Source organism: Oncorhynchus mykiss, chromosome 9 (assembly GCF_013265735.2).
Source record: "Oncorhynchus mykiss isolate Arlee chromosome 9, USDA_OmykA_1.1, whole genome shotgun sequence".
NCBI classification, from domain to species: Eukaryota; Metazoa; Chordata; class Actinopteri; order Salmoniformes; family Salmonidae; genus Oncorhynchus; species Oncorhynchus mykiss.
This window is the reverse complement of record NC_048573.1, coordinates 15926095-15998183: the sequence shown is the minus strand read 5'-3', so window position 1 is coordinate 15998183 and position 72089 is coordinate 15926095. Positions and strand designations below refer to the sequence as shown.

The following is a 72089-nucleotide window of genomic DNA, read 5'->3' as shown; positions in this document are numbered from 1 at the left end:
CAGAGGAGTTCACAGAGATCAGTCAGAAACTGGAGCTGGAGCAGGGCCTCAGACAGCACGCAGAAGTCTTCGCCCACCAGGTAAGCAACGCTGCGTGTGTTTGTGTGCATGTGCATGCGTTCGTAGGTGTGTACATACAGTATGTGTGTGTTTATGTTTCTGAAAGTGTGTGTGCTGCTCAAAGTAGAGGAGAGCTTGACTGCGTCACGACATGTCTTTGTGAGAGGTATTGACAAGTTGTAAGCACTGAGCTGTCTGTCCAAACAACTAGCACACAGCTCATACTCCACAAGACTTCTTCACAGTCCCCAAGTCCAGAACACAGGCTAGGGGACGCATAGTACTATATAGAGCCATGACTACATGGAACACTCTTCCACATCAAGTAACTCGGTCAAGCAGTCAAATCGAGAAAAAAAACCCCAGATACAACTACACCTTAAAGAACAACGCGGACTGTGAAGAGACGCACACGTACTCTACACACAGGTACATTGTAATATTGTTGTATGATGGTATAATACATGTTGTATTGTATGCAGATATGTAGTGGCGTAATAATGTTACATTTTGTACATTTTGTGTGTGTAATGTAGGTGCCTTAATGTGTTTGGACCCCAGGAAGAGTAGCTGCTGCCTTGGTAACAGCTAATGGGGACCCCTAATAAATACAATACACAATTTCTAGGTGGCAGGGAAGGGTATTCACCCCTCTCTCTAGGTCTTAACACAAGGAGACAAGGAGCAGCAGTGGCTTCGACCAGGGCCCTGGGGCAGTTCTAGTGAATGGAGGAGTAATGGACAGGAGGGGGAGGTGGTACTTCTTCACTTCCTCATTCAGACAGGGGCCATATTGTGGGACAGGAGAGGGTTGGGGAGAGAGGGGATCCCCATTCATTCTGCATTCATACCAAGAGGACAAATCGGGCAGTGAAATACAAAGAGGTGTGAGAAGGGAGGGATGGGCTTGCTGATGATCACTTTGTAAAGGAGAAATGCACACACTCAAACACAGCTCCCTTTTTCCCAACTGGTCATGTTGTAACAAAGGTGGCGGTAGAAAATTAGCGTCTCAGAGGACAACAAAAGTAGCCTCCCCTCTCAGAGCCCCCTCTGCTTCATAATTAGCACCCATCACGGCGGCAGTTTGAGAATGAGGACTATAGCTTTAAACACATCCCTGTCTCTAGCTTGACACTTTACATTGAATACGGTCAATTGTCGCCTTTGTGCGCACTGTTCGCTATTTACCAGATGGGCACATAATGGGACGCCTCGCATGGGTCCTTACCTGTGAAAAGGACCCCTACTGTTCTGACACAACCACACAACTCAGACTCCTTTACACTCAATGCTCTGCAAAGGCTCCTCTGTTTGATGCTGGTCCTGTGTGTGTGTGTACGTGTTGTGTGGACACCAGCAGCCCTTGGCTTGTCAAACATTAGCGTTTCCTAATTGATGCCCTAGCTGTGTGAAAATGTGCTATGGGGACTTTAGAGTGCTTACACCAGGGTAATTTGGACCAAATGTAATGATGTGTAGCCTAACACACAGATGGCTGCTTTCACTACACCCTCGCTGTGTTTGAACTTATGGAAGCCAGAAGTGAAAGTGACTCACTGACTTTTCAATTCCTAAACTCTCTTCCTGACTGTGACCCTTTTGTTAAAGCTAGTTTCACGATATATGTGACCATTCCCAGCTATATATTACAGGTTTATAGAGATTCTCATGCATGAGCCTCCACACATTCAATGCATTTACGATAGTCACTGAAGTTATCAAATAGGTTTGCTCCATTATCACCAATGGATGAATAGCTTTTTTTAAGGGGAGCTTACTATAACAATATCAATTATAAACCAGTTGGTTTGAGCCTTGAATACTGATTGGCTAAAATGGTGGTATATCAGACCGTATACCATGGGTATGAAAAACCATTTACTTTTACTCTTCTAATTATGATGTTCTGATATTATTGATTGATTGAGTGGTCGATGGATTGATTTATTAATTTATGGATTGATTGATTGACTGACTGGCAGGTGTTGGTGAAGCAGAAGCAAACCCAGAGACAGAGCATGGTGCTGCAGCAGAGTTCAGAGACAAGTATGCAGCTCCAACAGGCTCTGGAACAGGTGGCCCACATCAACAGTACCTTACAGGACATACAGCTCTACTACCGAAACCAGGTAGGGAGGGGGAGGTGTGTGTTTGTGAGCAACAGAGCGAGAGAGAGTGAGTAAGAGAATCGTCGTCGCTCCCTAATAGACGGGTTAGTTGACAACGTTCTGAAAACAATGAGCGTGCGCATCTATGGGGCACAAGTCAGTGTGTTGTGATTCTGGGCGGTCAAATAGTTAGCAACAATGATAAGAAGCTGCCGTGTGGGGAATCGTCTCAGCTCGTTGTATCTTGTTATTGATACAATTTTGTTTGGACTTTGTCACGTCTATGCTAATATGACTAGAATTCGCTAGCTAGCTAACCAATAACTGTAACAATGTATTTGAGACAAGTGCTCATCATGCCAATGTATTTATGTTTTCAATAAATATTTGTAGAGAGAATATACACCGACGGTATAAAACATTAAGAACACCTTCCTAATTTTTAGTTACATTGAGTTTGCCCTCAGAACAGCCTCAATTCGTCAGGGCATGGACTCAACAAGTCATCAAAAGCATTTCATAGGGATGCTGGCCCATGTTGACTCTAATGCTTCCCACGGTTGTGTCAAGTTGGGTGGATGTCCTTTGGGTGGTGGACCATTCTTGATACACACTGGAAACTGTTGAGTGTGAGAAACCCAGCAGTGTTGCAGTTCTTGATACAAACTGGTGCGCCTCGTACCTACTACCATACCCCATTCAAAAGGCACTTCAATCTTTTGTCTTGCCCACCTGAATGGCCCACATCCACAATCCATGTCTGAAGGCTTAAAAATCCTTTAAACAGTCTTCTCCCCTGATTGACGTGGATTTAACAAGTGACATCAATAAGGGATCATAGCTTTCACCTGGTCAGTCTTTGTCATGGAAAGAGCAGGTGTTCTTAATGTTTTGTACACTCAGCTAACCCCACTTGGTTTGCTCCACGGCTACGCATAGTCTAATTTTGAGCGTATATTATGTCTCTCCTGTCTATATCTATCCATATCTGTGTATATGACGATCACAGGTGAAGCAGACCCAGTGTGCTCTGGAGGAGAGCAGTGTTCTGTCTGAGCTGCAGATTGTCAGAGGCCAGCTGGAGAGCAGTGAGAAGGAGAGGAGGACCATGGAGACCCATCTAAGGGAGGCGCAGATCACTGCCGCCCACCTACAGGGAGAAGGTAGCTACCACGTCTGTGAGTAAATGGCTGCGTTTACACAGACAGCCCAATTCTGATCTGATTGGTCAAAAGACCAATTGGTGGAGGAATTCAGAGAATTGGACTGCCTGTGTAAACTCAGCCTTACATATATATTTTGTGCTAAAATCTTAAGTCTATATAACACGTGATCATAGTACCCTGATGTAAAATCAGTATAAATCAATTACTATTTCATTGTTTTTCTTTGCCCCATTTTCACTCTTCAAACAAATGCTGTTTTTAAAATAATAAAATATGACACACTGTTGTGGTTGGTGGTACTTTGTCTTCCTTTTAGTGAAACATCTCCAGGATAGGCTGAAAGACCAGGTTTCCAAAGCTGACCAACCAGTGGAGGACAACTCAACCACTGCTCCTCCTCCCCCTCCTCCTCCCCCTCCTCCTCCCCCTCCCCTGCCCCCAACTCCCTCCAGCACTGTTGTTGAGTAGGTTCTATACTATATTGTTCTCTCTTCAAATAGAAATACATGACTACATAATCACTATTAGCAGGTAGCGGTATCCATAATCACTATATTAGCAGGTAGCGGTATCCATAATCACTATATTAGCAGGTAGCGGTATCCATAATCACTATATTAGCAGGTAGCGGTATCCATAATCACTATATTAGCAGGTAGCGGTATCCATAATCACTATATTAGCAGGTAGCGGTATCCATAATCACTATATTAGCAGGTAGCGGTATCCATAATCACTATATTAGCAGGTAACGGTATCCATAATCACTATATTAGCAGGTAACGGTATCCATAATCACTATATTAGCAGTTAGAGATAGAGGTATCCTATTCCAAACAATTTAAACTTATTGCCAACTTTACATTGAAAATGTGAGCTTTTTGACCTTTGTTAAATAAAAGTGATGGTGGTACCCAGAGGTAAGGCAGCATTTGGTAAATGTTAGTGAAAACTCCTTCTGTTCTACTTCCTGTTCTTCCGGTCTAGTCAACTTGTCATCCTGCGCAACAAGAGGAAGGAGTCCGTCAACAACACTGATAAGAATAGTGAGTGTTCTTACCTTGGTATGAATACACATGACTTACTGATTTATTGAACCTTTATTTATCCAGGGAATCCCAATCGAGACATGGGTCTTTATGTCCAATGCTGCCGTGTCACTTCAATCAACAATCCAGCTTAAACAGATTCAATTAGTCCACTTGTCTCCTCTCTCCACCAGAGCCAGATCCTTCTGTGGACATGAAGACCCGAGCGGTGGATGAGATGATGGAGAGGATAAAGAAAGGCATCGTCCTGAGACCCACCCTGAGACCACAGGTAAGGCGAGCTGGTGCATGTATCAATTGATTAATCAATCAGTCAGTAATGCTATCTATCTACTTGTTAGAGACAATTACAGTGGTCCAACATCTGACTGCTTCTCTCCTATCTCAGCCTGGATCAGAAGATGACAGTGCCTGGAGGGTGAGAATTTTCATGCCTTTCCTATTATAATAGTGTTATAAAGATTATTTATTTAGTATTAAAATGCTAATCCTGTATTCATTTATCAAATCACAGGACCATAGGAGTGAGAAGAGAAAGTCAGCCGTGCTGGATCTAAAAGGAATGCTGGTAAGATGGGATCAATACGAAATGTCTAAAATGACGCATTTTCTGTTTTACTAGTGAGTCTATAGGTCGATGAGATTAATATTGTACTATGGAGGCTTTGAGAAGTCAAACCCTGCTTGGTTTACTGTACTTTCTATTATTTTCATTGACATGATTGGTTTACCCTCCTCACCTATCCTGATTGGTTGACCTATCCTATCCCAGGACACCATGAAACGCCCAGGCCACAGGAGGGCGGGGTCACGGAAGAGGATAAGCCGAAACGTAGGGGAGGCGGAGCTACATCTGGTGCTACTGAGGAGGAGGCGGGCCATGGGGGATGGACAGGACACCCCCGGACCCTCCCCAACCCCCTCCCCAGCCCCTCCCACCACCAAAATCCAAGGTGCAGCATCTCCATCCTTTGTATTGGGGAATAGGGAATAGTCAGTCAGTTTCTTTTTCAAAGTTTTGCAGGGGTCCTCTCTGGTTGTTTTGCTCACTTGGACTAAATTGATGGTATTACATTGAAAGATGGTCTGGTCTTCCAAGAAGAGGAAGATTGAAAGAGATAACAAACGAGGGGCCAGGAGGACACATCATTAACCCACATAGTGATATCTTTCACTTACCTACAGTAATATTTTAGCATACTTTTAATGTACCATATGTCGTGCCCCTCAGGTCCCCAGCCGGGTGGCCCAGCAGAAGGTGCCCTTCTCTGCGCAGGAGAGCGTGGCAGCACCCCTGTGCTCAGGAGGCTCCAGCAGAACAGAGAGAAGAGGAACTCTCGTATCAGATCATCAGAACTGATCATCTGCCAGGAGGAGATCTGAGCCTTGGGGAAAGGGATGATTAGTGTTAGGATACTGTTCCACAGCGTTTTCCAAACCTCCCCTGGAGTACCCCCAGCCAGTCAACTGATTTGATGTATTCCAAGCAAAGCTGACGTAAATGTCATCTTACCTTTAATCAACAAACCCCTCATTAGTTAAATCAGCTGGCTAGCTTTGGAATACATCAAATGTGTGGACTAGCTAGGGGTACTGAAGGAGAGGTTTTGGGAACACTGTTGTAACACAATCATATTGATGCACTGTATATTTTAATATATAGATTTATATGGTTAGTGCTGAGCAATTAGTGCTTTTTGAGGTCAGTTCGGTTTCTAAAAAAAAGAATCACATCTTCAATTTGGGTTTAGCATTAAAATATGTTTACAATAAATTTGTTATGTTGGTTGAATATTGTAACAAAACAGAATAAATCAAATGATGGTAGTGATGTCTCATTACTATCACTTATACGGCTCTAATCTCATTTATTCACATTACTTTACTTTAAATTAAAAATGTGTTATGTTTGTTACATACTCGTTTTCAGTATGCTTGGCTTTGCTTTTATGGGTTCAAAGAATCCAAGGATTAACACAGTGGACTACATACAGAGTGTACAAAACATTAGGAATACCTTCCAATAATGGGGTTACAGTTCAAGATTAACATTTGGCATTGCTTCTGACTCATTCCAATTAATTTTGTAGCCTGACAAACGAGAATATGATGCAATACAATTAAATCATTTTTTTCTCCTCCATGGACAACCCTAATTTCTGGAACTGTTCTAATCACTGTCACAAGAGGCTCTAAAACTATGGCAACTAGGCGAGGGGAAAGCGAGCAGCCCTGCCTTGTGCCTAGAGAAAGACTAAAAAAGGAGACATAATTCCATTCATAAGTACTGTTGCTTCAGGATTGGAATAAAGAACCCCTATTCACGTCCAAAAGCACATTTTCATAGGCGAGAGTGGGCTTTTCTCTTAAGAACCCTATCAAATGCCTTCTCAGAATCTAAGGAGACCGCAGCGGTAGGAACCATATTTGAGCGGTTTAACCACATGAAGTTTTAGAGCCTCATATTAGTAGTTGAGGTCCTGTTCTTAATAAATCCTGCTTGGACACTATGATATTAGGAAGTGTTCTCTCTAAGCGTATCTCAAGGGTCTTGAATCTTACAATCCACATTGAGGCTGTTAGCTCAGGTTCCCAGGCTCTGTCGTCTCTCTGTTATGCTACAGTCTAGATCCTCTACCTGGCTATCTGGTCGTTTACGTAATTCTATACCAGACAAAAGTATCCATATCTATGGGACTCGCTGAACAGGAGGATGTATATAAGTCTTCATAAAAATGTTGAAACACACATCTTTGGATGATGTCACCATCAAATCAAAGTTTATTTGTCGCGTGCGCCGAATACAACAGGTGTAAACCTTACAGTGAAACGCTTACTTACAGGCTCTAACCAATGGTGCCAAAAAAAAGGTGTGTGTGTGTGTGTAGGTAAGTAAAGAAATAAAACAACAGTAGAAAGACATTTGAAAAAAGAGTAGCAAGGCCATATACAGACACCTGTTAGTCAGGCTTATTGAGGTAGTATGTACATATAGGTATTGTTAAAGGGACTGTGCATATATGATGAACAGAGAGTAGCAGAAGCGTAAAAAGAGGGGTTGGCGGGTGGTGGGCACAATGCAGATAGCCCGGTCAGCCAATGTGTGGGAGCACTGGTTGGTCGGGCCAATTTAGGTAGTATGTACATGAATGTATAGTTAAAGTGACTAAGCATATAAGATAAACAGAGAGTAGCAGCAGCGTAAAAGAGGGGTGGGGGGGCACACAATGCAAATAGTCCGGGAAACCATTGGTTACCTGTTCAGTAGTCTTATGGCTTGGGGGTACAAACTGTTGAGAGGCCTTTTTGTCCTAGACTTGGCACTCTGGTATCGCTTGCCATGCGATAGAGAGAACAGTCTATGACTGGGGTGGCTGGGGTCTTTGACAATTTTTAGGGCCTTCCTCTGACACCGCCTGGTGTAGAGGTCCTGGATGGCAGGCAGCTTAGCCCCAGTGATGTACTGGGCCGCACGCTCTACCCTCTGAAGTGCCTTGCGGTCGGAGGCCGAGCAATTACTGTACCAGGCAGTGATGCAACCGGTCAGGATTCTCGTTGCAGATGTAGAACCTTTTGAGGATCTCAGGACCCATGCCAAATCTTTTTAGTTTCCTGAGGGGGAATAGGCTTTGTCGTGCCCTCTTCAAGACTGTCTTGGTGTGTTTGGACCAATCTAGTTTGTTGTTGATGTGGACACCAAGGAATTTGAAGCTCTCAACCTGCTCCACTACAGCCCCATCAATGAGTATGGGGTCATGCTTGGTCCTCCTTTTCCAGTAGTCCACAATCATCTCCTGAGTCTTGGTTACGTTGAGGGAAAGGTGGTTATTCTGGCACCACCCGGCCAGGTCTCTGACCTCCTCCCTATAGGCTGTCTCGTCGTTGTCGGTATCAGGCCTACCACTGTTGTGTCGTCAGCAAACTTAATGATGGTGTTGGAGTTGTGCCTGGCCATGCAGTCGTGGGTGAACAGGGAGTACAGGAGGGGACTGAGCACGCACCCCTGGGGAGCTCCAGTGTTGAGGATCAGTGTGGCAGATGTGTTGCTACCTACCCTCACCACCTAGGGGCGGCCTGTCAGGAAGTCCAGGATCCAGTTGCAGAGGGAGGTGTTTAGTCCCAGGACACTTAGCTTGGTGATGAGCTTTGAGGGTACTATGGTGTTGAACGCTGAGCTGTAGTCAATGAACAGCATTCTCACATAGGTGTTCCTTTTGTCCATGTGGGAAAGGGCAGTGTGGAGTGCAATAGAGATTGCATCATCTGTGGATCTGTTTGGGCGGTATGCAAATTGGAGTGGGTCTAGGGTTTCTGGGATAATGGTGTTGATATGAGCCATTACCAGCCTTTCAAAGCACTTCATAGTTACGGACGTGAGTGCTACGGGTCTGTAGTCATTTAGGCAGGTTGCCTTTGTGTTCTTGGGCACAGGGACTATGGTGGTCTGCTTGAAGCATGTTGGTATTACAGACTCAATCAGGAACATGTTGAAAATGTCAGTGAAGACACCTGCCAGTTGGTCAGCACATGCCCGGAGCACACGTCCTGGTAATCCGTCTGGCCCTGCAGCCTTGTGTATGTTGACCTGTTTAAAGGTCTTACTCACGTTCGCTACAGAGAGCGTGATCACACAGTCGTCCGGAACAGCTGATGCTGCGTGCTCTCATGCGTGCCTTAGGGTTGCTTGCCTCGAAGCGAGCATAGAAGTGAAATTATCTCGTCTGGTAGGCTCTTGTCACTGGGCAGCTCACGGATCTGCTTCCCTTTGTAGTCTGTAATAGTTTGCAAGCCCTGCCACATCCGACGAGCATCGGAGCCGGTGTATTATGATTCAATCTTAGCCCTGTATTGATGCTTTGCCTGTTTGATGGTTCATCGCAGGGCATAGTGGGATTTCTTGTAAGCTTCCGGGTTAGAGTCCCGCATCTTGAAAGTGGCAGCTCTACCCTTTAGCTCAGTGCGAATGTTGCCTGTAATCCATGGCTTCTGGTTGGGGTATGTACATACAGTCACTGTGGGGATCAATGCACTTATTGATGAAGCCAGTGACTGATGTGGTGTATTCCTCAATGTCATCGGAAGAATCCCGTAACATGTTCCAGTCTGTGATAGCAAAACAGTCCTGTAGTTTAGCATCTGCTTCATCTGACCATTTTTTTTATACTGGTGCTGGTGCTTTTTATACTGATGCTTCCTGCTTTAATTTTTGCTTGTAAGCAAGAATCAGGAGGATAGAATTGTGGTCGGATTTACCAAATGGAGGGCGAGGGAGAGCTTTGTGTGTGGAGTACAGGTGATCTAGAATTTTTTCCCTCTGGTTGCACATTTAACATGTTGATAGAGATTTGATAGAACTGATTTAAGTTTCCCTGCATTGAAGTCTCCGGCCACTAGGAACGCCGCCTTTGGGTGAGTGGTTTTCCGTTTGCTTATTTCCTTATACAGCTGACTGAGTGCGGTCTTAGTGCCAGCACCTGCCTGTGGTGGTAAATAAACAGCCACGAAAAGTATAGCTGAGAACTCTCTAGGCAAGTAGTGTGGCCTGCAGTTTATCACTATATACTCAACTTCAGGCGAGCAAAATCTAGAGACTTTCGTGCACCAGCTGTTGTTTACAAATATGCACAGACCGCCCCCCCTCGTCTTACCAGAGTGTGCTGTTCTATCCTGCCGGTGCAGCGTGTATCCTGCTAGCTGAATATCCATGTCGACATTCAGCCATGATTCCATGAAACATAGGATATTACATTTTTTTATGCCCTGTTGGTAGGATATTCGTGATCGTACCTCGTTTAGTTTATTGTCCAATGATTGCACGTTGGCGAGTAATATTGACGGTAATGGCAGCTTTCCTAGTTGTCTTCTGCGGGTCCGGACGAGGCATCCGGCACTTCATCCTCTGCGTCGCTTCCTCTTGCAAATAATTGGGATGTCTGCCCTGTGGGTTGTTTGGAGAATATCGTGTGAGTCCTGCTTGCTGCTGTTGTTGTTGAAGAAATCTTTGTCTAATCCGAGGTGAGTGATCGCTGTCCTGATATCCAGAAGCTCTTTGTCTAATCCGAGGTGAATGATCGCTGTCCTGATATCCAGAAGCTCTTTGTCTAATCCGAGGTGAGTGATCGCTGTCCTGATATCTAGAAGCTCTTTGTCTAATCCGAGGTGAATGATCGCTGTCCTGATATCCAGAAGCTCTTTGTCTAATCCGAGGTAGTGATCTCTGTCCTGATATCCAGAAGCTCTTTGTCTAATCCGAGGTGAGTGATCGCTGTCCTGATATCCAGAAGCTCTTTGTCTAGTCCGAGGTGAGTGATCTCTGTCCTGATATCCAGAAGCTCTTTGTCTAATCCGAGGTGAGTGATCGCTGTCCTGATATCTAGAAGCTCTTTGTCTAATCCGAGGTGAGTGATCGCTGTCCTGATATCTAGAAGCTCTTTGTCTAATCCGAGGTGAGTGATCGCTGTCCTGATATCCAGAAGCTCTTTGTCTAATCCGAGGTGAGTGATCTCTGTCCTGATATCCAGAAGCTCTTTTCTGCCGTAAGATACGGTTGCAGAAACATTATGTACAAAATAATTTACAAATATCGCGAAAAACAACACATAATAGCACAATTGGTTAGGAGACCGTAAAACGGCGGCCATCTCCTCCGGCTCCATCTTCCTGATTTTATCACCCTTCTTAATCGTTGGGATTAAGTTAGAAGTGTTCTGCATTTTTTGTTGTCTTGATTGTAGCCTGCCTGTCTTCTCACCTCCCTTATAAAAACGGTTTCTAAGCCTAAACAGTGCAAATTCTGCCTTTTTGTTATACATTTCATGCAAAAGAAATTTCAGCTTGTTGGAAGTTTGAAATGTGCTGTCTGTGAAATGTCTTGCCAAATCCCTTTCCAAGACATATATCTCAGTTTCTAACCTTTTTACTGCTTCAGTCCCTTCTCTCTTCTTTTTAGACATATGTGCTATTATTTCCCCTCTAATATACAGTGCATTCGGAAAGTATTCAGACCCTTTCACTTTTTCCACATTTTACTACGTTATAGCCTTATTCTGGCTTAAATGTGTTTTTTCCCATTATCAATCGACACACAACAACTCATAATGACAAAGCAAAAACAGGTTATAATTTTTTTCAAATGTATAATTTAAAAAACCCTGAATTATCACATTTACATAAGTATTCAAACCTTTAAATCATTACTTTGTTGAAGCACCTTTGGCAGCGATTACAGCCTCGAGTCTTCTTGGGTATGACACTACAAGCTTGGCACACGTGTATTTGGGGAGTTTATCCCATTCTTCTCTGCAGATCCTCCAGCTCTATCGGGTTGGATAGGGAGCGTCGCTGCACAGCTATTTTCAGGTCTCTCCAGAGTAGTTTGATCAGGTTCAAGTCCGGGCTCTGGCTGGGCCATTCAAGGACATTCAGAGACGTGTCTTGGCTGTGTGCTTAGGGTCGTTGTCCTGTTGGAAGGTGAACCTTCGCCCCAGTCTGAGGTCCTAAGTGCTCTGGAGCAGGTTTTCATCAAGGATCTCTCTGTTCTTTGCTCCATTCATTTTTCCCATTTTTCCCTTCCCTCCCACACCTTGACGCTGCCACCACCATGCTTCACCGTAGGGATGGTGCCAGGTTTCCTCCAGACGTGACGCTTGGCATTCAGGCCAAAGAGTTCAATCTTGGTTTCATCAGGCCAGAGAATCTTGTTTCTCATGGTCTGAGAGTCCTTTAGGTGCTTTTTGGCAAACTCCAAGTGGGCTCTCATGTGCCTTTTACTAGTGGCTTCCATCTGGCCACTTTACCAAAAAGGCCTGTTTGGTGGAGTGCTGCAGTGATAGTTGTTTTTCTGGAAGGTTCTCCCATCTCCATGGAGGAACTCTGAAGCTCTGTCAGAGGTACCATTGGGCTCTTGGCCACCTCCCTGACAAAGCCCCTTCTCCCCCGATTGCTTAGTTTGGCCGGGCGGCCAGCTCTAGGAAGAGTCTTGGTGGTTCCAAACTTCTTCCTTTTAAGAATGATGGATGCCACTGTGTTCTTGGGGACCTTTTTTTTGGTAGACTTCCCCAGATCTTTGCATCGACACAATCCTGTCTCGGCGCTCTACAGACAATTCCTTCGACCTCATGGCTTGGTTTTTGCTCTGACATGCACTGTCAACTGTGGGACCTTGTGTGTGTGCCTTTCCAAATAATGTCCAATCAATTGAATTTACCAGAGGTGGACTCCAATCAAGTTGTAGAAATATCTCAAGGATAATCGATGGAAACAGGATGCACATGAGCTCAATTTTGAGTCTCATAGCAAAGGGTCTGAATACTTATGTAAATGTAATATTTCTGTTTTTATTTTGTCTAAATTGGCAAACATTTCTAAAACCTGTTTTCACATTGTCATTATGGAGTGTTGTGTGTAGATTGATGAGGAAAATTGTTTATTTAATCCATTTTAAAATAAGGCTGTAACATAACAAAATGTGGGGAAAAGTCAAGGGGTCTGAATACTTTCCAAATACACTGTATGCTTTAGAGTTTCCCCATACTGTGGAAATCCTTTCAGTTGAGCCTATGTTAATTTCAAAAATAGTATCTAAGATCATCTGCAAGTGATTGGCTAAAAATCTCATCTTGAATAGCATGGTGTTGAATCTGAATCTACCCTTCCTCACAGTTAATATCAATATGTAACTACTATAGCATGATCTGTGGGGGTGATGGGTCTAATCTTGCAATCAATCACATTATTAACAATGAAATTAGATAAAATATAAATCTATTCTAGAGTGTGTCTTATGACAGTGGGAGAAAAACGTATATTCTCTATCATCTGGATGGACTCATCTCCATATGTCTGTAAGGCCCATATCTTCTGCTATTGCAAATCTATCCTTTCGTGTGGAGTTACCTGTACATGTACTTCTATCATATTGTCCATGACCTTCCGTATTTCCCAGTTTAATGTTGACCTCATGAAAAACAAATCAGGGTCCTCCTTGTTGGGAGGATATATGTTGCGTAACACTACCTTAATCCCATTTATAAGAGCCTCCATGCAGATAAACCTGCCAAAGCTCATCAGTGTTGCTTCAACATTACAAAATTAAGTATTTTGCTTGTCAGAATTATCCCCCCATTTTGTTTGGAATTAAATGAGCTATGATAAACTTCTGCAACCCAGCCTCCTCTAAATTCCAGTGCCTCTGTATCTGTTAAATGTGACTCCTGTATGAACACAATATCCGCCTTAAATATATCCCCCCAAAAATACACTTCACTTGGTTACCACAACCATTTATGTTCCAAGAGATGATGTTAACATAACCATTAGCCATATTTGCTCATAGTGATTATAGCCTGTGAGTGGTTATAGTCCCTGAGTAGTTATAGCCTGTGAGCGTGAAGTGTCCCATTTAACACGTGGCAACTCTAATGAACATCATTATAACATTTCACAATATATGCTCCTGCTGTACAATGAAACAGTGTAAATAAACATAGAAAACCAACCCCAAAATAAAACAAAGCAACTAGGAATGTAACGTTGCTTCTCGATGAGTCAATTATCACAGAACTGTCTTTGATGCGGCAGAAGATAAGTTACAGTCTCAACTCAAAAATCCTTATGGTCTGTGTAGCGCTCAAAAGGCTAAATTGGCGAATCCCCCAAGGTCCCACAAACACATTGGCTACCTTCATTTGCATTGTAAACGGCACACAATTCAACATGTATTTTACCTTGTCCCGTCTTCTTTATTTAGGCTAAACACCTTGCTCTCGCAAGAATTCTCTTTCCCTTCCAAGTAAAGAGCAGGGTCGCCGGGAATGCCAGTGTGTGCCTGACGTTCTTCTTGTGTAGTTGTTTTTTCGCCATTGCAAACTTCTTCCTCTTCATTGCCAGTTGGTCGGGGGGGTCGGGAGGACTTGGTGTTTATTTGCTAGTTGATGTGAATACCTTGTGTAAGACTTGAACACGTTTTTACCGCGTGTCGACATTCCAATAACGCCACTTTAGCGAGATGTTTCAAAATGGGAATGATCCTTATATTAAACTGTACTTCAAGTCAATATATTAAGACAAACATTTAAGTGTATGCCGTTGAATTTCAATATTTACAGTACCAGTCAAAAGTTTGGACACACCTACTCTTTCAATGGCTTTTCTTTATTTTTTATCAAGGCAAAGGGTGGCTACTTTGAAGAATCTCAAATATAAAATATATTTTGATTTGTTTAACACTTTTTTGGTTACTACATGATTCCATATTTCGTAGTTTTGATGTCTTCACTAATATTCTACAATGTAGAAAATAGTAAAAATAATGAGAAACTCTGGAATGGGTAGGTGTGTCCAAACTTTTGACTGGTACTGTTCATGCAGGTATTAGGTGCTCTATAAAGTGCCGCCACCTTTTTCGCGGTCCCATGTCAATCCAGTAAAAAAATATTCAAGCTCTGTCAAGATCGTTGTTGATCATTGCTAGACAGCCATTTCCAAGTCTTGCCATAGATGTACAAGCTGATTTATGTTCAAACTGTAACTAGGCCACTCAGAAACATTCAATGTCATCTTGGTAAGCAACTCAGTGTATATTTGGCTTTGTGTTTTAAGTTATTGTTCTGCTGAAAGGTGCATTTGACTCCGTGTCTGTTGGAAAGCAGACTAAACCATGTTATCCTCTAGGATTTTGCCTGTGCTTAGCTTTAGTCCATTTCTTTTTATCCTAAATAACTCCCTAGTCCTTGCCAATGACAGACATACTCATAACATGATGCAACCACCACCCTGATTGCAAACAGAACACATATGTTTTATTCTGTACAGGCTTCCTTCCTCTCTGGCAACTGAGTTAGAAAGGACACCTGTATCTTAGTAGTGACTGGGTGCATTGATATACCATATAAGGGGAATTGATAACTTCACTATGCCTAAAGGGATTTTCAGTGTCTGCTACCAATAGATGCCCTTCTTTGCGAGGCATTCGAAAACCTCCCTGGTCTTTGTGGTTGAATCTGTGCTTGAAATGCACTTCTCATCTGAGACACCTTACAGATATTTGTATGTGTGGGGTACAGAGATGAGGTAGTCATTCAAAAATCATGTTAACCACTATTATTGCACTTCTGTGACTTTTTAAGGAAATGTGTACTCCTGTTCTTATAGTATTTAGGCTTGCCTTAATGAAGGACTTGAATTATTGACTCAAGACTTTTAATTTTTCATTATTTTCCCCAAAAAAATTCTGGGAAAAAAAAGATACTTTAACATTATGGGGTATTATGTGTAGATCAGTGAAACAAAATTGCAATTTAATACATTTTAAGTCACCCTATAAGACAACAAAATGTGGAAAAAGTCAAAGGGTGTTAATACTTTCTGGAGGCACTGTACCAGTGAATGAAAACTACACATACCATCACCAAATTATTTGTACTGTTTCTTTTACAGTTTTTTCCAACTGCTTACACACAAAATCTTTTCATGTCACACGATTTTTGAAACCTCTCACTCAAAGTGCAAAACTACACACCAAATATCCAAAACCATAAGCTATTTCTCAGCCTTTGACTCAGTTGTCAATTGCATAAAACACTTTTTCAAAACACTACACACAATTCTCTACCTAAAACACAAAAATCTAACAGGAAGTGACTTGCTTTCCTTTTCCAAACACAACCAATCAAAATGCTACACTTATTCACCAGGTCACACACACACTCCTCACATGTGCAAACACTAATAGCTCAACTGATCACTAACCAATCACTGCTTTACTGTAGTATAAGCCTATAAATAGGTCAAAGGTCAGATTACCTGTTTTGAACAATGAATGCCAACAATGGACAGAGAGCAAGAGGAGGAGTAGGAGGAAGAAGAGGAAGAGGGCGAGGACAAGGACAAGGGCAAGGGCAAAGAAGATAAGGAAGGAGAGCCATCTCTGATGAGATTAGGGCAACACTTGTTGATCATGTGATCAACCACGGTTTGACCATGAGAGAGGCTGGACTGAGAGTCCAGCCCAACTTGAGTCGATTTACAGTGGCGTCCATAATTCAAACCTTCAGAAATGAGAACAGGTATGCAACTATCTAATGACTATTTTAGCATTACAGTAATGTACTGTAAAATACGTATGACTGCATAGTATTGCATAAACATTTTGAATGAGGTTGGTTATCATGCTGTACTACCTTTTTTTTTGTACATTGTTTACAGTTCCTATGCTGAACACATACACACACACATTCTGTACAGAGTGGAAAGGCAAAGACATCATGGAGGACGAGGATGCTTGTTTACAGATGTACAAGAGACTGCAATTATAAATATGGTTTTGGCCAACAATGCAATTAGGATTCGAGAGACGAGAGCATATCTTGAATAATGACGCCATATTTAACAACATCAATGCTGTAAGCCTGTCGACCATACAACGCATCCTCCAACGGCACCGAGTGACGATGAAACAACTTTACAAGGTGCCATTTGAGAGAAACTCTGACAGAGTCAAGAATATGCAACATGACTTTGTAGAGGTATGTATGCAACACTACTTCCAGTATTTCAGACATACCATATTTACTCATCTGTATGTCATTTTGTCTGTTACAGAGAGTATTGGAGCTGGATGCTCATGTAATTCGCCATGAATTTATTTATGTGGATGAGGTTGGCTTCAACCTCACCAAAACCAGGCGCCGCGGAAGAAATGTAATAGGACAGAGGGCAATTACCAATGTCCCTGGACAGCGTGGGGGTAATATAACATATATAATATATGTGTGCTGCCATCACTCAAAACGGGGTCCTCCATCACAATGCCACACTGGGTCCGAACAACACCAGCCATATGCTCACTTTTCTGTATGCAATTTACACAATGCTTGTCCCTGATCCAGATCAGAAGCCTGCTAGATTTGTGGTTTTATGTGACAATGTTAGTTTTCACCGGGCTGTTCTGGTCCAAAACTGGTTTGCCACCCATCCACAATTTGTAGTTTTGTACCTACCCCCATACTCACCTTTTCTAAATCCCATAGAGGAATTCTTCTCAGCCTGGCACTGGAAAGTGTATGATCGCCAACCCTATGCCCGCATGCCGCTTCTCCAGGAAATGAAGGACGCATGTGGGGACATAGAGGTTGCCTCTGCCAAGGTTGGATACGCCATGCTAGGAGATACTTCCCTCGATGTTTGGTCAAGAGAAAACGTGTCTTGTGATGTAGACGAAGTAATGTGGCCAGACCCAGGCCGGAGAAGAGATGAAGCGAAGCTTAGCATATCTGACTGCCCCCCCCCCCCCCCCCCCCCCCCCCCACCCCCACCCCCCCACCTACCTACCAATTCCTGGACTGAAAAAAACGGTGAAAGTGTGGAAATACCTTCTCTTATTCTGGACTTCCTTATAGCTGGACATCAAGCCCCTTAGTTAGCTCACACAACAGAGGAACTTTATATACTTGGGTTGCTAAGGTGTTGTCGAGCTAAGAGCGCACAGGTGATTTTAACGGTCCTCCAGCTTTTGAAACCGTCTGAAATGGAGGCTGGATGCATGGCACCTTTTGAGTTCACACCTCCACCCCCCTGCTTTTTGTTAAAAGCACTGAATGGGATAACTGTCACACTTCAACTCTGACACCATTTTAGTGTCTGCTGTGTGCAGTTCACTCATTATTTATTTAATTTAGCTACTTGGTCTGCTTTTCACTTTCAGCATAAATGTTTTAAAGGTGTTGGTTTAAAAACAAATGCTGCTACCCCCCTTTGTGTAGGTGTGTGTGATGAAATTAACTGAAATAAAATAGCCTATTCTACTATATTTCTATTGTCTCACTACTATTATTTCATAAATTACAGCATGCATAGAAAACCAGCAGGTAATTGCAGCACATTCACTTCTTATAATGTATTTGATTAATTTATCTCAGTCCCTCTCTGTGGGAAGCATAGCGGCACAAAAAGTTGCTGCAATTCCACCTCCGAACAGAACTGGCGCTGTACCCTCAGCGGCACACTGGATCCTTGAGGGGTGGAACTGACCATCCATCAGTTAGCTAAATTATTTCCAAGCGTAGCACTCACTGTCACTTTTGTTTTTTCATATGTATGTGTTTTATTTTACATGAAACGAGATGTGGTTTATTTATTTACTAAGTTGGCTGTCGTTGGTGATACAAATATCTTTCGTCACACTAGCAATTGGTGAGTTTACTTGTAACGTTACATGTGGAAGTTGTTAGCTTCGCCACATTGCCTTTATTTTCCCACTCGCCTTGTATTGATACCTGTCACTTTGACCTCGGCTCGGAATGACAAACAATCGACAATGTAGCGGAAGAAAATGTATTAAACTGACTTGCTAGGATAACATTAACCTTGTAGTTAGCAATGCACAGTGTGGCAAATTCCCATAGCTAGTTTGCTATCGAGCTAAAAGCCAACTCAATCAGGTAACTAGCTAATGTTAGCTATGGTTCATGTTCAAGAGAGTTTAAGCGAATCGACTAATACATTTCACGTGAAACGTTAGTAACCAATCATTTGACATTAAACTAGCCCAAGTCGTTGCCTATGTAACGTTAACCACTCATCCTGTCTTGCCTCAACCTTTTCATCCACCCTGCAACTTGTGACAAAGCTAACTATTGTTAGCTTGCTACCGAAATAGCTAACACCTGTACATTGTCATTGGGACAGTTCGTTTTGCAAGGGCGGTGCTCCGGGCGGGTGGAGACTATTGGAATAGTCTACAATTTGAAACTCCGCCGACCTGGGGCACTGGGCCATGTAAAACAAACTAGTGCTAGTGGCCCATGTTGTTGTTATGCAAGTGGCTAATGTATTAGCTAACTATATTTTACCACTGTTTACAAAAGTACTGTACCGTTACCGTATAGCCAATGAACTTTACAGAAAATCAATAGCTGGAGAGGACTATCTAGCACGCAACTGTTGCCCTGTCCACGTTGGCACTTTCAGAAAGTCATGATGTCATCTCACCTGGCAACGTTTAACCTCTGCCAGCTCGAGCATGCGTACCTGTGGAGGATGGGTTGCAACATTCCATTGCGTCTTGGGCCGAGTCATCAATGATTTATCTACTCAATAAAAAAAAAAACATGCTGCCTAAATCTCCACCAAATAAGTTATAAACTACTGTACAATAAGCTATGGGAGATGCCTGGTTTATACCCTTAAAAAAGTCTAATAGGCTATTAGGCTTAGCTTTGCAGATGGCTTTATACATTATTTTTTCCCCCTGCGCTACATAAATGTGTGTCTGTAAGCTTCGATGATAATACTAGTTTCAAAGTGATAGTCAGTGAACCTTGTTTTGTTACATAGGCATAAAAAATATCTCCTAAAATCCAATCTTGTTTGACAGTTAATGCGCATTATGACAGTGTCTATTTAGCAACTCATCAGCATATTTACTAATAACTAATAAATTAAGATAATCCATGTGGATGTAATGCTCTTTTTTTGGTGGTCTCTGGTACATTCTAATAATGCCTTCGTTCCATCTGAAATCCACAGCAAAATTATTGAATACTTTGAGTATTTACCTCCCAGATTGTAACACAATACCAGAACACGTTTGTCCAATCTAAATTACTGGAAATGTATGAATTCAGAAAGGGAACATTCAACTTAAAAAATAAAATAAAAACATTTAACCTGTCTTCTCTTGAGATAAAATCATTTTACTGCAAGATATGAATAGATACAATTGTTTGTTCTTCAAATGATGTATTTTATTAACTGAAATGAAATAAATAGCCCAAATTATCTTGAAAGAATACACTACCAGTCAAAAGAACAAAACAATCAAATAACACATGGAATCATGTAGTAACCACACTTTTGGCACACTCTTGGCATTCTCTCAACCAGCTTCATGAGTTACCTGGAATGCATTTCAGTTAACAGGTGTGCCTTAAAAGTTAATTTGTGGAATTTCTTTCCTTCGTAATGCGTTTGAGACAATCAATTGTGTTGTGACACGGTAGGGTTGGAATAAAGAAGATAGCCCTATTTGGTAAAATACCAAGTTCATATTATGGCAAGAACAGCTCAAATTAGCAAAGGGAAATGAAAATCAAATCTTGTTTGTCACGTGCTGAATACAACGGATGTAGATCTTAGTGAAATGATTACTTACCAACAATGCAGTTTTGAAGAAAAATACGTGTTAAGTAAAAAATAGGAAATAAGTCCAGGCAAATAGTCTGGGTAGCCATTGATTAGCTGTTCAGGAGTTTTATGGCTTGGGGTAGAAGCCGTTGAGAAGCCTCTTGGACCCAGACTTAGCGCTCCGGTACCACTTGCTGTGCGGTTGTAGAGAGAACAGTCTATGACTAGGTTGGCTGGAGTGACAATTTTTGGGACCTTCCTCTGACCGCCTGGTATGGAGGTTCTGGATGGCAGTAAGCTTGGCCCCAGTGATGTAGTGCCTTGCGGTCGGAGGCCGAGCAGTTGCCATACCAGGCAGTGATGCAACCAGTCAGGATGCTCTCGATGGTGCAGCTGGTGCAGCTGTAGAACCTTCTGTGGACCCATGCCAAATCTTTTCAGTCTCCAGAGGGGGAATAGGTTTTGTTGTTTTGTCGTGCCCTTTTCAAGACTGTCTTGGTGTGCTTTGACAATGATACTTTGTTGGTGATGTGGACACCAAGGAACTTGAAGCTCTCAACCTGCTCCACTACAGCTCTGTCGATCAGAATGGGTGCGTGCTCTGACAGTGTTAGGTCTACTCTTTTAGCTCAATGCGGAGGTTGCCTGTAATCCTTGGCTTCTGGTTGGGGCATGTATGTACAGTCACTGTGGGGACGATGTCTTTGATGCACTTATTGAGGAAGCCAATGGCTGATGTGGTGTCCTCCTCAATGCCATCAGAAGAACCCTGGAACATATTGCAGTTTGTGCTAGCAAAACAGTCCAGTAGCTTAGCATCTTCTTCATCTGATCACTTTTTTTTTTATTGACAGTCACTGGTGCTTCCTGCTTTAGTTTTTGCATGTAAGCAGGAATCAGGAGGATAGAATTATGGTCAGATTTTCCAAATGGAAGGAGAGCTTTGTATGCTTGCTTCTTTGTGTGTGGAGTAAAGGTGGTCTGGAGTTTTTTCCCCTCTGGTTGCACATTTACATGCTGGTAGAAATTAGGTAAAACAGATTTAAGTTTCCCTGCATTTAAGTCCCTGCCACTAGGAGCGCCGCCTCTTGATGAGCGTTTTCCTGTTTGTTTATGGCCGTATATAGCTCATTGAGTGCCGCCTTAGTGCCAGCATTGGTTTGTGGTGGTAAATAGGCGGCTACGAAGAATATATATGAAATCTCTCGAGACTTCCTCGAGACTTCCTTTGATATCGTGCACCAGTTGTTGTTTACAAATATACATAGTCCGGCACCCCTTGTCTTACCAGAGGCTACTGTTCTATCCTGTTGATACAGTGTATAGCCCGCCAGCTGTATTTTATTCATGTGGTTGTTCAGCCATGACTCGGTGAAACATAAGATATTAGTTTAAGGCTTCAAGCTTCCTTTTAAGAGGCATTTTCTCAGATTGAAGAATGAAGCAGGTTATATAACATGGGCTTTGCTACACAGAAAGCAGCATTTGACCACTCCATTGTCAACACTTTGATTAAATCAGTAGACCAAGATCCATATCTTTGAAAATACCATATCAGTATCATTAGCTTTTAAAACAATTCAGTCTGTTTTCTTTTATCAAGTTTTGGACCAGAGTGAGGCTGTCTCTCCACTAGCCTACCTATTGTTCCTGCAGTGAAGACGATTCACCATCTTCATTGAATGTTTTCATAATTTATCTGCAGATAATTGCCAAAAAGCCTACAAGTATGCAAATTAGGGAAGCAAATGAAAGGCTTTCTTACCTGTGCGATTCGGTAGGCTGCTGACGAGTCACTCACTTTTAACGTCACTGTCTGGCAAGTCCTGATAGACTTCATATCGAAAATACAAATTAGATCTTTAGTTTACTTGTCCCGATGTGATACCATGGACATATAACTACGTTGTATGATTTATGAATTGCAAGGATATGACATTGACTTTATTCAGTCAGTTCACCCCATTTATAATGTCAAGCTTGCTGCTCTTCTGTAAATAAGAATTTGTTCTTAACTGAAGGTTAAATAAATATTAGCCAAATTGTGCGCTGCCCTATGGGACTCCCAATCACGGCCGGAGGTGATATAGCCTGGATTTGAACCAGGGACTCTAGCGACGCCTCTTGCACTGAGATGCAGTGCCTTAGACTGCTGCACCACTCGGGGGCCCTATGTAGGGTGTTCAGCCATTACATTCGCCCACATTTGGCTCTGTGTAAACTACAATTGACACTGTTTTTAACGTCAATTATCGCTCTCTAAACGGTTTTGGAAACGTATATTGATATGACCTTCTTTCATTTCAGTGAAAAATAATCTTTCAAATAAAATATACAATTATTGTAGCAGTTTTGCACAGATCCTGTGTGCCTCCAGCTGACCAACTGCGCTTCCTCCTCAGCTCACACACAGGTGTTCGGAGCACGCTAGATAGCTAATTGGCGCAGGTGATGGCCTATGTCTACTGTCTGTCTTCTGTAAACGAGCGCTGTAACATGGAGATATGGCCATGTGGGAACACTAACCCTATAAAGGTGTATCAATGTACCTTTTTGGCTTTTGAAAATGATTGCTTGCTGATATGAATACGTTCCTTATTTTTCCAAAACATTACCGCAAGTAATGCGTGTACATTTTTTGTGCAATCGTCGGGGCTCTTAACAAATCTTCCCCTGTCAGAAGATACTATCGTCAGTATGCACCAAAGGAGTTAAGGTCTATGAATGGGGCTATGCTCCAGCACTTCCAATGTGCCAGAAAACAATAGGCTAAGTGGATTTTGACTCGTCGTTTCCACAATATATGGGACGTGCAAATTGACTCGCATGAATTATGGAGGAGCATCATGCTTTCCTCCCTCTGTGTGAAGGAATTTGACTACAACCACATCGTACACAACACATACACCCAGGTACCGGGAGGTGGGACAGACGGCAGACTGTCAAACCAGCACTGTTTCCCAGTCATTGCTCACTTTGACTGACAGGCACCTGTTCAATCAATAGATCGCTTGAAGATGCATATCGTTAATTCTAGCTGGAGGGCTCGGCAGACTTTTTTTCTGACCTGAGAATTGAAAAGTAACTTAGTTAATTTAAGTGGAAAAAGTACCCGACTGAAAATGAGTGTGTAACCAGCTGTACAGCCGACAGCCGGCGCTAGTGGAAAACTCTGGTCTGTGTGTAGAATGGTGGGGGAGTGCCTTGCCTTGCGTGATGAGATGCAGTGTTCTCCCGTGTGCTTGCCTGGGGTGTATCTGTCACCAGCTTCTCTTTGACCTAAATATTTTGACTTGTTATAGTGTCGTTGCCTCAAGTAGCCTCTTCTGGAAGCATGTTAGTAAATGTCTGCTTCTATCTAGGCTACCTTCAGTTTTTCAGGGGTTATTTTGTGTTGTGTGTGTTATTCCTCAATTTATCTCATCTCTCGTATGTTACAGTACAGTGCAGTCTATAGACGGGTTAGCTGACAACATCACCAAAACGATGCGCACTATTCAAATGGGGCAGAAGTCCGTGAGTTGCGATTCTAAACGGTCAGATAGCTATCAACCATGACAAGAAGCTGCCATGTGGGGAATTGTAGGAGTCCAATTCCATCTAGTTTTATCTTGTTCTTGACACCATGTCTTGTTTTGAGGTGTTTCTACTGATGGCAAAAATTTGCTAGCTAGCTAACCAATAACTGTAACAAAGTATTTGAGAGACAACAAGTGCTCATTGTGCAAATGTATTTATGTTTTCAATAAACATCGGAGACTTAATGTAGTTTATGTTACCTGTGAAAGCCAACCCTGTCTGTTTTACCTCATAGTGGCACAAGTGGCGGTTTTGTTGCTAAACGACCAACCTGTCTATGGACAAGCTGGTAATGCATTTGGTTTGTTCTTGTTATTTATTAGCATGTCTCTCCTCCCCCCCCAGCTGCTGGCCTGTATTATTTGGCAGAACTAATAGAAGAATACACAGTTGCCACTAGTCGAATAATAAAGTACATGATACTGGTGAGTAGTGTCTCTTGACTGATATCAATTCGAACACAATGCAAATGATTTCCTCTAGTAGCTCTTGTATTTAGAATGTCATGGAAACGGAGCTCTCTCACCACCCAATCTCTCTCCCTCCATTCCCTCATTTAATAGGGACTAGGAGTTTTTCCTGGTCACCACTTTACCTGACCAGGAGAAACTCCAAATCCTAGTTATAGCCTATAAGGTTCTGAGTTTTTCAAGATCATGTGATCAGGGAAAACCCCTGGCCCTTATGTCCTGTAAGCTTGACTCCCAGTCCAGATGTTTTGAAGAACTAGCAGCTAACCATTGCTCTGTGCATGCATCCTCTCTAGTTCTCCACAGGCGTGCTGTCGGGGCTGTACCTGTTTGAAGGCTTCCCATGGCTGATGATGGGCTGTGGTCTCTTCACCAACCTGGTGTACTTTGGCCTCCTGCAGACCTTCCCTTACATACTGCTGAGCTCACCTAACTTCATCCTCTCCTGTGGTGAGCATCAGAGACCGGCAGCTGCAGAGGCAGAAACCAGTGTGTAGTGGGGATAGTGTGTAGTGGGGATCTCTATGTTTAGACGTCTATGTACAATATGCTGGGACAGTAGTGTTTACCTGATCACGCAATCTGATACATGTTCAGGAGTTTAAACATTTGGCTCTCGCTCTCTCTCTGTCTGTCTCTCTCTCTCACAGTATTGGTGGTGCTGAACCACTACATGGCCTTCCAGTACTTTGCAGCAGAGTATTACCCCTTCTCAGAGGTAAGCTTAGGTCACACACTCTAAAGTAAGCCTAATCTGTGTTGATCACTCCTGAGCTCCAATGAGCAAAGTATTGCAGGGTACATATTCATTTATTCACTTAGCACATGACACAATGGAAGGGAGATGGCTTATACCTCACCAAGGGAAAGATGGTTGCTATGAAATAGAAAGCTCTGATTAGTTGGTCGGCCAGTCAATCAAGAAACCAAGTTATTATACTAACAGTCAATATAACACTACCTAGGACCTGAAGTTAGGAGCTGACCAGGAAAAACTCTCAGCCCTAGTTGTTAGCTCTAAGGCCCAGAGTTGTACCTGGTTAGGAAGAAATCATAGTCTTGCCTTGTACCCATGTGTCTCCTCTCTCCTAACCCTCCATGTCTCCATGTCTCCTCACCCTCCATGTCTCCATGTCTCCTCACCCTCCATGTCTCCTCTCTCCTCACCCTCCACGTCTCCTCTCTCCTCACCTCTACCTCTTCTATCCCTGAAGGTCCTTGCGTACTTCACCATCTGTCTGTGGATTATCCCCTTCTCGTTCTTCGTGTCACTCTCTGCTGGGGAGAACGTGCTTCCATCCACCATGCAGCAAGGAGGTGAGCTCTATGATACTGTTCACCTTGTGGTTAGACGACCCAGGTCGTCTTAATACTGTTCACCTTATGGTTGGACCAACCAGGTTGTCGTAATCAATCAAATGTATTTATAAAGCCCTTTTTACATCAGTCGATGTCACAAAGTGCTATACAGAAACCAGCCCAAAACCCCAAACAGCAAGCAACGCACCTGTAGAAGCACGGTGGCTAGGAAAAACTACCTAGGAAGAAACCTAGAGAGTAACCAGGCTCTGAGGGGTGACCAGTCCTCTTCTGGCTGTGCCGGGTGGAGATTATAACAGAACTCGACCAAAATGTTCAAACGTTCACAGATGACCAGCAGGGTCAGATGATAATAATCACAGTGGTTGTAAAGGATGCAACAGGAGTAACCTCAGGAGTAAATGTCAGTTGACTTTTCATAGCCGATCATTCAGAGTTAGAAACAGCTGGTGGGGTGGAGAGAGAGTCGAAAACAGCAGGTCCCAGACAAGGTAACATGTCCGGTGAACAGGTCAGGGTTTCATAGCCGCAGGCAGAACAGTTGAAACTGGAGCAGCAGCACGACCAGGTGGACTGGGGACAGCGAGGAGTCATCAGGCCAGGTAGTCCCAAGGCATGGTCCTAGGGCTCAGGTCCTCCGAGAGGAGAGAGAGAGAGAATTAGTGGGAGTCTACTTAAATTCTCACAGGACACCGGATAAGACCGGAGAAGTACTCCAGACTGACCCTATCCCCCGACACAAACTATTGGAGTATAATTACTGGAGGCTGAGACCGGAGGGATCGGCAGACACTGTGGCCCCGTCTGACTACCTCTGGACGTGGCCAACCAAGCAGGATATAACCCCACGCACTTTGCCAAAGCACGGCCCCCACACCACTAGAGAGAGACATTTTCTACCACAAACTTACCACCCAGAGGCAAGGCCGAGTATAGCCCACAAAGATTTCCTCCACAGCATAAACCAGAGGTTGGCACCAACCCTGACAGGAAGATCATGTCAGAGACTCAAGTGACGCACCCCTGATAGGGACTGCATGGAAGACCACCAGTAAGCCAGTGACTCAGCCCCCGTAATAGGGTTAGAGGCAGAGAATCCCAGTGGGGAGAGGGGAACTGGCCAGGCAGAGACAGCTAGGGTGGTTTGTCACTCTAGTGCTTTTCATTTCACCTTCACATCCCCGGGCCAGACTACACTCATAGGACCTACTGAAGAGATGAGTCTTCAATAAAGACTTAAAGGTCGAGACCGAGTCTGCGTCTCTGACATGGATAGGCAGACCATTCCATAAAAATGGAGCTCTATAGGAGAAAGCCCTGCCTCCAGCTGTTTTCTTAGAAATTCCAGGGACAATAAGGAGGCCTGCGTCTTGTGACCATAGAGCATTACGTCAGGACCAAATCAGAGAGATAGCTAGGCGCAAGCCCATGAAATGCTTGGTAGGTTAGCAGTAAAACCTTGAAATCATCCTTAGCCTTAACAGGAAGCCAGTGTAGTGAGGCTAGCACTGGAGTAATATGATCACATTTTTTTGGTTTTAGTCAAGATTCTAGAAGCCGTGTTTAGCACTAACTGAAGTTTATTTAGTGCTTTATCCAGGTAGCTGGAAGGTAGAGCATTGCAGTAGTCTAATCTAGAAGTGACAAAAGCATGGGTGAATGTTTCTGCATTTTTGGACAGAAAGTTTTAAGATTTTTGCAATGCTACATAGATTTTAAAAAGCTGTCCTTGAAACAGTCTTGATATGTTCGTCAAAAGAGAGATCAGGGTCCAGAGTAACGCCGAGGTCCTTTACAGTTTTATTTGAGATGACTGTACAACCATCAAGATTAATTGTCAGATCCAACAGAAGAACCCTTTGTTTCTTGGGACCTAGAACTAGCATCTCTGTTTTGTCCGAGTTTAAAATAACACAATGTGCCGCCATCTACTTCCTTATGTCTGAAACACAGGCTTCCAGGGAGTGCAATTTTGGGGCTTCACCGTGTTTCATTGAAATGTACAGCTGTGTATCGTCCGCATAGCAGTGAAAGTTAACATTATTTTTCCGAATGACATTACCAAGAGGTAAAATATATAGTGGAAACAATAGAGGTCCTTAAACGGAACCTTGAGGAACACCGACATTTAGTTGATTTGTCAGAAGATAAACCATCCAGAGACACTGATATCTCTCCGACAGATAAGATCTAAACCAGGCCAGAACTTGTCCGTGTAGACCAATTTGGGTTTCCAATCTCTCCAAGAGAATGTGGTGATCGATTGTGTCAAAAGCAGCACTAAGGTCTAGGAGCACGAGGACAGATGCAGAGCCTTGGTAATTAAAATGATGCAGAGCCTTGACGCCTTTAAAAGGTAATTTACCACTTTCGAGTGCAGTCTCAATGGTATAATGGGGTCTAATACCAGACTGAAACGTTTCATATACATTGTTTGTCTTTAGGAAGGCAGTGAGTTGCGGTGCAACAGCTTTTTCTAAAATCTTTAAGAGGAATGGGAGATTTGATATAGGCCGATTTTTAGTTTTTTTGTGCATTTTCTGAGTCAAGGTTTGGCTTTTTCAAGAGAGGCTTTATTACTTCCACTTTTAGTGAGTTTGGTACACATCCGCTGGATAGGGAGCCATTTATGTTCAACATAGGAGGGCCAAGCACAGGAAGCAGCTCTTTCGGTAGTTTAGTTGGAATAGGATCTAATATGCAACTTGAAATTTTAGAGGCCATGAGTATTTTCATGAATGTGTCAAGAGATATAGGATTAAAATAACTTGAGTCTCTCCCTTCATCCTAGGTCCTGGCAGTGTTGTCCAGACTCAGGACAACTGAGCTTTGGAGGAATACACAGATTTAAAGAGAAGTCTGTAATTTGCTGTCTAATGATCATGATCTTTTCCTCAAAAAAGTTCATGAATTTATCACTGCTGAAGTGAAAGCCATCCTCTCGGGGAATGCTGCTTTTTACTTAGCTTTGCGACAGTATCAAACATACATTTTGGATTGTTCTTATTCTCAATTAAGTTGGAAAAATAGAATGATCGAGCAGCAGTGAGGGCTCTTCGAGACTGTACGGTACTGTCTTTCCAAGCTAATCGGAAGACTCCCAGTTTGGTGTAGCGTCATTTCCGTTCCAATTTTCTCTAAGCTAGCTTCAGGGCTCGTGTATTTTCTGTATACCAGGGAGCTAGTTTTTTATGACAAATGTTTTTAGTTTTTAGGGGTGCGACTGCATCTAGGGTATTACGCAAGGTTAAATTAAGTTCCTCAGTTAGGTGGTCAACTAATTGTTGTACTCTGACGTCCTTGGGTAGGTGGAGGGAGTCTGGAAGGGCATCTAGGAATCTTTTGGTTGTCCGAGAATTTATAGCACGGCTTTTGACGATCCTTGGTTGGGGTCTGAGCAGATTATTTGTTGCGATTGTGAACATAATAAAATGGTGGTCCGATACTCAAGGACTATGAGGAAAAACATTAAGATCGATGGCGAAGTCGATGGCTCCGAAAGCCTTTTGGAGTGGGTCTGGACTTTTCCAGCAACAAAACGCACAGCAACACGTAAACAAGTCCACAAGTTGTGACAGGAAATTACATCAGCACTCAATTGGGTTCACCTTATGGTTGGACCAACCAAGTCGTCTTAATTCAGGATTGGTGTCCCGCTAGTGGGACAACTTCCGTTGAAACTGGAGGGTGCGCAATTCAAATAAATAATCATAAATATTATGGATTTTAAACATTTAGGTACATATAAAAGTGTCTTATATCGGCTGAAAGCTTAAATTCTTGTTACTTTAACTGCACTTTCTGATTTACAGTAGCTATTACAGAGAAAACCTGCCATGTGATTGTTTGAGGACGGCGCCCCACATCAAAATATTTTTCCACCGGCACAGGTTTCATACATTCACATATAACGATTAAATATTCACTTACTTTTTGAAAATCTTCCTCTGATTTGTCTTCCAAAGGGTCCCAGCTACAACATGTAGTGTCGTTTTGTTAGATAAAATCCTTCTTTATATCCCAAAAAGTCAGTTTAGTTGGCGCCATTGATTTGAGTAATCCACTCATTCAATTTGCAGAGAAAGGAATCTGAAAATCTACCCCTAAATTTGGTTTCAACAAGTCAAAATCCGTTTCTATTTGCTCCTCAGATACCCTAAAATGTAATCAAACTAATATTTATTTCGGAAAGAAGTATGTTCAATAGGAAACCGATTTTTAGCAGGTGCGTAATGTCTTTTAATGGCGCGTGCAAACATGAATTTCCAAGACTGTGTCCTTCTACTAAAAATGTTACAAGCCTGAAACCTTGAACATAGACTGACACCCCGTAGAAGCCTTAGGAATTGCACCCAGGGAGCTAATTTTCAGTATGGCATTTCTAAAAGGATGGTCTCTCAGAAAAGAATAATTCTGGTTGGTTTTTCTTTGGATTTTCTCCTACCATACAGTTGAAGTCGTAGGTTTACATAGAGTCATTAAAACTTGTTTTTCAACCACTCCACAAATGTATTGTTAATTAACAACTATAGTTTTGGCAAGTCAGTTAGGACATCTACTTCGTGCATGACGCAAGTAATTTTTCCAACAATTGTTTACAGACAGATTATTTCACTTATAATTCACTGTATCACAATTCCAGTTGGTCAGAAGTTTACATACACCAAGTTGACTGTGTCTTTAAACACCTTACACAATTCCAGAAAATGATGTCATGGCTTTAGAAGCCTCTTTGCGTGACATAATGGGAAAATCAGCCAAGACCTCAGAGAAAAACTGTAGACCTCAAGTCTGGTTCATCCTTGGGAGCAATTTCCAAACGCCTGAAGGTACCGCGTTCATCTGTACAAACAATAGTTTGCAAGTATAAACACCATGGGACCACGCAGCCGTTATACTGCTCAGGAAGGAGATGCGTTCTGTCTCCTAGAGATTAATGTACTTTTGTCTGAAAAGTGCAAATCAATCCCAGAACAACAGCAAAGGACCTTGTGAAGATGCTGGAGGAAACCGGTAAAAAGTATATATATCCACAGTAAAACGAGTCCTATATTGACAAAACCTGAAAGGCCGCTCAGCAAGGAGGAAGCCACTGCTCCAAAACCGCCATAAAAAAGCCAGACTACGGTTTGCATCTGCACATAGGGACAAAGATTGTACTTTTTGGCGAAATGTCCTCTGGTCTGATGAAACAAAAATAGAACTGTTTGGCCATAATGACCATCGTTATGTTTGGAGGAAAAGGGGGATGCTTGCAAGCTGAAGAACACCATCCCAACCGTGAAGCACAGGGGTGGCAGCATCATGTTGTGGGGTGCTTTGCTGCAGGTGGAACTGGTGCACTTCACAAAATAGATGGCATCCTGAAGGAGGAAAATTATGTGGATATATTGAAGCAACATCTCAAGACATCAGTCAGGAAGTTAAAGCTTGGTCGCAAATAGAGTTTTCCAAATGGACAATGACCCCAAGCATACTTCCAAAGATGTGGCAAAATGGCAACAAAGTCAAGGTATTGAAGTGGCCATCACAAAGCCCTGACCTCAATTCCATAGAAAATTTGTGGGCAGAACTGAAAAAGCATGTGCAAGCAAGGATGCCTACAAACCTGGCTCAGTTACACCAGCTCTGTCAGGAATGGGCCAGAATTCACCCAACTTATTGTGGGAAGCTTGTGGAAGGCTACCTGAAACGTTTGACCCAAGTTAAACAATTTAAAGGCAATGCTACCAAATACTAATTTAGTATATTTAAACTTCTGACCCACTGGGAATGTGATGAAAGAAATAAAAGCTGAAATAAATCATTCTCTCTACTATTATTCAGACATTTCACATTCTTAAAATAAAGTGGTGATGCTAACTGACCTAAGACAGGGAATCTTTACTAGGATTAAATGTCAGGAAATGTGAAACGCTGATTTTAAATGTGTTTGGCTAAGGTATATATAAACCTCCGACTTCAACTGTATCTATTGTGTTATATTCTCCTAAGTTATTTTAACATTTCTACAAACTTCTTGTTTTCTTTCCAATTGTACTAATTATGTGCTTATCCTGGCTTCAGGGCCTGAGCTACAGGCAGTTTACTTTGGGCACGTCATTCAGACAGAAAATGGAGAAAAAAGGGGCCCAGCCCTAAGTAGTTTTAATACTGTTCACCTTATGGTTGGACCAACGAGGTTGTCTTACATTTTTGTTCTAGCCCAGTACCAATGTAGCCTGGTTGTCATCCTTGTTCAACTATTACATTCCGCTCCTGCCATTTGCCAAAGAGACTGGCCTTTCGGCAATCTTCAAAGATGAACATTCTTTAATTTGATCCTGATTCGATAACACTCACAGCTATCATCCATTCACAATGTTTTTGCAAATTAGACTGATAGGAAAATATAAACTTTATTCATACATTTGATTGGAAACATTCTAACGTTGGGCATTCTGATGTTATATATTTCATTATAACTTTGGGTTTAGGGAGAACACGAGGATTCCCGTTTCTTGCATTTTTACCACCAGCCAATGTGATCGCAAAGATTTTTATTTTTTTCTTGCTCAAAATAAATTACCAAGCTATATTGCTACTTCTGGGACACGCATTGGGCTAGGCTACTGGTTCAACAGCTATGAGAGGAATACAGAGAGGATGGAAGAGGGAGAGGCCAGTAGAGATGCCAGCGGAGACGTGTGAATTGCGCTAGAAGGGAACAGTGAAGACTGGAGTGTAAATTAGAAGTTCATTCCTAGGTGGATTAGGGCTAATTAATCCACCATTTGTATACTAGCATATACATTAGGCCTAGTCTACTAGGGTGAATTTAGGCCACCACCTGTGCCATGCATGCCAGAGCACATTTTTTGGGGGTCTGACACATTTTGTGCCAATGAATTGAAGTTGGACATGGCCAAATGCGTCAAGTTTAATAAAATGTGCAATTAAGTCTACACTAACTTTTTCCACTAGTGGCACTGGTGCTACAAATGTTTGAATATGGTTTCAATAGCTAATTTCTATTTTATTTAACCATTTTAACTAGGCAAGTCAGTTAAGAACAAATTCCTATTTACAATGACGGCCTACGCCGGCCAAACCCTAACCCGGGCGACGCTGGGCCAATTGTGCGCCGCCCTATGGGACTCCCAATCACGGCCGGTTGGGATACAGCCTGGAATCGAACCAGGGTCTGTAGTGACGCCTCTAGCACTGTGATGCAGTGCCTTAGACTGTTGCATGATTTACATTTGAAATAATTGATTAAAACTTGGCCTGTCCAATAATGGGCCTGCATTCCACATAAAACCAGGCTAATAATTACTAGCCATCTCTTAAATTAGCATGCCCTTGTGTTTTTAAATTGATTTGGACTTTTAAAATAAAGTGCAAAATAACCTTTCCATCTACCCGAAGACAATTATTTTGTATTTTATTAGGATTGCCATTAGCCGTTGCAAAAGCAGCAGCTACGCTTCCTGGGGTCCACATAAAACATGAAACAATACAGAAAATGAATAGACAAGAACAGTAGCATGTGATTTTCATTAGCATCGCTAATTGCTACACAAAGTGGTAGACATATAGGGCCTACTCGTACCGCACACAGCAGGGCTCGACATTCAAATATATTTGCCAGTGGCACACCGGGCCAGTGCCAACTGAAAGCTACAGGCCGGAATAAATAAAAAAATACTGGCAGGGTCCATATCTCACAGGAAAGTGAATGATCCGTGCATAATTTCAGTAACAGGTGATTTTCTTTCATTTGCGAGCTGAGCAAGTAGCCTGAAAAAGTAGGACTTTTTCAAGCACTTAGTTGCAATTGATGAAGAATTGAATTGAAGAAACTCAAAGAAAAACAAAGTGTTAAACGAAACGTGAAGCTCAATGAAGTGCTGACAAGGATCTACATTTTTATATTTAATTGTTGTAATAGCCTATAGGTAAAAATATATAATAACCTCAATGTATGCAACAAAATATGCATTACCATTAATAGGCCTACACAATGGAATTATACATTGACATTTATTTTTACATTCTAAAATATGTGGGCAAAATGTGGACCAACATTTCTAAAAACATGTTTTAACTTTTGTAATTATGGGGTATTGTGTGTAGATCTGGGGGGGGGGGGGATCAATGCAATCCATTTTGAATTCAGGCTGTAACACAAGAAAATGTGGAATAAGTCAAGCGGTATGAATAGTTCCTGAAGGCACTGTATGTGTGCAGCGCGCGTGTGATAAATAATCGACATAACGAACAAACGGCTCCAGGAATCAATCCGTTTTTTTTAAATCAATTGTATAGCCTAGATTAAAAATTATTACAATATTTTTCTTTCACTTGCGCAAGCGCGCCACTGACGGGGATGATCGACAGGCCCGGAGGGTTTCCAAAACCGGGCAGCCCTGTATGTGGAGCCCTGACACACACAGAAGGGCATTCCTGTGCCGTTGTTGCCTCCTTAGAAAGTTGCCTTATTTTTGGTCAATTGCACATTACTGTTTGAATAAATCATGATAATAAAACAAATTAAGCAAATTGTCTAACCCAAAAATAACGTGACCAGGTAAGAGAAATTCACTGGCGCCCTTTTGAACAATTAAAAAAATGTGTGTTGCACTACCAAGTCTAACAGTCACATTTGGTCGTAGTATCGAACCCTTTATAGTGCCGAGGCCTATTTAATGAAACCCTGGCTGTTGATGTAGGCAACCGATAGCAAAGCAGGGAATCCCCAATTCCCCACTGATCTCCTTTTTGAAAATGGCAAGTTAATTTTCTCATCCATAAATGCATATCAAGTGCAAGTACGCTGGAGGGCCTTTTCATTAGGAGGGAAGTCTACTGTGGATAGCTAAAATAATGATTATGATCACGTTCTCTCAATTGTATAGGTGTCCCCATAGGCCAAATATAACATTTGGCAGCCACGCACGAGTGACCAGTGTAGCCTTTTATCGTCTACAGTCGTGGCCAAAGGTTTAGAATGTCACATTAATTTTCATAAAGTCTGCTGCCTCAGTTTGTATGATGGCAATTTGCATATACTCCAGAATGTTATGATCAGTGATCAGATGAATTGCAATTAATTACAAGGTCCCTCTTTGCCATGCAAATTAAATGAATCCCCCAAAAACATTTCCACTGCATTTCAGCCCTGCCACAAAAGGACCAGCTGACATGTCAGTGATTCCCTTGTTAACACAGGTGTGAGTGTTGACGAGGACAAGGCTAGATATCACTCTATCATGCTGATTGAGTTCGAATAACAGACTGGAAGCTTCAAAAGTAGGGCGGTGCTTGGAATCATTGTTCTTCCTCTGTTAATCATGGTTACCTGCAAGGAAACATGTGCTGTCATCATTGCTTTGCGCAAAAAGGGCTTCACAGGCAAGGATATTGCTGCCAGTAAGAATGCACCTAAATCAACCATTTATCGGATCATCAAGAACTTCAAGGAAAGCGGTTCAATTGTTGTGAAGAAGGCTTCAGGGTGCCCAAGAAAGTCCAGCAAGAGCTGGTTGATTCAGCTGCAGGATCGGGGCACCACCAGTACAGAGCTTGCTCAGGAATGGCAGCAGGCAGGTGTGAGTGCATCTGCACGCACAGTGAAGCGAAGACTTTTGGAGGATGGCCTGGTGTCAAGAAGGGCAGCAAAGAAGCCACTTCTCTCCAGGAAAAACATCAGGGACAGACTGATATTCTGCAAAAGGTACAGGGATTGGATTGCTGAGGACTGGGGTAAAGTCATTTTCTCTGATGAATCCCCTTTCCGATTGTTTTGGGGCATCTGGAAAAAAGCTTGTCCGGAGAAGATGGGATTGATGGGTCCATTTAGGGTGTGTGTGCGAGTTCGCTAATTCTTTCTAAGCCTACGTCCATTCAGAAGGTTTCCTAAAATAGCCTGTATGGACTCCATCTCTTAAGAGAGGAGGGACTAATAATAGAATAGAAATGAGCATAATAAAATAAAAATGTCAGCAAGTCATGATGACCAACATACTGTGTATTCAAACCACTTGACTTTTTCCACATTTTGTTATGTTACAGCCTTATTCTAAAATGGATTAAATGGTTTTTTTTTTCCCCCCCCTCATCAATCTACACACAATGCCACATAATGACAAAGCAAAAACAGGTATTTAGAAATGTTAAAAAAAAAAAAATGGAAATATGACATTTACATAAGCATTCAGACCCTTTACTCAGTACTTTGTTGAAGCACCTTTGGCAGCGATTACAGCCTCGAGTCTTCTTGGCACAGCATGGCAGACATGTATTAGGGGAGTTTCTCCCATTCCTCTTGGCATATCCTCTCAAGCTCTGTCAGGTTGGATGGGGAGCGTTGCGGCACAGCTATTTTCAGATCACTCCAGAGATGTTTGATCGGGTTCAAATCCAAATCAAATCACATGTTATTTGCCACATACACATGGTTTGCAGATGTTAATGCAAGTGTAGCAAAATGCTTCCGACAGTGCGGTAATATCTAACAAGTAATCTAACAAATTCACAATAACTACCTTATATGCTCAAATGTAAGGGATGGAATAAGACTATGTACATATAAATATATGGATGAGCGATGGCCGTGCGGCATAGGCAAGATGCAATAGATGGCATAAAATACAGTATATACATATGAGATGAGTAATGTAGGATATGTATACATTATTAAAGTGGCATTATTTAAAGTGACTAGTGATACCTATCTGATTGACCTTTAGCCATGTATTCATACATTTTGTGAAAGTGTGATAAGTGGTGCAGTTATGTGTGTCTGATGGCAGTGTATTCCAGACATTGGAAGCTCTCACAGAGAAAGCAGATTTACTAAAGGTGCTTTTCCTTAACGGAACTATACAGTCACCTCTTGTGGCAGACCTTGTGGATCTGCTGCCACATGTTTGGGTTTTCTGTTTAACAAAAATACAGAGTGGAGGGGGAGCCAGGCCATTTAGGATCTTGAATACAAGACATGCGTTGGTGTATTGCACAAGATTTTCCCAACTCAGGAGCTCATGCTTTCTGAGGATGTAACAGTGATGATGGCTATTGGGCTTCCTTTTTCACATGCTTTTTTAAAAGAGAGGTTGGAATCAAGTATGATGCCAAGGTACTTAAAATCAGATACCACCTGGAGCTTCTCCCCTGACACATCGACATCTGGCTCAGTAGCATCTGTTGCCCTCTTTGTGAAGAACATGCAAACAGTTTTTTTCACATTGAGATGCAAACACGAGTCACTGAGCCACTTTGTAACCTGGACCATTACAGTAGTGAGTTCTTGTGCAGCTTGTTGTTTGCTCTTTGCATGCACAAATAGCACTGTATCATCTGCATACATTTGAACTTCAAGCCCAGTACAGACAGAAGGCAGATCATTAATGTACAGGCTGAACAGGAGGGGCCCCAGTATTGACCCTTGGGGCACACCCACATCATAGCTAAGAGTGGGCGACAGCTCATTGCTCACTCTGACACACTGAGTTCTGCCTTCAAGGTATGATGGTCTTCGACAATTTTGTGATGAGAATATCATGGTTAACAGTATCAAAAGCCTTCCTTAGGTCCAGAAACACAGCCCCAACAACGCCCCCTTTGTCCATCTTGGACTTCACATTTTCCAGAAGAAAGCAGTTGGCCGTTTCTGTGGAGTGTTTTGCTGCCAAACTGCATGGGGTGTAATGTGAAGGGGCTGTTGTTGAGGTGGGCAATCAGTTGTTACACACTTTTCAACAACCTTTTCAACAACCTTTGACACCACAGGTAGTATACTAATGGGCCTGTAGTTACTCATGTCAGCAGGGTCGCCCGATTTAAAGATGGCAGGTATAATGGCCCGACTTCCATACCCTTGGAAACACCCGAGACCAATAGATGTGTTGGTGACCTTAGTAATGGGGCCAATGAGTGACTCTTTGTAGTTTTTAAGAAAGGTAGAGTTCTTTAGTGAGCTAATCACCTTGTTCACCTTTGACTCAGAAACCTCCCTTATGATGAAGACAGGTTGAGTGTCATTCACTAGCACTGAGCCCAAGAAACCAGTGGAAGGGTTCTGTGTCAGTACCCTGACAGAGTCAATAAAGTAGGAATTGAAGGCTATTGCTATTTCGACTGCATCCTGTGTTTGTTATTCACCATGATTTCTAGTATTTTTGCAGTGTTACTATGGTCTTTCCCTGTTAACCTTTTTAGATTCTCCCAGATCAATTTAGAATTTCCCTTTGCTTCACCAATTATGTTAATACATTTTTTTGCCTTGGCCTGTCTGATTTCCTTCATCACCTTATTTCTCAACGTGGTAAACTGTCAAACTGTCATGTCTGTCATGCTCTAATTTGGATCTTAGGGCTATTTTTAGAGCATAATCTCGTTCTTTCATCAATTTCCAGATTTCTCCATTTAGCCAAGGAAGAGTGCTCTTTTGGCCAGGTTTGGATTTGATTTTCTTTAGGAAACCACTTATTGTAGTCTGGATTGTGGATAGAAAAACCTGACTATCAGCTTCCATGTCTGTATAGGACAAGAGAGCATTCCAGTTAATTCCCGTAATTGCGTTTTCAAAATAGTTTAATTCACTCTTAAGTATTCTTAGTTCATCCGGCTTTCTAACAGTAGAGAGGTTAAACCTGCTCTTAGACAGCTTTCTGGCTATAAGTGTCAGATTATGATCAGATAGCCCAGTAACCATATTGAATGATTTAGTCACTCTCTCTGGTTTATTACTGAACACCAGTTCAATCTGTGTTTTAGAGCAACAAGTCACCCTGGTTGGCCCTTTAACTAGCTGTGTGAGGTCAAGGTATTAGTGATCCATTTGAGGGTTTTCCTACAGACTTGTCTTCATAATTCATGTTAAAATCTCCCATTAAGATGACCTCTTTCCCAAAATCACATTCCCTAAGCATGTTATTAAACTGATCAAAAAACAGACTTTTGGTGGAAGGTGGCCTATACATTCCAATAAGGGTAAAATACATTTGAGTGAGAGGTTGTTTTCCTGACACCACTCTCCGAGTGCCCTCACCTCCTCCCTGTAGACTGTCTCGTCGTTGTTGGTAATCAAGCCCACTAATGTTGTGTCGTCTGTGAACTTGATGATTGAGTTGAAGGCGTGCATGGCCACGCAGTCATGGGTGAACAGGGAGTACAGGAGGGGGTTGAGCATGCACCCTTGTGGGGCCCCAGTGTTGAGGATCAGCGAAGTGGAGATGTTGTTTCCTACCCTCATCACCTGGGGGGCGGCCCGTCAGAAAGGCCAGGACCCAATTGCACAGGGCGGGGTTGAGACCCAGGGTCTTAAGCTTAATGATGAGCTTGGAGGGTACTATGTTGAATGCTGAGCTGTCGTCAATGAACATCATTCTTACATAGGTATTCCTCTGATCCAGATGGGATAGGGCAGTGTGCAGTAGAGGTCGACCGATTTTATGATTTTTCAAAACCAATTATCGGAGGACCAAAAAAAAGCCGATACCGATTTAATCGGACCATTTTTTAAATATATATGTGTATATATATATATATGTGTATGTATGTATGTATGTATGTATGTATGTATGTGTGTGTGTGTAATAATGACACTTACAACAATACTGAATGAACAATGAACACCTATTTTAACTTAATATAATACATCAATAAAATCTATTTAGTCTCAAATAAATAATGAAACATGTTCAATTTGGTTTAAATAATGCAAAAACAGTGTTGGAGAAGAAAGTAAAAGTGCAATATGTGCCATGTAAAAAAGCTAACTTTTAAGTTCCTTGCTCAGAACATGAGAAAATATGAAAGCTGGTGGTTCCTTTGAACATGAGTCTACAATATTCAATATGCCTGCCACCACTCAGTCAGACTGCTCTATCTAATCATAGACCTCATTATAATATAATAACACACAGAAATACAAGCCTGTAGGTCATTAATATGGTCAAATCCAGAAACTATCATTTAGAAAACAAAACGTTTATTCTTTCCGTGAAATACGGAACCATTCCGTATTTTATCTAACGGGTGGCATCCATAAGTCTAAATATTCCTGTTACATTGCACAACCTTCATTGTTATGTCATAATTACGTAAAATTCTGGCAAATTAGTTTGCAACGAGCCAGGTGGCCCAAACTGTTGCATATATACTGACACTGTGTGCAATGAATGCAAGAGAAGTGACACAATTTCCATAGTTTAATATTGCCTGCTAATATGAATTTCTTTTAGCTAAATATGCAGGTTTAAAAAAATATCTGTGTATTGATTTCAAGAAAGGCATTGATGTTTATGGTTAGGTACATTCATGCAACGATTGTGCTTTTTTTCACAAATGAGTTTTTGTTAAATCATCCCCCGTTTGGCGAAGTTGGCTGTCTTTGTTAGAAATAAATTGTCTTCACACCCAAACTGCTGCGTATACCCTGACTCTGTTGCACAGAGCGCAAGAGAAGTGACACAATTTCTCTAGTTAAAATAAATTAATGTGAGCAGGCAATATTAACTAAATATGCAGGTTTAAAAAGATATACTTGTGTATTGATTTTAAGAAAGTCATTGATGTTTATGGTTAGGTACATTGGTGGAACGGCAGTGCTTTTGTGTGTGAATGCGCTTGTTAGATCACCCGTTGGGCGAAGTAGGCTGTGATTCAACGCTAAATTAACAGGCACCGCATCGATTATATGCAACGCAGGACAAGCTAGATAAACTAGTAATATCATCAACCATGTGTAGTTAACTAGTGATTATGTTAAGATTGATTGTTTTTTATAAGATACGTTTAATGCTAGCTAGCACCTTATCTTGGCTGCTTGCTGCACTCGCATAACAGGTAGTCAGCCTGCCACGCAGTCTCCTCGTGGGGTGCAATGTAATCAGCCATGATCGGTGTCCAAAAATGCAGATTACGATTGTTATGAAAACTTGAAATCGGTCCTAATTAATCGGCCATTCCGATTAATCGGTCGACCTCTAGTGTGCAGTGTGATGGTGATTGCATCGTCTATGGACCTGTTGGGGCGGTATGCAAACTGAAGTGGGTCTAGGGTGGCAGGTAAGGTGGAGGTGATATGATCCTTGACTAGTCTCTCAAAGCACTTCATGATGAAAGAAGTGAGTGCTACAGGGCGATAGTCATTTAGTTCAGTTATCTTTGCCTTTGGTATAGGAACAATGGTGGCCATCTTGAAGCATGTGTGGGACAGCAGACTGGGATAGGGAGCTCTGTCCGGGCTCTGGATGGGTCACTCAAGGACATTGAGACTTGTCCCGAAGTCACTGCTTCATTCTCTTGGCTGTGTGCTTAGGGTCGTTGTCCTGTTGGAAGGGGAACCTTTGCCCCAGTCCGTGGTCCTGAGCACAAGGATCTCTCTGTACTTTGCTCTGTTCATCTTTGTCTCTCCTGACTAGACTCCCAGTCCCTGATGCTGAAAAACAGCCCCACAGCATGATGCTGCCACCACCATGCTTCACCTCAGGGATGGTGCCAGGCTTCCTTCAGACCTGACGCTTGGTATTCAGGCCAAAGAGTTCAATCTTGGTTTCATCAGATCAGAGAATGTTTCTCATGGTCTGAGAGTATTTAGGTGCCTTTAGGAGTGGCGTCCGTCTGGCCACTCTATCATTAAAGGCCTGATTGGTGTTGTGGTGCAGAGATGGTTGTCCTTTTGGGAGGTTCTCCCATCTCCACAGGAGAACTCTGGAGCTCTGTCAGAGTGACCATTTGGTTCTTGGTCACCTCCCTGACCAAGGCCCTTCTCCCCCGATTACTCAGTTTGGCCAGGCGATCAGCTCTAAGAAGAGTCTTGGTGGTTCCAAACTTCTTCCATTTAAGAATGATGGATGCCATTGTGTTCTTGGGGACCTTCAATGCTGCAGCAATTTTTTGGTAACCTTCCCCAGATCTGTGCCATGACACAATCCAGTCTCGGAGCTCTACAGACAATTCCTTCAACCTCATGGCTTGGTTTTTTGCTCTGACATTCACTGTCAACTGTAAGACCTTATATAGACAGGTGTATTCCTTTCCAAATCATGTTCAATAAATTGATTTTACCACAGGTGGACTCTAATTTTATTTATTTTGTATTTATTTCCCCTTTATTTAACCAGGTAGGCAAGTTGAGAACAAGTTCACATTTACAATTGTGACCTAGCCAAGATAAAGCAAAGCAGTTCGACACATACAACGACACAGAGTTACAAATGGAGTAAAACAAACATACAGTCAATAATACAGTAGAAACAAGTCTATATATGATGTGAGCTAATGAGGTGAGATAAGGGAGGTAAAGGCAAAAAAGGCCATGGTGGCGAAGTAAATACAATATAGCAAGTAAAACACTGGAATGGGTAGATTTGCAGTGGAAGAATGTGCAAAGTAGAAATAAAAATAATGGGGTGCAAAGGAGCTAAATAAATAAATAAATAAAATCAATACAGTAGGGAAAGAGGTAGTTGTTTGGGCTAAATTATAGGTGGGCTATGTACAGGTGCAGTAATATGTGAGCTGCTCTGACAGCTGGTGCTTAAAGCTAGTGAAGGAGATAAGTGTTTCCAGTTTCAGAGATTTTTGTAGTTCGTTCCAGTCATTGGCAGCAGAGAACTGGAAGGAGAGGCGGCCAAAGAAATAATTGGTTTTGGGGGTGACCAGAGAGATATACCTGCTGGAGCGCGTGCTACAGGTGGGTGATGCTGTGGTGACCAGCGAGCTGAGATAAGGGGGGACTTTACCTAGCAGGGTCTTGTAGATGACATGGAGCCAGTGGGTTTGGCGACGAGTATGAAGCGAGGGCCAGCCAACGAGAGCGTACAGGTCGCAATGGTGGGTAGTATATGGGGCTTTGGTGACAAAACGGATGGCACTGTGATAGACTGCATCCAATTTGTTGAGTAGGGTATTGGAGGCTATTTTGTAAATGACATCGCCGAAGTCGAGGATCGGTATGCTGGTCAGTTTTACAAGGGTATGTTTGGCAGCATGAGTGAAGGATGCTTTGTTGCGAAATAGGAAGCCAATTCTAGATTTAACTTTGGATTGGAGATGTTTGATGTGGGTCTGGAAGGAGAGTTTACAGTCTAACCAGACACCTAGGTATTTGTAGTTGTCCACGTATTCTAAGTCAGAGCCGTCCAGAGTAGTGATGTTGGACAGGCGGGCAGGTGCAGGCAGCGATCGGTTGAAGAGCATGCATTTAGTTTTACTTGTATTTAAGAGCAATTGGAGGCCACGGAAGGAGAGTTGTATGGCATTGAAGCTTGCCTGAAGGGTTGTTAACACAGTGTCCAAAGAAGGGCCAGAAGTATACAGAATGGTGTCGTCTGCGTAGAGGTGGATCAGAGACTCACCAGCAGCAAGAGCGACATCATTGATGTAAACAGAGAAGAGAGTCGGTCCAAGAATTGAACCCTGTGGCACCCCCATAGAGACTGCCAGAGGTCCGGACAGCAGACCCTCCGATTTGACACACTGAACTCTATCAGAGAAGTAGTTGGTGAACCAGGCGAGGAAATCATTTGAGAAACCAAGGCTGTCGAGTCTGCCGATGAGGATGTGGTGATTGACAGAGTGGAAAGCCCTGGCCAGATCAATGAATAAGGCTGCACAGTAATGTTTCTTATCGATGGCGGTTAAGATATCGTTTAGGACCTTGAGGTGCACCCATGACCAGCTCTGAAACCAGATTGCATAGCAGAGAGGGTATGGTGAGATTTTGAAATGGTCGGTAATCTGTTTGTTGACTTGAGACCGTAGAAAGGCAGGGTAGGATAGATATAGGTCTGTAGCAGTTTGGGTCAAGAGTGTCCCCCCCTTTGAAGAGGGGAATGACCGCAGCTGCTTTCCAATCTTTGGGAATCTCAGATGACACGAAAGAGAGGTTGAACAGGCTAGTAATTGGGGTGGCAACAATTTTGGCAGATAATTTTAGAAAGAAAGGGTCCAGATTGTCTTGCCCGGCTGATTTGTAGGGGTCCAGATTTTGCAGCTCTTTCAGAACATCAGCTGACTGGATTTGGGAGAAGGAGAAATCGGGAAGGCTTGGGCGAGTTGCTGTGGGGGGGTGCAGTGCTGTTGACAGGTTTAGGGGTAGCCAGATGGAAAGCATGGCCAGCAGTTGAAAAATGCTTATTGAAATTCTCAATTATTGTGGATTTATCAGTGGTGACAGTGTTTCCTATCTTCAGTGCAGTGGGCAGTAATGAAGTTGTAGAATGGAAACAGGATGCACCTGAGCTCAATTTCGAGTCTTATAGCAAAGGGTTTGAATACTAATGTCAATGTGATATTTCAATTTTTTCTGCAGTATTGTGTGTAGATTGCTGAGGAAAAAATACTATGTAATCTGTTTTAGAGTAAGGCTGTAACAAAATGTGGAATTAGTCAAAGGGGTATGAATACCTTCTGAAGGCACTATATGTTGCGAGGAATGGCGACAGGTGCCAGTTTCTTTCCTCGTTCTTGGCATGCAACTGAAGCAAACCGTATTTGAATTGAACCTTGTAGGCTAATATTTTCTGTATCATTATTACACTCTCATTATGGAGTCCTCTCTAGCCACTTTGAACAACATGATCTTGCATTGACACTTCTCACAAGCACTTCATAACGGAAGTTTTTATTGTTGTTCTTAACTTTCTAACTCTATATTGCGCCAAATGTTGTTGTTTCCAAATACCAATCAGCAACTGCACCTTAAACCCAGTTGCACATTGAACATTAAGATTGCCGAAATACCAGTCTCTCTGGCAAATGACACGAGTGGAATGCTAGCTAAAAAGACTGGTTCCCGAACTAGCACCAACGCACCTGATTCAACAAATCATCAAGCCCTGGATTAGTTGATTCAGGTGTGCCAGGATTGAAAGATATTGCCATTTTCACAAAGTGAATTGATGGTCAGTTATTTAATGACCTTTTTTGATATTTCTCACCCTCTCTAGATGACGTGGTCTCAAATTACTTCACCAAGGGAAAGAGGGGCAAGCGGTCCGGAATCCTGCTCATCTTCTCATTCCTAAAGGAGGCGGTGTTGCCTAGTCGACAGAAGATGTACTGATGCTCTACCTGGGGGTTTGGGTGGGGGTGGGGGGGGGATAGATTTGGGAAGGGACTAAAGGAGAGGTGGCGGAGGAGGAGGGAAGAAAAGGAGGAGGAAGGAGAGTGCATCGTAGCAGAGCAGATGAGAGCTCCCACTATTACTACGGACTAGCAGCAGTGCGTTTTACAGGACTGATACATCTCTCTTACTCTCTCTGTGTCCGAAATGGCACCCTATTCCCTATATAGTACACTTATATATATATATATATAGTACACTATATAGGGTATCCATGTCGGTCTGTGATGACGACTGCCAATGAACAACTGAAGACTTCTCCCTCCCTCTCTGGCTCCTGTTCTCCAGCTACAGTAAAAGCCTCTGTAGGCTCTACTCCAACACTCTTCGGTTCTGTTTTATAAAGGTTTGTTAAGGAAACTACGTGCTGGTGTGAGTCATCTAGGCCGTATTCATTAGCGCAAAATGGAAACGAGCGTTTCTTATTGGACAAGTTCATGTTGTTCCCTCTGTTTATAGTCAGTTGTCTTCTGTTTGGTGCCTAATGAATAACAGCTAAGTGGAGAAGTCAGGTTGGAAGTGAGAATGAGAACAAGGTTGGGGTAAAACTAAGCCAGATAGGATCTCTTGAATGAGTCCAAATGGCACCCTATTTCCTACATAGTGCACTTCTTTTGACCTGAGTCCCATGGGCCCTGGTCAAAAGTAGTACACTATATAGGGAATAGGGTACCATTTGGGACACAACCCTTGTCTTGTCTTGTGTGCTGGGCCGTTAACTCCCTGCAAGTATGGGGTCGCCTATAACCCAATGTTTGTACGTGGACCCATAGGAATGCATTTTTTTGTTGTTTCTTCACTGTTCCCCATTCATTGACTTTATCGTTATAAAATTACTTATTCTCCTGAACTGTTTAAAAGAAGAAAAAAAACTTAAATAATATATAAGTGATTTTTTTTTTGGGGGGGGGGGGGGGGGGGGTATCAATTGATAGAAAAAACTGAACAAACAAACATTCCCACAAATACTTGTGCAATGATTTCTGTATGCCTGTTATGGCTGAATCTGGGTTTGTTTAGAGGGAGGAACTGATCATGTGATTATTAAAGAGGCAGTACATGGTGTGAGACTCATCACTGATTGGTTGTTTGGAAGATGCATGGTATAAGACTGATTAGCTGTGAGGCAGGGTACAGTGCCTTCAGAAAATATTCACACCCCTTGACTTTTTACACATTTTGTCGTTCTGCAGCCTGAATTTAAAATGAGTTAAATAGAGATTTGGAATTAGCTTTTGAGATGTTTTACAAATGTAATAAAAATGAAAGCTGAAATAAGTATTCAACCCCTTTGTTATGGCAAACCTAAATAAGTTCCGGGCTAAAAATGTGCTTAACAAATCACACAAGTTGCATGGACTCACTCTGTGTGCCATAATAGTATTTAAAAATATTTTTGAATGAGTACCTCTACCTCTATCTCTACCCCACACATACGATTATCTGTAAGGTCTGTCAGTTGAGCAGTGACTTTTACACCGAGTCACTACAACGATACATGCGTCCTTCCTAACTCAGTTACCGGAGAGGAAACCTCTCAGGGATTTCACCATGAGGCCAATGGTGACTTTAAGACGGTTACAGAGTTTAATGGCTGTGATAGAAAACTAAGGAAGGAACGACAACATTGTAGTTACTCCACAATACTAACCTAATTGACAGAGTGGAAAGGAAGCCTCTACAGAATACAAATATTCCAAAACGTGCATCCAATTGGCAATAAGGCACTAGTGTATACTGCAAAAAATGTGGCAAAGTGTTATGTTTGGGGCAAATACAACACAACACTGAGTACCACTCTTCATATTTTTAAGCATGATGGTGGCTGCATCATGTTACGGGTATGCTTGTCATCGGCAAGGAATAGGGCGTTTTTGGGGATAAATACAGCTAAGCACAAGCAAAATCCTAGAAGAAGACCTGGTTCAGTCTTTCACTGGGAGACTAATTCACCTTTCAGCAGGACAATGACCTAAAACACAAGGCCAAATATACACTGGAGTAGCTTACCAAAATAACAGTGAATGTTCCTGAGTGGCCTAGTTACAGTTTTGACTTAAATGGGTTTGAAAATCTATGGCAAGACCTGAAAATGGCTGTCTAGCAATGATCAACAACCAACTTGACAACTTGAAGAATTTAAAAAAAGAATATGGGACAATCCAGGTGTGCAAAGCTCTTAGAGACTTACCCAGAAAGACTCAGCTGTATTCGTTGCCAAAGGTGATTATAACATGTATTGACTCAGGGGTGGGAATACTTATTTAAATTTAATATTTCTGTATTTCATTTTTAATAAATTAGCTGAAATATCTCAAAACATTTTCACTTTGTCATTATGGGGTATTTTGTGTAAATTGTTGAGATAATTGTTTGATTAAATCCATTTTGAATTCAGGCTGTAACAACAAAATATGAAATAAGTCAAGGGGTTGTTCAGCATTTTGCAGATGAATGGCATTGCCGGGTTGTGTTCAGAAGGTATGCATTAGGAAACGCGTTGAAACAGAAAACGAGAAAGGAGTGTTCTTATTAGACTACTGAACTGAACACTACCCCTGCTACCACAAGGCACTGAGCATTGTGTGCTTACTGTCTTGTGTATGAGCCTACTGTCTGTGTATGAGCTTTCTGTCTGTGTATGAGCTTTCTGTCTGTGTATGAGCTTTCTGTCTGTGTATGAGCTTTCTGTCTGTATGAGCTTTCTGTCTGTGTATGAGCTTTCTGTCTGTGTATGAGCTTTCTGTCTGTGTATGAGCTTTCTGTCTGTATGAGCTTTCTGCCTGTGTATGAGCTTTCTGTCTGTGTATGAGCTTTCTGTCTGTATGAGCTTTCTGCCTGTGTATGAGCTTTCTGCCTGTGTATGAGCTTTCTGTCTGTGTATGAGCTTTCTGTCTGTGTATGAGCTTTCTGTCTGTGTATGAGCTTACTGTCTGTGTATGAGCTAACTGTCTTTGTATGAGCTTCTTGGGCTAGCAGCAGTTACAGAGGGGTGAAAGGTCAAGCAGAGGTCAGAATATGCCATCCCAGAGGTGTGAAGTGCTTCTCAGGAACTGTGTGTGTGTGTAAGAGGACAACCACAGCTCCCCCTCCACCCCCTACCTTCTCTTGTCTAGCTCTCACCTGGAGACCCAGTCTAGACCCTGAGGGAGTTTCATCAAGAGACCAGGCCTCCGTTTGTGACAGGTGACCCAGGTCACAGCGATCTCACCCCTCTGTCACCCCTTCCTTCACCCCGCCACCACCCCTGCACTGCTCCTTTACCCTCACACAGGAGACTGAGGAGCTCCAAAAAGTGACTGGAGGCTGGTGAACTGGGAGCTGTAGTTCCACTCATGCATAGCCTGTGTGACATGGGGGAACGAGTTATCACACTTACACAATGACACAATGACACAACAGCGCTTCATAGGGATAACAGTGTGTGGTGTAGAGAGATACTGGAACATTGTCTTTAGGGAGCCCGGAATGAAAGGTCTCCTGTATTCAACAACATACATATTCATTAACAACCTATTGGTACCCTTTGTTAGCTCTGGAAGTCCTTGTACTGCCTGACATAATCTTTATGGCAATTCTATTGAACAAAGAATCTACAGCAGCGTTTCCCCAACTCTGTCCTCGGGACCCCAAGGGGTGAACATTTGTTTTTTTACCCTAACACTACACAGCTGATTCAAATGATCAAAGCTTGATGATTCATGTATTATTTGAATCAGCTGTGTAGTGCTAGGGCAAAAACAAATGTGCCCCTTGGGGTCCCGAGGACAGAGTTGGGGAAACTCCGGTCTACAGTATTAATGCCACCAGTAATGTGTCTCAAATATCACACCCTTGAATAAAACTCATGATATGTTAATTCCCCAAAATATGTTAACCCAATTTCCTGTGATGTTTTGTGACGTGTCTCTCCGTTATAGTAGTGTAAGACTAGCAGGAAGTGGATCTCTCAACCCATCCAGGTAAAGGATATCTTCAACGACAGATCTAGGATCAGATTACCCATCTTAACTTTAACCATTAGAGGGATGAAAGATATCTGACTCCAGATCAGTGATTAGGGGCAACTTCTACCTCTTCCTTCTCCTTCGTCAGTAGTGGCCAGGCTTCAGCTCCTCGTCCAGTTGCATGGCCACCTCTATCCTGAAGGACGTTCCAGTGCAGGGAGGGGACTGACTGGGGGACCCGTCCCACTTGGTAGTGTACTGGGGATGTCCATCCCAACGGGCCCTGTAGCGGGTGACGTGGCACCTCAAGTCGGGCTCCGGAGAGAACCTAAGGCTGGATGCTCAGACGTACCCCCGGGCGGGGCCCCTGACCGTTGCCTGCGGCGGACCTTGGTCCCATGGCTTTGTGGCCCCTTGTCTATGGAGAGGCACTGGCCAGGAGCCTGGTTCCATGTGGCCGTAGGCTCAGAGGAGCGGGAGGCCCTTCTTATCGGCCCAAGCCGTGACCTTCTCTTCCATCAGCTCCTGTCTCGCAACCTGAGAACCACAGAAACCAAGAGACATGGAGGAGAGACAGGTGATCATCTTTAGGAAAAAAGTGATTCCTTTTTTAATATATTCAAGAGTGGACTTTTGAACATTGTTGACGATGTTAGATCTGTTCAACACATAACATCAGTAATATATCTGTAAAATAGCAACAGTAACAGTAATAATAACTGCATAGTGTTTCCCACATCTTCTCATCTTCTCTATGCTCTCGGCCCTCCTATGCATGTTGAGCAGATACTGCTGAAGGTTCTGCAGCACCCTGCGTCTCTCCACCTCTCTCTAATTCTCTTTCTACCACATAGAGTCCTTGAGAAAGCTGGTGGCAAACAGCCAATCACACTGCATGTCACTTCACTTCAAAACTACAGCAGAGCAGATTTGGATTATGACATCAGCAACATCTACTAACGAGCGTCTCTCTGACGTGGCTGTACTACGTGGTAAGTACGCGACTACTACACCCCAACAAACACACGCACATCTCTCTCTGTTTCTGTCTCATACACACCTCTCTGTTTCTGTCTCACACACACACCTATTTTTCTGTCTCACACGCACCTCTCTTTCTCTCACACACCTCTGTTTCTGTCTCATACACACCTCTCTGTTTCTGTCTCATACACACCTCTGTTTCTGTCTCATATACATCGCTCTGTTTCTGTCTCATACACACCTCTGTTTCTGTCTCATACACAGCTCTCTGTTTCTGTCTCACACACATCTCTCTGTTTCTGTCTCATATACATTGCTCTGTTTCTGTCTCATACACACCTCTGTTTCTGTCTCATACACAGCTCTCTGTTTCTGTCTCACACACATCTCTCTGTTTCTGTCTCATACACAACTCTCTGTTTCTGTCTCATACACAGCTCTCTGTTTCTGTCTCATACACAGCTCTCTGTTTCTGTCTCATACACACCTCTCTGTTTCTGTCTCATACACAGCTCTCTGTTTCTGTCTCATACACAGCTCTCTGTTTCTGTCTCATACACAGCTCTCTGTTTCTGTCTCATACACACCTCTCTGTTTCTGTCTCACACACACACCTCTCTGTTTCTGTCTCATACACAGCTCTCTGTTTCTGTCTCATACACAGCTCTCTGTTTCTGTCTCATACACACCTCTCTGTTTCTGTCTCATACACAGCTCTCTGTTTCTGTCTCATACACAGCTCTCTGTTTCTGTCTCATACACAGCTCTCTGTTTCTGTCTCATACACACCTCTCTGTTTCTGTCTCACACACACACCTCTCTGTTTCTGTCTCATACACAGCTCTCTGTTTCTGTCTCATACACAGCTCTCTGTTTCTGTCTCATACACAGCTCTCTGTTTCTGTCTCATACACACCTCTCTGTTTCTGTCTCATACACAGCTCTCTGTTTCTGTCTCATACACAGCTCTCTGTTTCTGTCTCATACACAGCTCTCTGTTTCTGTCTCATACACACCTCTCTGTTTCTGTCTCATACACAGCTCTCTGTTTCTGTCTCATACACAGCTCTCTGTTTCTGTCTCATACACACCTCTCTGTTTCTGTCTCATACACAGCTCTCTGTTTCTGTCTCATACACAGCTCTCTGTTTCTGTCTCATACACAGCTCTCTGTTTCTGTCTCATACACACCTCTCTGTTTCTGTCTCACACACACACCTCTCTGTTTCTGTCTCATACACAGCTCTCTGTTTCTGTCTCATACACAGCTCTCTGTTTCTGTCTCATACACAGCTCTCTGTTTCTGTCTCACACACACCTCTCTGTTTCTGTCTCATGATGACCATGTGGATGGGTCTGCAGCCCAGGGTGACGCTGGCGTCCCCACACTCAAGGCCCCCACACCGGCAATTTTTTTCCTACACAGTACAGCCGCAGATACCATGTTAGAATACATGAACATCAACAAATAGCTCGATCTTTAAGAGACGTAGTTATTGAATTGACATCGAGTTAAGCCGCAGACAGTGCTTTATGCTCACCTGTTTTTCGGGCGTTGGAGCAGCGACCGCTTCAGGCTGAGGTGGAGCCCCTCACGGTCCCCCGAGGTGGCTGCCTGGAACACACCGCTGTCCAGCGGAGCCTTCACTACCCACCGCACCAGCACCGGCCCACCACCACCTACCCCGGGCTTATTGGAGGTGCATATTATCCAGTCGGTCAATAACAACAGTTACAGTCCAGGAACATGTTGAGATTGGTAATGATAACAAAACATGTCATCTGTTATTGTTTTTAGAAATATGGTTTGATAGTCTGAAATTAACTAGTTTGCTCTTAGCCTGAATGTCTGCTTGCGTCTAGGCGCCTCCTTGCTCTTGGGCGGTGCGCCACCACTTCAGGTTCCGAAACAGGTTTTGAGCTGTGCCGAATGTGTGCCTGCCGTCTCAGTGTGCTCTAACTTCTGATCAAGTGCAGGCACACATCACGGTGTTACAGCCAGTTGAATTCATAGCCACAAAGTAGTCTTGCAAATTAGGATACAACTTTACCACGCAGTCACCATCTAGCTCATCTGATGCGTTTGTTGGTGTGCTCTGTGGTTGCTATGGTAATTCTCCACATTGTTCCTCTTTTTATGCAACAATCCAACAACCAGAATCAGAACATAAAGGCAGAGAGATGTGATATCAACGTGTTGACTTGAGTTTTCCAGGATTGAGAAACTTGTACTTGGAAAAGGGTTTCAGAGTGCAAAAGGAATGACTTTCACGGTCAATTCCTTTCATATCTTTGGCGCGTAATGTAAAGACAAGCTCGATAAAGCCTGTAATCACAGTCCACTGTGGAAGGCAAATAGATGATGTCCATTTTACTGCAGTTGAATTACAAGCATGGTGTGTGTATAGAGGCGTGGTTAAGAACTCCCTGGAGGGGTCAGCACTAATTTATGCTCTTTTCCCTTCTGTTATTGTTTCTCACGCACATACAGCAGCCTACAGAAGACAGCTTGGTTTCATAACGGCTCTGAAAAATTTATTGAATCGAACAAAAAGTTCAAAGCAAAGACACTTCAAGAATTCTTCAAGTCATTATCAGTAACACATGCTGAAATTATAAAGCATTTTTCCTATCAAAGTGATGGTAATTTCCACACCAATTTCCCCATCAATGTGGCAATCATTCTACAGCATATTTTTTCTTTTTCGTTACAATAGCCTATGACATGATACACAAATCTGGCACTTTGCCCCACATGGCATTTGTCTAATTACTTGCCTAATTAACAACATTGATTTACATTCTGGTCAATCTAATCTAAGGCCGTTGTTGGGCAGGACGGAGTGTGACTGCTGTCATGACACCGGAGAATGGATACTTCCATAGAACCAATGGGTTCCTATAGCTCAGGTCAAAGCCCTGGGCAGAGGCATTGACTGCCTCGGCCGGATCCCGCGTGTGTGTGTGTGTTGTCATGGACAGTGCACCAGCCTGAGTGTTCAGAGCAAAGTGTGAAGCGGTTCGATTGGAGGCCTGCTTCACTGGAACCAGCTGAGTACGTGACCAGAGAGAGCAGTGCCTGTGTGTGTGGAGATATTCTCCATGTCCCTGTGGGTCTATGTGATCAATGCTCTCATCAGTGGGTTATCATAGTCTGACCATTGATTATTGAATGAGTGTACCCTGCCTGAACCCATGAGAGATGGGTGCAGGGCCAGATTAAGAAATCATAGGCCCCGGGGCTTGGATTTTGTTTTATAGCCCCAGCAGCAGCAGGCTGTCTACACTCGTTGAAAGGGTTTAGGTTCAAAAAAAAGATCAAATATATACGACATATATAATATATTCAGTATATATTTTTTTGAATATAATTTTTTTGAAATCCCAGGGCCTTCAGCCACGTAAAGCCATTCAGAAGAAAGACTCCCCTCCCTCCCTCACCATCTCATGCCTGGACAGGAGAGGCCATACTATATGGAATTCGGATACCCGTTTGAGGAATTCTCACAATTCTATTCCTATAGTAGAATCAACATTCTATTCCTATAGTAGAATCCACATTCTATTCCTATAGTAGAATCCACATTCTATTCCTATAGTAGAATCCACATTATATTCCTATAGGAGAATCAACATTCTATTCCTATAGTAGAATCCACATTATATTCCTATAGTAGAATCAACATTATATTCCTATAGTAGAATCAACATTCTATTCCTATAGTAGAATCAACATTCTATTCCTATAGTAGAATCCACATTCTATTCCTATAGTAGAATCCACATTCTATTCCTATAGTAGAATCCACATTATATTCCTATAGTAGAATCCACATTCTATTCCTATAGTAGAATCAACATTCTATTCCTATAGTAGAATCCACATTCTATTCCTATAGTAGAATCCACATTCTATTCCTATAGTAGAATCCACATTCTATTCCTATAGTAGAATCCACATTCTATTCCTATAGTAGAATCAACATTCTATTCCTATAGTAGAATCCACATTCTATTCCTATAGTAGAATCCACATTCTATTCCTATAGTAGAATCCACATTCTATTCCTATAGTAGAATCCACATTCTATTCCTATAGTAGAATCCACATTCTATTCCTATAGTAGAATCCACATTCTATTCCTATAGTAGAATCCACATTCTATTCCTATAGTAGAATCAACATTCTATTCCTATAGTAGAATCAACATTCTATTCCTATAGTAGAATCCACATTCTATTCCTATAGTAGAATCCACATTCTATTCCTATAGTAGAATCCACATTCTATTCCTATAGTAGAATCCACATTCTATTCCTATAGTAGAATCCACATTCTATTCCTATAGTAGAATCAACATTCTATTCCTATAGTAGAATCAACATTCTATTCCTATAGTAGAATCCACATTCTATTCCTATAGTAGAATCCACATTCTATTCCTATAGTAGAATCCACATTCTATTCCTATATGTAACGGCTGTTGGTGGAAGAAGGTGAGGACCAAGGTGCAGCGTGGTACGTGTTCATCTTTTATTAGTTGAACTGAACACTGAATGACAAAACAACAAAGAGAACAACCGAAACAGTTCTGTCTGGTGCAGACACAAAAACAGAAAGCAACTACCCACAAAACCCAGGTGGGAAAAGGCTATGGTCCTCAAACAGAGAACGATAGACAGCTGCCTCTGATTGAGAACCACACGGCCAAACAACAAAGAAATACAAAACATAGAAAATGAACATAGAATGCCCACCCTAGTCACACTCTGGCCTAACCAAAATAGAGAATAAAAGCCTCTCTATGGCCAGGGCGTGACACTATAGTAGAATCCACATTCTATTCCTATGGTAGAATCCACATTCTATTCCTATGGTAGAATCTACATTCTATTCCTATGGTAGAATCCACATTCTATTCCTATGGTATGAGTTACTCTGTGTGTGTGTTTGTGTGGTTCCAAAAGTGCCTGTATATGGGGAAAAATGTGTGTGTGTGTGGGTGAGTGTGTATGTGCACACACAGTGGACAGAGACCCTTTGTCCATTTCTTTTTGGCTTTGAAAATCAGATGCTTGAGTGGTGTGTGTTTGTTAGGTATGGTTTCTGCTCATGACATGATAACATAGAGCCTAATTTATATATATATATATATATATATATAGAGAGAGAGAGAGAGAGAGAGAGAGAGACAGAGAGAGAGAGAGAGAGAGAGAGAGAGAGAGAGAGAGGTACCTAAAAGGCCTCGCAGCACTTTCATATTTGATGAGTCACCTCATGAGGAGCTCATGCCCTGGGGGCCTCTGAGATATGTTTGTGTAAGTGCGCTGATGCCCTTGCTTCTCTCCTCCTCTTTCTCTCGCTCCCCCTCCATCTCTCTCTATCTCTACCCCCTCTTTCTATTGCTCTCTCTCTATACCCCTTCCTCTTTCTCTCTCCATCCATCCCTCTCTGTCTCTATGCCCCCCCCCCCCTCTCTCTCTCTCTGTGTCTATATCGCTCTCTCTATCTCTATCACTCTCTCTACCCCCCCTTCTGTCTCTCTCTCCCTCTCCCTCTCTGCTCAGCCAGGCGGCAGTGTGTTAATGCATCATGGCACATTCTGCAGCTCGGGCTTTAAGCATTGACCACACCACGACCTCCCTCAGCTTCCATTCACGCACTGTCACTGTATGAGAAAGGGCAGGGGCATGGGGCAAGGGTCAAGGGGGGTGAGGCAGGGTGAAGAGGGGTTAGGGTGGAGCAAAGGAGGGAGGGGTGAGAGAAGGAAGAGAGGGGACAGTACACAGGTCAGAGGATGACAGGGTGGGGGGCGACGAGAGGAGAGAGGGCGTGATGGCAGTGATTGGAGGGAGGGGCGATGGAGAGGAGGTGGGAGAGTGGTGTGAGGGGAGTGAGAAAGGGAAGGGGAGGGATGGCAGGAAGAGGCAGGGGACATTGTCTCTGTCAACCGGCAGGTACTATCTAAGACAGTGCCAGTGAGACAAATGAAGGACCACGAATGGAGATATGGAGAATAAAGTCAACGTGTGATGTGATGCGATGGGATGGCTTGTGTAACATTGTAGTCTTACAGCGCTTGTGTAACCATGGATTTATATGAGTGTTCAACATTACATTAGTTAGATGAGTTAAAGACATGGAATATAATGGACGCTGTTTTGGATGAATTTACTGCAGATAATGTTTCAATTGTAGAGTTGGTAGTGGAATTTTATATTTTCTAAGAAAAATTATTTGGACTACTGGACCAATAAATATGTTGAACCGTTGATGATCAAACGTCTCATCCAACTGAGATGCACTGTATTTGTTCTCAGTGAGTAGTGGGTATAGTATACATTGTGAGTAGTATGTTTTTTCAGTATGAGTGATGTGTATACTATAGTACACACTGTGAGCCGTCATAGAAAAGCGGAGGCCTCTGCTGCTGTCCCATGAGATGCATCTTTAATGCAGTGTCTCTCTCAGCCCTCGTAGGATAAACAGCTCATCTGTTGGGCCCTGCTCCCTGTGGAGATCCTGCCATCACACTCCCATCTCCTCCCTTCTTCTCTCTTCTCCCTTCTCCTCTCTTCTTCTCCATTCGTCTCCTCTTCTCCTCTCCTCTCTTCTCTTCCCCTCCCTTCTCTCTTCTCCTCTCTTCTCCTCCCTTCTCCTCTGTTCTCTTCATCTCTCTTCTCCTCCCCTTTCCCCCCTTCTCCTCTCTTCTCTTTTCCTCTCTTCTCCTCTCTTCTCTTCCCTGTTCCTCTCTTCTCCTCTTTTCTCCTCTTTTCTCCTCTTTTCTCCTCTTTTCTCCTCTTTTCTCCTCTTTTTTCCTCTCCTCTCCTCTCCTCTCCTCTCCTCTCCTCTCCTCTCCTCTCCTCATCCTCTTAGCCTGCCTAAATTGTAGCACCAGAAGGGAGAGAGAGTGATAAATAAGATAATAGCTGAGGAGAATCAGGTTTAAAGAGAATGGCAGCTGGCGCTGGGTTGATGAAGAATTTATGGAGTAAATGAAGAGTGTGATAATATGGATGAAAGAGGGAGGGGTGAGAGAGAGTGACATGCTAGTCCCTGGCCCCCCGCAGTCGACCACAGTGTGTGTGTGTGTGTGTGTGTGTGTGTGTGTGTGTGTGTGTGTGTGTGTGTGTTTGTACTATATTACATGTGGGTCCCCTCCCATTGTGGCATGCACAATGTCCGAAGGTTGAAGGAGGAGTGGCCAGTGACTCATCTACCGATCGTCCTACCGGTTGATGGGCAACCTGCAGCACACACACACACACACACACACACACACACACACACACACACACACACACACACACACACACACACACACACACACACACACACACACACACACACACACACACCTCAGACAGACAGACACACTACAGCCTCTCTGTGCCGGGGGGGGGGGGGGGGGGGGGCAGGGCAGGGCGAGGCACAGTAACAGACAGCAGAACAGTAACACCAGCAATGCTAACCTTTAACCAGGCCCAACATTTCCAATTCCAAGCTTTATTGTCCTTGCAGGCAGAGTCATTCATTGTGCAGTCAGGAGCATAAAAATCCACACAGAATAAATCCAATCTGCACTGTAGCGTAAACTACAGGCTGTCTTCCATCTCGTCTCAACCCTTTACTCCTCTCCTTACCCAGACACCTCAGTAGTTTTTTGTGTAATGTCAATCTGACATGGCTTATCCTGTGCAACAGCTTTTTGATTGTTGATGTTCGCGGTTCTTTATGTGCACTGGCATTGTCATGACAATTTCCGAGGTGATTTGTGTCATGTGTGACAGGGCAGGTGTGAGAGAGAGAGAGAAGGAGAGAGATAGAGAGAGAGAGGCAAGTTAAAACTGGCTCATGGCAGAACTGTCGCTTGCCATTTATTTGTTGGGGTATTCGTTGTGTTGTACAAGAGAGTCATGTCTCTCTCTCTCTCTCCTTCTCTCTCTCTCACTCTTTCTCTTTCTCTCTCCTCTCTCTCTCTGTCTCTCCTTCTCTCTCTCTTTCTCTCTCTTCCCTCTCTCTCTCTCCTCTCTTTTGTGTCCTATTGTGATATGATGTCAAGGCTGATATGCTCGAAGGCTGTTCTGTCAATCTACTGTACTGTAGTTTTAGTATGACATCACAAATGATGTCATTTGATGATGACATCAAACGATACTCTAGTCTTATTAGTCGACTTCACATGTACATTTGTAGATCAAGGAAGTTAGGTTACACCACTTATAGCTGCTTGCGTGCATGCGTGTCTGTCTATGTGTGCGCGTGCAAATGTGTGTGAACACAGACACCATGGCCCTGCTGAATAGTGTGTGGATGGATGCAAAACATCTTAGTATCCATATAGTGGGATTAGCAATATGTTGGACGGTGGCATCAGAGTCTCTCATTGGCCAATAAATAGCATCAGCAATCTAGTGTTTATAAACATTATTGGTTGTATCCATATAATGGGTTGTACACTGTAGGAGCCTGTTTGTGCTAATTTAATGTGTTGTGTAAATATTGTCTGTCTAGGGATGTTTTCACTTGTTCTGTTACACTAGAGGCAAAATAGCTCTCACATGGGGTTATGGGTCCCATGTATATACTGTGCGGGAGAGGAGAGAGAATTATGTTAAACACATAGAAGTTATAGAGTCAACATGATGCTGTGAATTGCAGACCTGGGGTCAGTCATTTCAAAAGCTTTAGCTGTGCTTGATTGAGACTGTTGCCATGGGATCAATATACATTCCCGAAAGTGCAACCCCCCCACCTGGCAGTCCAGTAAAATAAAACACTCAAAACCACAGGACGGGTGGTGTGGGATGGAGAGGGTCCCCCCAAAGAGTGCGTCTGTCTCAGGGGATTGACTGTTGAGCCTGAGGGGTTGGAACATGGAGAGGAGCCAAGAACAACTACATACCAGCTGGGTTTTGTCTCCAGACACGATGGACTAAAAGGCTAGTAGCTCTGTGTGTGTGTGTGTGTGTGTGTGTGTGTGTGTTTCTCTCTCTCTCGCTGTGTGTGTGTGTGTTTCTCTCTCTGTGTGTGTGTGTGTGTGTGTTTCTCTCTCTCTTGCTGTGTGTGTGTGTGTGTTTCTCTCTCTCTTGCTGTGTGTGTGTGTGTTTCTCTCTCTCTCTCTGTGTGTGTTTCTCTCTCTTGCTGTGTGTGTGTGTGTTTCTCTCTCTTGCTGTGTGTGTGTGTGTTTCTCTCTCTCTGTGTTTGTGTGTTTCTCTCTCTCTGTGTTTGTGTGTTTCTCTCTCTCTTGCTGTGTGTGTGTGTGTTTCTCTCTCGCTGTGTGTGTGTGCAGGGTTGGGCAAGATACTCTGAAGATATAGTTTACCAAGCTACCAATTACTTCACACTGGAAGAAGTTAAGCTACACTATAGCTACCCTTAAGAAATATATAGTTTACTCATCTAAAGTTACTTTGAAAAAGTATTTCACTATATCTGAAATGATTACACATTGCAAGACAGATCACTCTGGAGTCAGATTTAACAGAATGTGTTATTTAGTCTATTAAACACAAACATATTTTTAGGTGTGAATTTGTCAGGTCTGAGGCATATTTTATTATTGCCTGAAAAGTAGTGTGTAGTTCCAGCTGAAAACTCCACCAAGATTTGAATTTAGTTAAACTACCTCCAAGCTACTGAAAAATTACTTGTCAAACTGAATTACTAGTGTGTGTGTATATATGTGTGTGTGTGTGTGTGTGTGTGTGTGTGTGTGTGTGTGTGTGTGTGTGTGTGTGTGTGTGTGTGTGTGTGTGTGTGTGTGTGTGTGTTCTGTGCGTGTCTCCAGAGTATTCAGCCACCTCAGTCACCTAATTAGCCACTTTAATAATTTAGTGTGGCGGCATCTCTCCTTCTCTTCCCTTCTCTTCCCAGGATTTGGGTGTGGGAGGGTTTGGATCTTGAGAGACAACTTTCAATGCTGATTTTTCAGTTCTTGAATTGAAACTGAACTGAATCAAATTGGAATCAACCCTTCAACAAATCATTACAGGAGCTGGAGTCTGGTGTAACTGTGTCTGTGCCCCTCTAAATCCTCCCTCTATCTTTTCCCCACTGTACTTTCAAACAAACAAAAAATATGAAAAGGGATCGGGTCTTTCATGTCCTTAAAATGTTGTATTTTATAAAAATGTTGAAATGTGAGGACAGTTGGATCAATGCATTACTCTGTCTCCTTATACTGAACTCCCCCTAAAACCACTTTGAGGACTCCTACTCTATTCTTCCCTAAAAACACTGAGGACTCCTACTCTATTCTTCCCTAAAAACACTTTGAGGATTCCTACTCTATTCTTCCCTAAAACCACTTTGAGGACTCCTACTCTATTCTTCCCTAAAACCACTTTGAGGACTCCTACTCTATTCTTCCCTAAAAACACTGAGGACTCCTACTCTATTCTTCTCTAAAAACACTGAGGACTCCTACTCTATTCTTCCCTAAAAACACTTTGAGGACTCCTACTCTATTCTTCCCTAAAAACACTTTGAGGACTCCTACTCTATTCTTCCCTAAAAACACTGAGGACTCCTACTCTATTCTTCTCTAAAAACACTGAGGACTCCTACTCTATTCTTCCCTAAAAACACTGAGGACTCCTACTCTATTCTTCCCTAAAAACACTTTGAGGACTCCTACTCTATTCTTCCCTAAAAACACTTTGAGGACTCCTACTCTATTCTTCCCTAAAACCACTTTGAGGACTCCTACTCTATTCTTCCCTAAAACCACTTTGAGGACTCCTACTCTATTCTTCCCTAAAACCACTTTGAGGACTCCTACTCTATTCTTCCCTAAAAACACTTTGAGGACTCCTACTCTATTCTTCCCTAAAAACACTTTGAGGACTCCTACTCTATTCTTCCCTAAAAACACTTTGAGGACTCCTACTCTATTCTTCCCTAAAAACACTTTGAGGACTCCTACTCTATTCTTCCCTAAAACCACTTTGAGGACTCCTACTCTATTCTTCCCTAAAAACACTGAGGACTCCTACTCTATTCTTCCCTAAAAACACTTTGAGGACTCCTACTCTATTCTTCCCTAAAAACACTTTGAGGACTCCTACTCTATTCTTCCCTAAAAACACTGAGGACTCCTACTCTATTCTTCCCTAAAAACACTTTGAGGACTCCTACTCTATTCTTCCCTAAAAACACTTTGAGGACTCCTACTCTATTCTTCCCTAAAACCACTTTGAGGACTCCTACTCTATTCTTCCCTAAAAACACTTTGAGGACTCCTACTCTATTCTTCCCTAAAAACACTTTGAGGATTCCTACTCTATTCTTCCCTAAAAACACTTTGAGGACTCCTACTCTATTCTTCCCTAAAAACACTTTGAGGACTCCTACTCTATTCTTCCCTAAAAACACTTTGAGGACTCCCACTCTATTCTTCCCTAAAACCACTTTGAGGATTCCTACTCTATTCTTCCCTAAAACCACTTTGAGGACTCCTACTCTATTCTTCCCTAAAAACACTTTGAGGATTCCTACTCTATTCTTCCCTAAAACCACTTTGAGGATTCCTACTCTATTCTTCCCTAAAACCACTTTGAGGATTCCTACTCTATTCTTCCCTAAAACCACTTTGAGGACTCCTACTCTATTCTTCCCTAAAAACACTTTGAGGACTCCTACTCTATTCTTCCCTAAAACCACTTTGAGGATTCCTACTCTATTCTTCCCTAAAACCACTTTGAGGATTCCTACTCTATTCTTCCCTAAAACCACTTTGAGGATTCCTACTCTATTCTTCCCTAAAACCACTTTGAGGACTCCTACTCTATTCTTCCCTAAAAACACTGAGGACTCCTACTCTATTCTTCCCTAAAAACACTGAGGATTCCTACTCTATTCTTCCCTAAAAACACTTTGAGGACTCCTACTCTATTCTTCCCTAAAAACACTTTGAGGATTCCTACTCTATTCTTCCCTAAAAACACTTTGAGGACTCCTACTCTATTCTTCCCTAAAAACACTTTGAGGATTCCTACTCTATTCTTCCCTAAAAACACTTTGAGGACTCCTACTCTATTCTTCCCTAAAAACACTGAGGACTCCTACTCTATTCTTCCCTAAAAACACTTTGAGGACTCCTACTCTATTCTTCCCTAAAAACACTTTGAGGATTCCTACTCTATTCTTCCCTAAAAACACTTTGAGGACTCCTACTCTATTCTTCCCTAAAAACACTTTGAGGACTCCTACTCTATTCTTCCCTAAAACCACTTTGAGGACTCCTACTCTATTCTTCCCTAAAAACACTGAGGACTCCTACTCTATTCTTCCCTAAAACCACTTTGAGGACTCCTACTCTATTCTTCTCTAAAAACACTGAGGACTCCTACTCTATTCTTCCCTAAAAACACTGAGGACTCCTACTCTATTCTTCCCTAAAAACACTTTGAGGATTCCTACTCTATTCTTCCCTAAAAACACTTTGAGGACTCCTACTCTATTCTTCCCTAAAAACACTGAGGACTCCTACTCTATTCTTCCCTAAAACCACTTTGAGGACTCCTACTCTATTCTTCTCTAAAAACACTGAGGACTCCTACTCTATTCTTCCCTAAAAACACTGAGGACTCCTACTCTATTCTTCCCTAAAAACACTTTGAGGACTCCTACTCTATTCTTCCCTAAAAACACTTTGAGGACTCCTACTCTATTCTTCCCTAAAAACACTTTGAGGACTCCTACTCTATTCTTCTCTAAAAACACTGAGGACTCCTACTCTATTCTTCCCTAAAAACACTGAGGACTCCTACTCTATTCTTCCCTAAAAACACTTTGAGGATTCCTACTCTATTCTTCCCTAAAAACACTTTGAGGACTCCTACTCTATTCTTCCCTAAAACCACTTTGAGGACTCCTACTCTATTCTTCCCTAAAAACACTGAGGACTCCTACTCTATTCTTCCCTAAAAACACTTTGAGGATTCCTACTCTATTCTTCCCTAAAACCACTTTGAGGACTCCTACTCTATTCTTCCCTAAAACCACTTTGAGGACTCCTACTCTATTCTTCCCTAAAAACACTGAGGACTCCTACTCTATTCTTCTCTAAAAACACTGAGGACTCCTACTCTATTCTTCCCTAAAAACACTTTGAGGACTCCTACTCTATTCTTCCCTAAAAACACTTTGAGGACTCCTACTCTATTCTTCCCTAAAAACACTGAGGACTCCTACTCTATTCTTCTCTAAAAACACTGAGGACTCCTACTCTATTCTTCCCTAAAAACACTGAGGACTCCTACTCTATTCTTCCCTAAAAACACTTTGAGGACTCCTACTCTATTCTTCCCTAAAAACACTTTGAGGACTCCTACTCTATTCTTCCCTAAAACCACTTTGAGGACTCCTACTCTATTCTTCCCTAAAACCACTTTGAGGACTCCTACTCTATTCTTCCCTAAAACCACTTTGAGGACTCCTACTCTATTCTTCCCTAAAAACACTTTGAGGACTCCTACTCTATTCTTCCCTAAAAACACTTTGAGGACTCCTACTCTATTCTTCCCTAAAAACACTTTGAGGACTCCTACTCTATTCTTCCCTAAAAACACTTTGAGGACTCCTACTCTATTCTTCCCTAAAACCACTTTGAGGACTCCTACTCTATTCTTCCCTAAAAACACTGAGGACTCCTACTCTATTCTTCCCTAAAAACACTTTGAGGACTCCTACTCTATTCTTCCCTAAAAACACTTTGAGGACTCCTACTCTATTCTTCCCTAAAAACACTGAGGACTCCTACTCTATTCTTCCCTAAAAACACTTTGAGGACTCCTACTCTATTCTTCCCTAAAAACACTTTGAGGACTCCTACTCTATTCTTCCCTAAAACCACTTTGAGGACTCCTACTCTATTCTTCCCTAAAAACACTTTGAGGACTCCTACTCTATTCTTCCCTAAAAACACTTTGAGGATTCCTACTCTATTCTTCCCTAAAAACACTTTGAGGACTCCTACTCTATTCTTCCCTAAAAACACTTTGAGGACTCCTACTCTATTCTTCCCTAAAAACACTTTGAGGACTCCCACTCTATTCTTCCCTAAAACCACTTTGAGGATTCCTACTCTATTCTTCCCTAAAACCACTTTGAGGACTCCTACTCTATTCTTCCCTAAAAACACTTTGAGGATTCCTACTCTATTCTTCCCTAAAACCACTTTGAGGATTCCTACTCTATTCTTCCCTAAAACCACTTTGAGGATTCCTACTCTATTCTTCCCTAAAACCACTTTGAGGACTCCTACTCTATTCTTCCCTAAAAACACTTTGAGGACTCCTACTCTATTCTTCCCTAAAACCACTTTGAGGATTCCTACTCTATTCTTCCCTAAAACCACTTTGAGGATTCCTACTCTATTCTTCCCTAAAACCACTTTGAGGATTCCTACTCTATTCTTCCCTAAAACCACTTTGAGGACTCCTACTCTATTCTTCCCTAAAAACACTGAGGACTCCTACTCTATTCTTCCCTAAAAACACTGAGGATTCCTACTCTATTCTTCCCTAAAAACACTTTGAGGACTCCTACTCTATTCTTCCCTAAAAACACTTTGAGGATTCCTACTCTATTCTTCCCTAAAAACACTTTGAGGACTCCTACTCTATTCTTCCCTAAAAACACTTTGAGGATTCCTACTCTATTCTTCCCTAAAAACACTTTGAGGACTCCTACTCTATTCTTCCCTAAAAACACTGAGGACTCCTACTCTATTCTTCCCTAAAAACACTTTGAGGACTCCTACTCTATTCTTCCCTAAAAACACTTTGAGGATTCCTACTCTATTCTTCCCTAAAAACACTTTGAGGACTCCTACTCTATTCTTCCCTAAAAACACTTTGAGGACTCCTACTCTATTCTTCCCTAAAACCACTTTGAGGACTCCTACTCTATTCTTCCCTAAAAACACTGAGGACTCCTACTCTATTCTTCCCTAAAACCACTTTGAGGACTCCTACTCTATTCTTCTCTAAAAACACTGAGGACTCCTACTCTATTCTTCCCTAAAAACACTGAGGACTCCTACTCTATTCTTCCCTAAAAACACTTTGAGGATTCCTACTCTATTCTTCCCTAAAAACACTTTGAGGACTCCTACTCTATTCTTCCCTAAAAACACTGAGGACTCCTACTCTATTCTTCCCTAAAACCACTTTGAGGACTCCTACTCTATTCTTCTCTAAAAACACTGAGGACTCCTACTCTATTCTTCCCTAAAAACACTGAGGACTCCTACTCTATTCTTCCCTAAAAACACTTTGAGGACTCCTACTCTATTCTTCCCTAAAAACACTTTGAGGACTCCTACTCTATTCTTCCCTAAAAACACTTTGAGGACTCCTACTCTATTCTTCTCTAAAAACACTGAGGACTCCTACTCTATTCTTCCCTAAAAACACTGAGGACTCCTACTCTATTCTTCCCTAAAAACACTTTGAGGATTCCTACTCTATTCTTCCCTAAAAACACTTTGAGGACTCCTACTCTATTCTTCCCTAAAAACACTTTGAGGACTCCTACTCTATTCTTCCCTAAAAACACTGAGGACTCCTACTCTATTCTTCCCTAAAAACACTGAGGACTCCTACTCTATTCTTCCCTAAAAACACTTTGAGGACTCCTACTCTATTCTTCCCTAAAAACACTGAGGACTCCTACTCTATTCTTCCCTAAAACCACTTTGAGGATTCCTACTCTATTCTTCCCTAAAAACACTTTGAGGACTCCTACTCTATTCTTCCCTAAAAACACTTTGAGGACTCCTACTCTATTCTTCCCTAAAACCACTTTGAGGACTCCTACTCTATTCTTCCCTAAAAACACTGAGGACTCCTACTCTATTCTTCCCTAAAAACACTTTGAGGACTCCTACTCTATTCTTCCCTAAAAACACTTTGAGGATTCCTACTCTATTCTTCCCTAAAAACACTGAGGACTCCTACTCTATTCTTCCCTAAAAACACTGAGGACTCCTACTCTATTCTTCCCTAAAAACACTTTGAGGATTCCTACTCTATTCTTCCCTAAAAACACTGAGGACTCCTACTCTATTCTTCCCTAAAAACACTGAGGACTCCTACTCTATTCTTCCCTAAAAACACTTTGAGGATTCCTACTCTATTCTTCCCTAAAAACACTTTGAGGACTCCTACTCTATTCTTCCCTAAAAACACTTTGAGGACTCCTACTCTATTCTTCCCTAAAACCACTTTGAGGATTCCTACTCTATTCTTCCCTAAAACCACTTTGAGGATTCCTACTCTATTCTTCCCTAAAACCACTTTGAGGATTCCTACTCTATTCTTCCCTAAAAACACTTTGAGGACTCCTACTCTATTCTTCCCTAAAAACACTGAGGACTCCTACTCTATTCTTCCCTAAAAACACTGAGGACTCCTACTCTATTCTTCCCTAAAAACACTTTGAGGACTCCTACTCTATTCTTCCCTAAAACCACTTTGAGGATTCCTACTCTATTCTTCCCTAAAACCACTTTGAGGACTCCTACTCTATTCTTCCCTAAAAACACTTTGAGGACTCCTACTCTATTCTTCCCTAAAAACACTTTGAGGACTCCTACTCTATTCTTCCCTAAAAACACTTTGAGGACTCCTACTCTATTCTTCCCTAAAAACACTGAGGACTCCTACTCTATTCTTCCCTAAAAACACTTTGAGGATTCCTACTCTATTCTTCCCTAAAACCACTTTGAGGATTCCTACTCTATTCTTCCCTAAAAACACTTTGAGGACTCCTACTCTATTCTTCCCTAAAAACACTTTGAGGACTCCTACTCTATTCTTCCCTAAAAACACTTTGAGGACTCCTACTCTATTCTTCCCTAAAAACACTGAGGACTCCTACTCTATTCTTCCCTAAAAACACTTTGAGGATTCCTACTCTATTCTTCCCTAAAACCACTTTGAGGATTCCTACTCTATTCTTCCCTAAAAACACTTTGAGGACTCCTACTCTATTCTTCCCTAAAACCACTTTGAGGACTCCTACTCTATTCTTCCCTAAAAACACTTTGAGGACTCCTACTCTATTCTTCCCTAAAAACACTTTGAGGACTCCTACTCTATTCTTCCCTAAAAACACTTTGAGGACTCCTACTCTATTCTTCCCTAAAAACACTTTGAGGATTCCTACTCTATTCTTCCCTAAAACCACTTTGAGGATTCCTACTCTATTCTTCCCTAAAACCACTTTGAGGATTCCTACTCTATTCTTCCCTAAAACCACTTTGAGGACTCCTACTCTATTCTTCCCTAAAAACACTTTGAGGATTCCTACTCTATTCTTCCCTAAAACCACTTTGAGGACTCCTACTCTATTCTTCCCTAAAAACACTTTGAGGACTCCTACTCTATTCTTCCCTAAAACCACTTTGAGGACTCCTACTCTATTCTTCCCTAAAAACACTTTGAGGATTCCTACTCTATTCTTCCCTAAAAACACTGAGGACTCCTACTCTATTCTTCCCTAAAAACACTTTGAGGACTCCTACTCTATTCTTCCCTAAAAACACTTTGAGGACTCCTACTCTATTCTTCCCTAAAAACACTTTGAGGACTCCTACTCTATTCTTCCCTAAAAACACTTTGAGGATTCCTACTCTATTCTTCCCTAAAAACACTTTGAGGACTCCTACTCTATTCTTCCCTAAAACCACTTTGAGGACTCCTACTCTATTCTTCCCTAAAAACACTTTGAGGATTCCTACTCTATTCTTCCCTAAAACCACTTTGAGGACTCCTACTCTATTCTTCCCTAAAAACACTTTGAGGATTCCTACTCTATTCTTCCCTAAAACCACTTTGAGGACTCCTACTCTATTCTTCCCTAAAAACACTTTGAGGACTCCTACTCTATTCTTCCCTAAATCCACTTTGAGGATTCCTACTCTATTCTTCCCTAAAAACACTTTGAGGACTCCCACTCTATTCTTCCCTAAAACCACTTTGAGGACTCCTACTCTATTCTTCCCTAAAACCACTTTGAGGATTCCTACTCTATTCTTCCCTAAAAACACTTTGAGGACTCCCACTCTATTCTTCCCTAAAACCACTTTGAGGACTCCTACTCTATTCTTCCCTAAAAACACTTTGAGGACTCCTACTCTATTCTTCCCTAAAAACACTTTGAGGATTCCTACTCTATTCTTCCCTAAAAACACTTTGAGGACTCCTACTCTATTCTTCCCTAAAAACACTTTGAGGACTCCTACTCTATTCTTCCCTAAAAACACTTTGAGGACTCCTACTCTATTCTTCCCTAAAAACACTGAGGACTCCTACTCTATTCTTCCCTAAAAACACTTTGAGGATTCCTACTCTATTCTTCCCTAAAAACACTTTGAGGATTCCTACTCTATTCTTCCCTAAAAACACTTTGAGGATTCCTACTCTATTCTTCCCTAAAAACACTTTGAGGACTCCTACTCTATTCTTCCCTAAAAACACTGAGGACTCCTACTCTATTCTTCCCTAAAAACACTTTGAGGATTCCTACTCTATTCTTCCCTAAAAACACTTTGAGGATTCCTACTCTATTCTTCCCTAAAAACACTTTGAGGACTCCTACTCTATTCTTCCCTAAAAACACTTTGAGGATTCCTACTCTATTCTTCCCTAAAAACACTTTGAGGACTCCTACTCTATTCTTCCCTAAAAACACTTTGAGGACTCCTACTCTATTCTTCCCTAAAAACACTTTGAGGACTCCTACTCTATTCTTCCCTAAAAACCTTTAAAAGGAGCTTGAATCAGTTCGATGACAGCCATGTTTAAAGGTCACAGGGATCTGTAACTAATGCAGTTGTGTCCCCTTATGAGTCATCCTAACCTGGCTGGTGTGTCCCTTAACCCTCCCGGTAGGGGCAGGGGGCCTCAGAGAGACATGAGATTGTAATTGAATGTGACACATACAGTGCCTTGCGAAAGTATTCGCCCCCCTTGAACTTTGCGACCTTTTGCCACATTTCAGGCTTCAAACATAAAGATATAAAACTGTATTTTTTGTGAAGAATCAACAACAAGTGGGACACAATCATGAAGTGTAACGACATTTATTGGATATTTCAAACTTTTTTAACAAATCAAAAACTGAAAAATTGGGCGTGCAAAATTATTCAGCCCCCTTAAGTTAATCATTTGTAGCGCCACCTTTTGCTGCGATTACAGCTGTAAGTCGCTTGGGGTATGTCTCTATCAGTTTTGCACATCGAGAGACTGAAATTTTTTCCCATTCCTCCTTGCAAAACAGCCCGAGCTCAGTGAGGTTGGATGGAGAGCATTTGTGAACAGCAGTTTTCAGTTCTTTCCACAGATTCTCGATTGGATTCAGGTCTGGACATTGACTTGGTCATTCTAACACCTGGATATGTTTATTTTTGAACCATTCCATTGTAGATTTTGCTTTATGTTTTGGATCATTGTCTTGTTGGAAGACAAATCTCCGTCCCAGTCTCAGGTCTTTTGCAGAATTCTTTCTTCCAGAATGGTCCTGTATTTGGCTCCATCCATCTTCCCATCAATTTGAACCATCTTCCCTGTCCCTGCTGAAGAAAAGCAGGCCCAAACCATGATGCTGCCACCACCATGTTAGATAGTGGGGATGGTGTGTTCAGCTGTGTTGCTTTTACGCCAAACATAACGTTTTGCATTGTTGCCAAAAAGTTCAATTTTGGTTTCATCTGACCAGAGCACCTTCTTCCACATGTTTGGTGTGTCTCCCAGGTGGCTTGTGGCAAACTTTAAACGACACTTTTTATGGATATCTTTAAGAAATGGCTTTCTTCTTGCCACTCTTCCATAAAGGCCAGATTTGTGCAATATACGACTGATTGTTGTCCTATGGACAGAGTCTCCCACCTCAGCTGTAGATCTCTGCAGTTCATCCAGAGTGATCATGGGCCTCTTGGCTGCATCTCTGATCAGTCTTCTCCTTGTATGAGCTGAAAGTTTAGAGGGACGGCCAGGTCTTGGTAGATTTGCAGGGGTCTGATACTCCTTCCATTTCAATATTATCGCTTGCACAGTGCTCCTTGGGATGTTTAAAGCTTGGCAAATCTTTTTGTATCCAAATCCGGCTTTAAACTTCTTCACAACAGTATCTCGGACGTGCCTGGTGTGTTCCTTGTTCTTCATGATGCTCTCTGCGCTTTTAACGGACCTCTGAGACTATCACAGTGCAGGTGCATTTATACGGAGACTTGATTACACACAGGTGGATTGTATTTATCATCATTAGTCATTTAGGTCAACATTGGATCATTCAGAGGTCCTCACTGAACTTCTGGAGAGAGTTTGCTGCACTGAAAGTAAAGGGGCTGAATAATTTTGCACGCCCATTTTTTCAGTTTTTGATTTGTTAAAAAAGTTTGAAAGATCCAATAAACGTTTTCCACTTCATGATTGTGTCCCACTTGTTGTTGATTCTTCACAAAAAAAATACAGTTTTATATCTTTATGTTTGAAGCCTGAAATGTGGCAAAAGGTCGCAAAGTACAAGGGGGCCGAATACTTTCGCAAGGCACTGTAAGGGGAGGGGGGCTTCTGTACTAATCTTTATAGTTGCCATCATCTCATTATCTGGCAACCAGAATTTGCATCCAGAATCTGGCAACCGGGCTAAATATACAGTACTAGCCCTGACACAGCTGTAACCTCCGTAGACGTCATAGTGGAGGCTACACAACCATATCAGGGTTGATGTATTTCAGGGTTGATCTCATATACACTCTTACACATACACGTGTGGTAGATGTATTCTGTGTCAGATATACATATATACTCATGTTGAAAATATTCCTACACACACTGTGCATTGGTGTGTAAGATAAACGCACACAGAGACATATGGTGATAGACCATATATATGCACAGACATACTTTTGAAAGTTCACATATGGGCTCATGTCAGTGTGTGTGTGTGTCTACCCCCAAGAGAAGGACATTTTACCAGTAACTAAGCATGCCCTGTACACTGACTGTCAGGTAATTGCTCTTCAGTCTTCTGAGAGGTGCTAATCTGAGAAACATGAGGCAAGTGTGAAAACGTTCTGAGGTTTACAAGACTAGCTCTTTAAAAACACATAAGAGTCTACGCCCTGTCTACGCCAGGGGATGGGGGGGGGGGGGGGGGGGGGGGGGTTCTACTAAGCTATATGGAATTGTTTTATGAGGGTCATACCAAGGATCATTTTGCTGTTTGATTTTGAATTTCAAGACCCCTTGTTGTATCAGAAAAATATAGAGTAAGTGTGTTCTGAAGTGTCTGTCCTATAACTGACAGATATAATGTCATGAAACATGTTTTTTAAAATGTATTTAACCCTTTCTTTTTGGCACTAAACAGTCTCCATACCTACAGTGGGGCAAAAAAGTATTTAGTCAGCCACCAATTGTGCAAGTTCTCCCACTTAAAAAGATGAGAGAGCCCTGTAATTTTCATCATAGGTACACTTCAACTATGACAGACAAAATGAGAAGAAAAAAAATCCAGAAAATCACATTGTAGGATTTTTTTATGAATTTATTTGCAAATTATGGTGAAAAATAAGTATTTGGTCAATAACAAAAGTTTATCTCAATACTTTGTTATATACCCTTTGTTGGCAATGACAGAGGTCAAACATTTTCTGTAAGTCTTCACAAGGTTTTCACACACTGTTGCTGGTATTTTGGCCCATTCCTCCATGCAGATCTCCTCTAGAGCAGTGATGTTTTGGGGCTGTTGCTGGGCAACACGGATTTTCAACTCCCTCCAAAGATTTTCTATGGGGTTGAGATCTGGAGACTGGCTAGGCCACTGCAGGACCTTGAAATGCTTCTTACGAAGCCACTCCTTCGTTGCCCGGGGGGTGTGTTTGGGATCATTGTCATGCTGAAAGACCCAGCCACGTTTCATCTTCAATGCCCTTGCTGATGGAAGGAGGTTTTCACTCAAAATCTAACGATACATGGCCCCATTCATTCTTTCCTTTACACGGATCAGTCGTCCTTGTCCCTTTGCAGAAAACAGCCCCAAAGCATGATGTTTCCACCCCCATGCTTCACAGTAGGTATGGTGTTCTTTGGATGCAACTCAGCATTCTTTGGCCTCCAAACACGACGAGTTGAGTTTTTACCAAAAAG

General features: G+C 42.3%; 2 protein-coding genes across 7 annotated transcripts in view; both read left to right on the top strand.

Moving 5' to 3' along the window:
• Nucleotides 1-6243, top strand: part of LOC110531610 (shootin-1) — a 37958-nt gene extending 31715 nt beyond the window's left edge. For 5 of the 6 annotated variants that reach the window (XM_036987432.1, XM_036987436.1, XM_036987435.1 and 2 more), the window contains 10 exons: nucleotides 1-80; nucleotides 2046-2192; nucleotides 3181-3349; nucleotides 3654-3801; nucleotides 4325-4383; nucleotides 4560-4657; nucleotides 4775-4804; nucleotides 4901-4954; nucleotides 5159-5339; nucleotides 5618-6243. The exon at nucleotides 1-80 is cut by the window's left edge and continues 15 nt beyond it. In XM_036987432.1, coding sequence (XP_036843327.1) covers nucleotides 1-80; nucleotides 2046-2192; nucleotides 3181-3349; nucleotides 3654-3801; nucleotides 4325-4383; nucleotides 4560-4657; nucleotides 4775-4804; nucleotides 4901-4954; nucleotides 5159-5339; nucleotides 5618-5769 — 1118 coding nt within the window. In that variant the 3' untranslated portion in view covers nucleotides 5770-6243. The remainder of the gene's footprint in view (nucleotides 81-2045; nucleotides 2193-3180; nucleotides 3350-3653; nucleotides 3802-4324; nucleotides 4384-4559; nucleotides 4658-4774; nucleotides 4805-4900; nucleotides 4955-5158; nucleotides 5340-5617) is intronic. The other variant, XM_036987434.1, reaches the window with a different exon arrangement.
• A 12139-nt stretch (nucleotides 6244-18382) lies between these two features.
• On the top strand, nucleotides 18383-46256 carry LOC110531609 (protein TEX261). The gene is made up of 6 exons (XM_021614897.2): nucleotides 18383-18576; nucleotides 24433-24512; nucleotides 24854-25007; nucleotides 25208-25275; nucleotides 25772-25874; nucleotides 44819-46256. Exons 1-6 carry the CDS (start codon nucleotides 18507-18509, stop codon nucleotides 44932-44934), a joined length of 591 nt encoding a protein of 196 aa, XP_021470572.1. The 5' UTR covers nucleotides 18383-18506; the 3' UTR covers nucleotides 44935-46256.
• Nucleotides 46257-72089: the final 25833 nt, after the last annotated feature.

What these genes read in the sequence shown, in the direction of transcription:
- LOC110531609 (XM_021614897.2), top strand. Translation starts at nt 18,507, where the DNA reads ATGTGGTTTATTTATTTACTAAGTTGGCTGTCGTTGGTGATACAAATA. An exon ending in TTTCGTCACACTAGCAATTG is followed by an intron (nt 18,577 to 24,432) that starts GTGAGTTTACTT and finishes CTCCCCCCCCAG; the next exon opens with CTGCTGGCCTGTATTATTTG. An exon ending in TAATAAAGTACATGATACTG is followed by an intron (nt 24,513 to 24,853) that starts GTGAGTAGTGTC and finishes CATCCTCTCTAG; the next exon opens with TTCTCCACAGGCGTGCTGTC.